General features: G+C 44.7%; 2 protein-coding genes across 2 annotated transcripts; one reads left to right on the plus strand and one right to left on the minus strand.

Annotated features, from left to right (window-relative positions):
• Positions 1–14813: 14813 nt before the first annotated feature.
• KCNG3 (potassium voltage-gated channel modifier subfamily G member 3) lies at positions 14814–37688 on the minus strand. The gene is made up of 2 exons (XM_084828920.1): positions 36440–37688; positions 14814–15459 (listed from the first exon to the last, which is right to left on the minus strand). The coding sequence occupies exons 1-2, from the start codon at positions 37174–37176 to the stop codon at positions 14814–14816; spliced, it is 1383 nt and encodes a 460-aa protein (XP_084685046.1). The 5' UTR covers positions 37177–37688.
• Positions 37386–51929, plus strand: LOC146360132 (uncharacterized). The gene is made up of 4 exons (XM_084821725.1): positions 37386–37457; positions 37510–37984; positions 42271–42329; positions 50228–51929. The coding sequence occupies exons 1-4, from the start codon at positions 37386–37388 to the stop codon at positions 50510–50512; spliced, it is 891 nt and encodes a 296-aa protein (XP_084677851.1). The 3' UTR covers positions 50513–51929.
• Positions 51930–72089: the final 20160 nt, after the last annotated feature.

Here is a 72089-nt window from a genome sequence, read left to right on the forward strand (position 1 = left end):
GGTGTGCTGGGCTGAGAAAGATGGATATCATAATCTTGAAAGTGTCTGCCTTAGTATTTTTAGTGATTCATTCAAAGCAATCTTTTAAAACTGTTGAATAAAATATGTGGTGGGGTATTGTAGCTCAGGCAGCAAGACTTCTTGCTGCCTGAGCTACAAATTTGGTCTTTGTGCCATTATCCAGATGATATCAGACAATCACAATTCATTTTTTTTTTATTTGATAGCATATAAAACTTATCATGAATGTTTTAAAAAGTGATAAAATTGAGATGCATCCATTATGCCTGCTTTGGAAATAGTTATTTAAGTGCCTACAAGTTGATGTATGATCCCAGGGCATTTCAGTTCTCTGAATCATGATCATTATTTATTTACTTGATTTATATCCCACCTTTCTACCAAAAATGGCACTCAAAGGGGCTATATCTTATAGTTATAATTGTCAGAGTCCAGATGCAGCTGTAAGGACCAGCCTATACTTTATAGCCACCAGTTAAGAGGCCACTTTAAATTATTCTACACAGTGGCTGTTATGAACTGGTAAGCCATTTGACTGCAACAGCTCACTTTGGTCAATCCAATTCATATGTCCATACCAGGGCAAATAGGAATATAGGAAGCTGTCTTACACCAAGTCAAATATTTGGTCCGTCTAGCTCAATAGATCCAGGTGAGAATCAATCATTAGGCCCCGTTGCTCCAGTGAGCATAGAGTGATGGATACATCCCAGCTTTAACTGTAGAATCATAGAGCTGGATGGGGCCTTGTAGGCCATGTACTCCAATCCCTGCTCAATGAAGGAAATTCAGAGCATTCCTAGCAGATGACTGCCCTAACCTCTGCTTGAAGACCCTCAGCAAGGGAAAACCCACCACTCCTCTAGGTAATTGGTTCCACTGAGCTGCATCAAGAAATTTCTCCTAATGGTCAACTGAAATCTACTCTTCTTTACCGTAAGCTCATTAGATCTAGTCCTGCCCTCTGGGGCAGCAGAAAACAAGCCTTTGCCCTTTTCTGTGAAAAGTTATTCAGCTCTTTGAAGAGGCCTATCATGTTCTCCCTCTGTCTTCATTGCTCTAGACTAAACACACTGAGTTCCTTCAGGCTTTCCTCATAGGACATGCTTCCCATACCCCTGACCATCTTCAGTGCCATCCTCTGAACCTGTTCCAACTTATCAACATCCTTCTTAGAACTGGACACAGTACTCCAAATGAGGTCTGGCTAGTGCAGAATAAAGAAGAGAGGAATTACACAGTTTGGGTGCAGATGCTAGGGCAGCTTTGTGATGGAGAGAAGGAATACAGGCTTGGATGGGAGTGTGTGTAGGGGAAGCTATGAGCCTCCATTTCTCAGAGTTCATTTGTCTCTTTGCTGCAGTTAAGAGGCTCAAGGTGTGCCCCTCTGACTCCAGAGGGATACTCTTCTTCTCAGCTTAATCCATAACTGGATAATCTTTTATCCAGCTGGATGATATCGCATAAATTTGTCATTTCCTGTGAACCCCTGTCAGGAAGATGCTGCCACAGCAATAGCTTGTTTCATTTGTTCTAAACAGTCAAGATGATGATGACAAAAAACCAAAGAGATTATATCCCCAAATTACATTCAAGATGCATGTAACAATGGCTAGCACAACAGGAGAGGGTAGACTGAGGCGAAGAAGGGACTGGGGAAAATAGATGCTTAATCCTCTCCTACCGGCCACTTTCCACTATTGTTTGAATACTATGTAGGATCCAGCGTAGTTACTCCATTCATGAAGTACCACTGCACTCACAGAAGAAGTCAGTCTATGAATGCAACTTTCCCTTTATGAACAGAAACTCCTTTCATTAATGGAGCAACTAGGTTAGATTCCACCCAGAATTAGGCAGGGACATCCAACTGGCATGCAACATCCACACACATGGCAGTCCCCTTTATGCTGGTTATGAATAAGGATGTATGAGAATTTCGTTTCAGTTTGCAAATCATGCAAACTTACCCCGTCCGCAACCCCGAACACGAATGCATTTTTCGAAAAATGTTTGAACATTCCTGCGTCCCAGGGGCAGAAAAGGGCAACTACATTGATCAAGGGGCTGGAGCATCTCCCCTATGAGGAAAGGTTACAACAGCTGGGATTGTTTAGCTTGGAAAAAAGGAGGGTAAGGTGAGACATGAGGTCTACAAAATTATGCATGGTGTGGAGAATGTGGATAGGGAGACATTTCCCCCCCCCCATAATACTAGAACCCAGGGTCATCCCATGAAGCTAAATGGTGTGAGATTCAGGACAAATAAAATGAAGTACAGTCAGGGCCAGAAATACTGGAGCAAGGATAACTGTTTTGGCAGTTGGCCTCTGTACACCACCACATTGAAGTTGAAAGCAAACACACCCAGATGGGAGTGAAGTCAGGACTTTCAGCTATAATTCAAGGGGTTTGACAAAAGTGGGGCACTGACCATTCAGGAAGGACAGCCAGTGGCATACACACACACCCATCGTTGGTGGCTCATAAATAATGGAACAAATGGCTGACAAGCAGCTGCATGGCCAGGTGTGGCCTGTTTCCTGGGTACCCCATGGCCAATCAAACAGATAAAAGGCCTGGAGGTGGTTCCGAGTGTTACATTTGCATTTGGTAGCTGTTCACTGGAACTCCCAACGTGAGGTCCAAAGAGGTGTCCATGCGAGTGAAGGAGGCCATCATTAGGAAACAAAATAAACCCATCAGAGAGATAGCAAAAACAGTGGGAGTGGCCAATACAACAGGTCAGAACATCCTGAAAAAAAAGGAATTAACTGGCAAGCTGAGCAACAGCAAAAGGCCTGGACGACCACAGAAGACAACTGAAGTGGATGACCGCAGAATTCTGCTCATGGTGAAGAGGAACCCTTTCACAACATCTAGCCAGGTCAAGAATGCTCTTGCGGGGGTAGGCATGTCATTGTCAACATCTATAGTCAAGAGATGGCTTTATGAATGTAAATACAGAGGCTTCACAACAAGGTGCAAACCACTGGTAACGCTCAAGAACAGAAAGGCCAGACTAGCCTTTGCCAGCAAACACCTAAAAAAGCCTGCCCAGTTCTGGAATAAGATTCTTTGGACTGATGAAACCAAGATTACCTTGTACCAGAATGATGGGAAGAGAAAAGTATGGAGAAGTAAAGGAACAGCTCATGATCCAAAGCATACCACATCATCTGTCAAACATGGTGGAGGCAGTGTTATGGCATGGGCATGTATGGTTGCCAATGGAACTGGGTCACTGGTGTTTATTGATGACCTGACTGCTGATAAAAGCAGCAGGATGAATTCTGAAGTGTATAGGGCTATACTTTCTCCTCAGATTCTGCTGAATGCTGCCAAACTGATAGGATACCGCTTCATATTGCAGATGGAGAATGACCCAAAACATACAGCAAAAGCTACCCAAGAGTTTCTCAAGGCAAAGAAGTGAGATGTTACTCAATGGCCAAGTCAGTCACCTGATCTCAACCCAATAGAGCATGCTTTTGACTTACTGAAAGTACAAGACTTACAAGACTGAAGGCAGAAAGACCAACAAACAAGCAGCAGATGAAGGTAGCTGCAGTAAAGGTCTGCAAAGCATCTCGAGGGAGGAAACTCAGCATTTGGTCATGTCCATGGGTTCCAGACTTCAGGCAGTCATTGACTGCAAAGGATTTTCATCCAGGTATTAAAGGTGATCCTTCAGTTTGAAATGATGTTGGTTTGTTCCATTACTTATGAGCCACCAACAATGGGTGTGTGTGTATGCCACTGGCTGTCCTTCCTGAATGGTTAGTGCCCCACTTTTGTCAAACCCCTTGAATGACAGCTGAAAGTCCTGACTTCGCTCCCATCTGGGTGTGTTTCCTTTCAACTTCAATGTGGTGGTGTACAGAGGCCAACTGCCAAAACAGTTATCCTTGTTCCAGTATTTCTGGCCCTGACTGTACTTCTTCATGCAGCGCATAGTTAAACTATGGAATTCGCTACCACAACATGTAGTGATGGCCACCAATTTGGATGGCTTCAAAAGGGGCTTAAACAAAATCCTGGAGAAGTCTATCAGCAGCTACTAGTCTTGATGGCTATGTGCTACCTCCAGTACCAGAGGCAGTATGCCTATGTACACCAGTTTGGGGGAACATGGGCAGGAGGGTGCTGTTGCACTCATGTCCTGCTTGTGGGTTTCCCGTGGGCAGCTGGTTGGCCACTGTGTGAACAGAATGCTGGACTAGATGGACCCTTGGTCTGATCCAGCAAGGCTCTTCTTCTGTTCTTAGAATCAGTGGAGTACAGACCTGTGATTGTGTAGCTGAAGAATTCTTTGTCCCACAAGGAAAAAAACAACCAAGAGTCTTGTGGCACTGTAAAGACTGACACATTTATTCCGGCATAAACTTCTGTGTACACCATCCATTTCATCAGATCCTTGTGCCAGAATACGTTTGTTAGTCTTTAAGGTGCCAGAAGATGCTTTATTGGTTTTTGCTGCAACCGACTAACACAGCTATCCCTCTGGAAATTGTCCCATGAGGTGCTACTCGGCAGTACTTGAATGGGTGGCTTCCATCAGACCCCCTGATTCCGAACCAGGGCTGCTGGCCAGGTGGACCAATCCTTGTGCTATGTGATCATGCTCTGTGCAGCCCCATTCCCACCCCAAACTCAACATTGCCAGCCTACCATGTATTGCATGACAAGTACTCCTTGCCCTGCTGACTGCTCCCTCTGTTCTGCTCACAGCCCCATGGCGGGTAGGGTTCTTCATCTTCAGTATGGATCAGTGGGCTCATGGGACTTGGGCTCCCACCCATGGCCATGCCTTTCCTAACCTGATGGGGACACATCCTCACTGTTACAGCAATACGACAATGGAACCAATTACCTAGGGAGGTGGTGGGCCCTCCCACACTGGAGGCATTCAAAACAAAGCTGGATAGCCACCTGTCAGGGATGCTCTGACTTGGATTCCTGCATTGAGCAGGGGGTTGGACTCGATGGTCTTATAGGCCCCTTCCAGCCCTACTATTCTATGACTCTATGTTCCCCCCTTACCTTGTCAAGGTGCTGTGGGCAGGCAGCTCCAGTTTCCAGAGTGGATCTCTGGCATTTGTGGCTGCAGTTCTGGTGACAGCAACTTGTAGCGGTTCTAAGCAGAGCCATGTTAGCAAAGAAGGTAGAACTCCTCTTGTGTGGTGAGATGCTTTTTTTACAAAGTTCCCCTTCTGAGTGCCATGTGCTCCTGTGTTGTGCAAAGTGCTCTTTCTCCATAGCTTCCCATCTCCAGAGCTGACCCTGTTGAGCTACAAGCATGTGTCATGAAGCCAGAGAGATCTAGCCTCATGTCATGCAACCTGTCATCTGAGTTATGGCCTGCCCATGTGGGGTTTATATACTGGCATTGGGTGCCGCAACTGAGTGCCAGGTTGCACCACATCCAGATCTTTTGTCATTCCATTGTGAGAATGGCAGCTGTTCCGACTACTATGATCAAGGGGCTGGAGCATCTCCCCTATGAGGGAAGGTTAAAACAGCTGGGATTGTTTAGCTTGGAAAAAAGGAGGGGAAGTGTCACATCATAGAGGTGTACAAAATTATGCATGTTGTGGAGAATGTGGATAGGGAGACATTTTTCTCCCTCTCTCATAATACTAGGACCTGGGGTCATCCCATGAAGCTAAATGGTGTGAGATTCAGAACAGATAAAAGGAAGTACTTCTTCACACAGCGCATAAACTATGGAATTTGCTACCACAAGATGTAGTAATGGTCACCAACTTGGATGGAATCAATGGGGATGTATTTTTATTAAACCACTTCCCCATGAGAGAGTAGAATTTCAAGACAAAAATGGGAGGGGGGAAGCTTAAATCTCCCCTCTTGAACTACCACAGTCACAACCTGAATTGGGCTGCAAGTGCTTATACTCAAGCAAGACAATCACACATAGCTCTGCTATGATTTGCAGAATGTTTAACTTTGGCCCTAGGTGTGAAGCCCAGGGGAAAGTAAACCAAGTGAGACTGGGTTTAGTTCCCTTTGAGTGAGAGAGAGCACCAAAGATTTGTGGTGTCTTTGTGATCTCTTTATTTACAACAGGGGGGTTGAACCCCTTTCAGCCCCAGGGCTGAATTCAATTTCAGAGATGCTTTCAGAGAGACGTTCCAATGTAGGTGCTTGACAAAGCCAAAAGAGATGAGCCCCCGCCCGCCCCAATAAATAAAATACCAGAATATTGTAGCTTAAAGCTCTTACTGCCCATCACTAAGCCTTAGGAAGGCATTTCAACCTTTTGGATTGGAGAGAAAACCTCACAAAATCCAGGAAACGAGTGGTTGGGGTAGAGGGGGGATGGGCATTTGGGAACCCCAGAGCAACAGATTTGGGGGGAGGGCCTGAGGTTCCCTGCCCCTGATTTACACGTATGTAAGCAGAGCTTATTAGAAGGAAGCAGGTTCCCGACAAAACCGTAGTGTCTTGTGGCAGCTTAAAGACTAATACGTTAATTTGGCATAAGCTTTTGTGTATTACAGTCCACTTCATCAGATGCATGAAGTGTTAGCTCAGTCAAAAAGAAAAACATGAAGCAAAACTGCTGCTCCTAACCCCAGATTCCCAGAGAGTGACTGATTGAACCCTCCATGGTCGCCAGGCTACTTCTCAACCCAGTTAAACTCACACCTCACTTGTCTCCAGATTCAGAACTGTGGACTGCTGTCTCTTTGATCCTCCCACTAGTTGAGGAATGTGACAATCCAAAGGCAAGGGAGATTTCTAGCCATCCAGGAAAATGATCGTTGTTTTGTTAAAGTCCCGGATTACTTGCCTGGTAATAAGCCCACTCACAGTAATCAAGGCAGCCAAATTCATACCACCACATTATGTAAATAGTTCATATTTACACTTATTGTTATTCCAGTTTTTTACTGCAGAATGTAGAGCACTACTGCAAGAATACATGAGGTAGGGTTGCCAACCTACCAATCAATAAAGCAATGTTCTCTCTAATTAATATTGGGGCCTGAAAACACAGTAAACTCCAGATTCTTCCAGGCTCCACTACTCACCCCATTTCTTCAGGCTTCATTGATAACCAACCAAATTCTGCTCTTGCTTCATCTCTGACCTGCCAGATTCCATCTTGGTTCCAACCTGGACTTCCCAGATTCCTCCAGGTTCTTCCTATCATCCACTAAACTGCTGTGAGGTCTGCCCAAGGAGCCAGTATTTTTGGATCAGAAGTTAGCAACTCTTGGAGTAGAGAGGGAATGAAATGGAGAAGGGGTGATTCTGTCTATGTAAATTGGTGATCTAGTATTGTATCACTTCAGATTGCAAGTGAGTAGTTGCATGTTTGAACAAGTGTTCCCTATGATGGAACAGGGGTGGTTATAATTCAGGCTTGTGGGATCTAGTCTTTTTTTTTACTAGCAGTTGCAAAATAGTGGCTTGGGGATGGGTAGAGCCAAATGTTCAAGGTATGGGGTGAATTATCTACTTCCCCCCACCCCAGCCTGCATATACAAGTACAAAGCTAAATCTGACTTACTACACATCAGGGATTCTAACAAAACCCTGAAAATGGACAGCAGAGCTCCAGAGAGATCTGCTGCAAATCACCCAGAGATTTACCAGTAGATCCCTTCTGTCTCCCCTGCAATGGAAACGTCAGGGGAAATCACCAACTAAAACTGTTTTCTCTGACATGCCAGGAAGGTGCATGACTGTTGTTTTAAACGAGCAAACTTACTTCCAGGAGCATTTAGACATGTGAATGCCACATTACACGTTTATAATTTTATCACTTTAACTGTGAAATGTTAAGCAGGTTTACTTAGGAAAAAGTCCCACTCAGTTCATTGGGTCTTACTGTCTAGTAATTTTTGCTTAGGACTGCAACATAAATTAAGTGTCCAATTTATGCAACAAAACTGGCATATGTAAGCCAAGCATACAAGTTAAGGCTTCATTATAAAGTTTTATGGGAAATATGTCAATACATCAAGTACAAAATGTCAACTGTTGCTAGAAACTGTATACCAATCCTTATAAGGCATAAGGACACCTCTAATACAAGGCTATAGTTAGAATCACAGAACTGGAGGGGGATTTATAGGCCATTGACTCCAACTCCCCACTTGATGCAGGAAAATCTAGAGCTAGAGTATCCCCAACAGATGCCTCTCCAGCCTTTGCATGAAGCGCTCCAGCGAGGGAGAGCCCACCACCTCTCTAGGGAGCTGTTCACACAACACACCAACCCACACTCAGTGGTTGAGTGTGGGTTGTTGAATCATGGGTTGTTTGTTGAACCTTGGGTTAGCATATTGTCTGAACCCAGGACATTTTCTGCAAGGTGGCTTGTTAACCATGTGGTGTGGCTTATTTTTCTTGAACAAGCCACCTTGAGAACCCATGGTTTGTTGTTGAGTTGTTCAGGGTGGATAACAAGCCACACTGCATAGTTAACAAGCCACCCTGTGAAAAATGTCCTGGGTTCAGATAACACGCTAACCCAGGGTGCAAGAAACAACCCACAGTTCAACAATAACCCATACTCAACCACTGAGTGTGGGTTAGCATGTTGTGAGAACCCAGTCAATGTAATTGGTTTCATTGTCAAAGGTTCTTAGTTTCTCCTAATATTCAAGCAAAATCTACTCTCCTGTAACTTAAGCCTCTCAGATCTAGGCCTGACCTCTGGCAGGACAATTTGTTTTTAAGTGAGAGAACTGTGATGCCAATGCAGGGATATTACCATGCTATACTAGTCCTTACAGCTGGCTCAAGTGTGGACAAGCATACATCAAGTGGAAACATCTGAATAGCCACTGCAAAGAATCCTTAATATCCTACTCAAAATAAGAATTTATTGTAATACAAAAATGAAATATACATAAATAAGCAATTTTACATTCAGCAACGCAACTAAGATGATAAAACTTGATTTTTAAATGCAACATACATACTCCAGTATTTCATAAACACTCCCATAGATAAATGGGTGATCACGTTCATTAAACTGGATTTGTAAAACAATGACTATGTTCCATGAGCAACAGCTACTGCTGAAGCCTCATTGAAGTGGTGGGACTTGTGCAAAAGGTATTATTGCATGGGTCCCATTAATTCCAATGGTCATCTTGTGCAAAAAAGTCCTATTATCTCCTGTGTTTCAAAATTGTTTATAGAAAAACAGGCACAATCCATTGGAAATTTCATGAATGGCAGGTAAATTTGCTCCATTGGCCCCTTTAGGATGGCAAGACAATCATGCCTTTTAATGCAATCTTATACATGTCAGAAATAAGTGCCATTAAATTCAATGGCACTTACTCCTGGGTATGTATGTTTGTGCCCTTTATTGCTAGTCTTTGCAAGTCTACTGTAAGATCTAATAGTAGTGTTAGCTGCTGTTCTTGTGAAGTTCCTCCTTTATTTCTTGTATTGGAAGTCTTCTGTTGTGTATTTACATTTTAATTCATATTTTCTTGATTTTTCAAATATGTCTCTCCTTTTTTCTTTCTAGAGAATATAAACTAAAAGTAAACAATTTAATAGCTTCATCTTTAACATAAATATTGTTAGCATCTTTCTGGACCTGATGGTGGAAAAGTGGGTCTCAGTAGATCTATCAATAGACATTAAAAGAGGAACAAGAGGAATTCAGTCTATCCCCACTTACTTGTGAGTAGGATAGATTTTATTTAGTGGGACTTATTTCTGAGTAAACATGAGTAGGATTGGCCAGTTAAACAACCATGTTCTTGCACACTTCATTTCAGTGTGGTTCATGAAGGTAGAATTTCCAATGGATTGCCATCAATGTGTTCCATAAAATGTGCTTAAGAGACATCTTCTGAAATATCAAGCTCATTCATTGTGGTTTCCCCCACCTCAAGTGATGTCCCAATACAAATAAATAAATATAGGTCATATTGTACATCAGACTATATCCAATTTTGCCTTTTATGCACCAGAAGTGAAGTATATCAATAATGCTACAATTAATATCAGATCTCCCCCATCTTCCAAAACACCCCCCCCCCCAACTACTATACTTAGTATTTTGTATGCATTTAAAATTGTGGACAATATCATTTTTATTTAACCTGTTGATGATTTCATGCATTCCACCGGGTGCTAAACAGAGGGCATGAATAGTAGTCCCAAGGCACAATATTCTGTAAATGTCACATGGAAATAAGACTCCAAACATGTATTGTGAAAAATGGGAAGTGCTCAGAGGGGGCGGATGTTCTAAGGAAGAGGAAAGCACCCATTACCATTCACTTTTAGCCAATTTATTTCAGTTACGTTGGGACAAGAAGGTTGTCGTTATCAAGGATGCACAGTTCTGGCTGGCCTTGGTAGCCAAGCCAAAACTTGTGGTCATTAGGACTCTGCCCATCCACTGATCTCTGACGTTATGCCTCCCACTAGAGGACCCTATAATATTGAGTGTGAGCAATAGTTCGTATTTTAATAGTTTTCGGGAATGTCCATAATATTCCTGTCAATGTTAAGTGTAAAGATTATTTTTCCTTTAAAAATGAACGCTTGTTTTGAGGTGGAGGAAATCTTTAGACAAATTAATTTAGGGAAATACTATCAAAGCTAATAAATGACCATCAACGCTTATAAAGTAGGCATTAAGCAGGCAAGGGGACTCCTCCTGTCAATGGATCAATTTCTTTTGTGTTTGCAAGGTGCTCACTCTCACAATGGTGGAATGATAAGTATGACTTTGGGGACACATGGACTCATCCAGTCCCTCACTCACATTTGACATATTCCTGAGTTCTCTGTGACTGGTCAGAACCAATGAATACCCTCATATCACATGCCATTCTAATTTTTCCACTGGTAAGAAAGTAACTACCAGTTTGTTGTATACACAGAGAGCTTCTCTTGGAGTTACTGGGATGAAGCTTGATGCTGGGGCAAAGCTGACACCATTAATAACCACAATAAAACTGTGCCGGAGGTGACGGAAACCAGGCTTGAATGACCAAGATTTAAATGTATGGGGATTTTTTAAGACTTCCAGGTGCTAGAATTTTTTTTGTCACATTTCTATAGCTGTTAAAGGGATACATACAAGAAGAGATGCTGCAAAACACATTCACAATAAACATTTCACATTATTTTTAGGTGCACACACCAAGTTCAAATATATGTCAGGTTCTGGGGGTATGAATAAAACAAAAAAGTTTCATGTTGATGTTTGTCAGCAAACAGTACTGGCCTAACTATACCTATATTTAATGTTTAACAGCATAGGTCTATATGGCATCTTTTCCAAGTTATATGCATGGCATCATTGAGCGGTACTACATAAGAACAAGAATTATTTTATTTTGGTTCTACATTTACAAGAGAATACATACTGCTTTTTACATGATACAACTTACATTCAGCTAGAGAACTCTTTATCCATATCAGTGGGAGCTGCATTTTGTTTTCAGTTGTTCAGTCAATAAAGTACATTTTAAAGTATATTAGTTCAGAATGGCTTCCTTCATAACCATCATTATTGGACAAAGAGATAACAAATCCCATTTGATTTGATAACAAAACTGCCAGTTTTGTGAAACATAGCTGACGTGAAGTTTCGAGATAATCCAAACAACTGCCATTCTTAAAAAGGAAAAGGTTTTAGTGGTCATGGCTGCAGAGAAATCCAAGGAGATATGGACAGTTTCTGCCAAAAGGATTAGAAACTAGAGAAGCTTTGGGTTGGATTTTCCAGAGATTTGACCAGAACATTTGTACTTTGCAAATCTACTTTCCCATTGCCTTGTTTCCCTGCAACATTTTATTTGGAAAATTATTCCATATCTCAAGTATGAAACTTCTATGATTTCCCTAGGGAAATCTATTTATGTAAGCATTGTCACACTTGTATTCTATCCCTCCTCCAAGGAGCTCACATCTATGGTATATGGCTATCTGATTCTCGCAAGAACGTATGAATGAACCATCTTGTGAGATAGGTTAGGCTGGGAGACTGAAACTTGCCCGGGGCCGCCCAATCACTTTCATGACTAGGCAGGTTTGTTAACTCAGTCCTTACTCTGTAACATCTACCATTCCACCCTTGACTTTTGCAACGTGAATGTTAATAATTTGTAAAAAAAACAAGCAAAAACAAAAAATGAATTCAAGGCTTTCAAATAAATGCCTTCATACTGGTGAAACTCAGTTGGCAACATAAGTCATGCTCAGCTTTGGCTCACAGAGTGAGTCCTCACTAAAAACATCTATCATATTGTCAGCTACTGCATTTTATAAAATATAATAGTAGCTTTTCCCCATCATTCATCTTTGTGGCTGATCCTAAACACACTTGTTTGGAATGAGGTTCCATCATATCAATGTGACTTATTTCTGAGTAGAAATATTTAGGATTAAAAAGCCAGTCTCAGAAAAACAACATCAAAAAATCTAGGCCCAAAGAAAAACATGTGGCATGACAGAAATAAGGACAGATTATCATTGCAGTTGTAAATCTGGAATCCGGTAATTCTGCTGACCCCAGTTTTGTTAATACAGATGTACTTGACTTTAACAGAGATCAGATTATTTCCTCAATTGTATGGGCATGGGGAAGGATCAGAATCGAATATAGCAATGGTTCTACTGCAGTGCTCTTAAATCCTTAGGGAATAAGAGGATTCAGAATGAGCTATCTACCAGTATTTTTATATGTAAATAGATGATCACGGTTCCTTTAGCAAATGATTTGAGCTTTTGTAATGCAACCATTTCCAAACTCCCAACATTAAGGAAACCCTTTCCACACTTTTCAGAGGAGTAGCTTGGTTAGTCTGTTGCAGCAAAAATGACAAAGAGCCTTGTGGCACCTTAAAGACTAACCAAATTATTATGGCACAAGCTTTCGTGGACTACAGTCAGTTTCATCAGATGCACACAGAGATGCAGCTTTCCACACTGACTCATCTGCACAGGAGCCCCTGGGCAGTATCCAAAGCTGGGATTCCACCAGTGCCCATTAGTGTGCACTAGTAGAAATGACCAGTAGCACAAAAGGAAGGTAGCGCTCCCTAAAACAACCCCAGAAGCTAGATAAATCTAGCGGGCCAGGTCAGTGGAACTCCCTTCTGCAAGCTCCACTGACTTAAGATAGATCTCCAGATGTTTTGGACTTCAGTTCCCAGAAGCCACTGCCAGCATGGCCAATAGTCAGGAATGCTGGGTGTTGAAGTCCAAAACATCAGGAGATCTACTTATTACCCATCCCTGCTACCTTCCCAAGGACAGCTTCTGGATACTGCTCCCTGTGTATGGCAGAGGAACCTGGTAAGTATCGTAGGATGTAATGCTCACACAGGGAACTACTCGGCTTGGCCATCACTCTGCGCAAACTGAGAATCTGCCTCAGAATACAACCAACACTCCTCTCTGGCTGCACATTGTTGGTTTGAGGGAGATTGTTGGTAATGGCAGACAAACGATCTTTGCTTGTCCACCATTACTGATGGAAACCCTGATAGGATTCTGAAGAGCACCAGGTTTCTCTGTAACACTGTTTAAAAACCACGGTTGTCACTTGTCAGGCTATCTGACATTAACAGCAGGATGTCATTTAAGCTTCACAACAGGCCAATGGAAAAAACAAAACTAAAACAAAACACCTTTCCCAGGGAGAGATGGAAATGACATGAAAGAAGAATAATTGCTGATGATTTACATATTTGTTTCTTTGTCCACTGATGTCTCTGGTCAAACAGAGTATTTTTTTTTCAGGTTGTTGAAGCGCTACAGGAACCTGCAAAACCTGTGAATGGAGATGATGGCACGATGAGCAATAATGTCTTATATCCCCTTCAGTTCTCTAACTCCAGCTTGTTGCCATTAAGTGTTCCAAAATAACACATCCTCTTTTTTAAAGCCTGATTCTAGCTCTGCTTTGGAAGAAGGGAGTTACTCAACAACTGATTTGGGGGAGGGGAACAACTATGTGTTTCCCAGAGGACATGGCTGGCCTTATCTAACACATTTGCTGAGGTCCCATTAATCACCATTTACATATGACATCTATAATCCAGAGTGCTTCACTGGGCATGTCCAATGGGTTGCTCATAGCAAGCAGGACAATTGGCTTTCACCCTCCTGGAAGAGCAACCTTCCTTCCCCATACTGAATCGCAGACAGATTTTGCAAATCCCTTCCCCCCAGGTTTCAAGTGCAACTTGCTATAGGTTGCAAGTAGCTGCTGTTTAAAAATAGGTAACTCACACCTACCCACTCCAGATTCACAGAACTATTCACTTGGATACCTGGATTGTGGCCAAGGTATATATGATAGGTTGGGTCCAGACATTCTCATGCTTGGAGTAGACCCACTGAAATCAATGGGACAAGTTAGTAATGACTAACTTAAGTCCCATTGATTTTAATGGGTCTGCTCTAAGCATGACTAAGTCCAGATCCAACCCAGTGTGTTCCTAAAAACAGAACTTCAAATTTATATATTAAAAAGTTTCAAAATCAGAGGCATATTCTAAAATGTATGTGCTTCAGTCTAAATAGTGCATACCACCTGCATGCTCAGTGGGACTAAGGAAATGAAGACTTTGTTTCCATTCTTGTGAATCTCAGCTACTATGGAGCAAAGAACAAGTGGCCATCCTTCAGGTGGAGAGGGGAAAAGTCTTCCTCTAAGGGCATAGGGCATTGTCTCTCCACCCATCCATCAGCAAAGAGGGAAGGAACAAGCAGGGTTCTGTTAATTACTACAATATGTTAAGTGCTACTATGAAATGCCATTGTGCTATTCATTAATTTAAGAATTCAGCAGAGAGGCTCCTGCTATACCTAGCAGATCGAAACTTGAGCTCATGGTAACACTGCACAAAGCTGTGATAGATGAAAGTAATAGGCAGGGCCAGCAAAACAATTCCGCTGACCACACAAATCCCTCCAAGAATCCTTCCGGGTATAGTGACGGGGCAAACGTCACCATAACCAACAGTGGTCATTGAGATGATAACCCACCAGCAAGCAGCTGGGATGCTGGCATAGCCTTCATTGGGTTTCCCTATTTTCAGCCCATGTTCAAGGAGCTGGGCGAGTGCGCTGAAGATTGCCATGGCGACACAAACAAAGACGAGCAGCATCACCATCTCCCTATAGCATCGCTTTAAAGTCAGGCCAAGTGTCTGGAGGCCAATGAAGTGACGGGCGAGTTTAATCACCCAAAAAATCCTCATCATCCTCAGGACCCTCAAGGTGACTCCAGCCCTCTGGAGCTGTGAATTCTCCCCTGTAAAAACTGTCATCAGCACAGAGATGTAGTAAGGAGTTATTGCCAGCAAGTCAATGATGTTCAGAGGTCTCTTGACAAACTCACACTTGTTTTTGGATACGATGAACCTCACAATGCACTCTGCAGTGAACCAGCCTATGCAGATCGCTTCAATTATCCTGTTGAAAAAAACACAAGCAGAACAGTTCAATTCCTGAGGAAACCTTTATTTGGGCAAATTTTGTTTTAGGTTTTTTTTTTTAGGGTATTTGGACATTATTACATTGAAATGGACTCAAACTTTTAGTAGACAAGCATGTCAGATACAGAGTTTTCCTGGATTTGGATTTAGTTTATAGATATAGCTTTCCAGTGACCATTAAGAGAATACTAATGGTTTGGAGCCTGCTACATATACTTCTCACCTGACTATATTTCATTAAAGCCTTATTTTTATATACTATCATTTGGGGGAGAGAAATAATACCTTTTTTCCTTGGTAAATTCAGTGTGGATGATTTTATTGTTTATGGCTGGCTGGAGCATGCTGGGAGTTGTAGGAGTTTTTCTGTCTAAATATGTATGCAACTGCTTTAACATAACATACAATTGCTTTAACTTTTAACATGTTAGAAATGTGCCTCTAAAATCTAGGAAAATTCAAGTCAGCTCACGTTTCCTATTCCTTGTACAAACTAAATGCCAGCAAAAGCAAGTAGGCATTTGTAGGTCATGCTGCAGAGTAACAAAGTAAAGCTGCAAAGTAAAACATACGTGCGTGCGTATGTGCACAGAAGTAGCTTTAGTACTCCTGCACTTGGATCAAATTATACTAGTTTTATTCCCCTTCAGGACTCTAATCTGGTCTCTTTTTAAATTCTTTCCCAGATGAATAATTACTAGTCAGCTGTAAAACAGCCCAAGCGTTCCTCCAAGGTGGTTGAAGCCAGTGAACTGAACAGAACAGAACAGAACACTGTGTTACTGCACCCTTAAATCAGAGCACCAGATAAAGTACTATCAGGTGACAGAAAAGTTGTTCAAATGTAGCCCTTCAAATAGCATTCATTGTTCTGATTCAAACTGAATACCATGTTCAAACATGGCTAAAACGTTTCAGTAGGACAGACATTGAATCATCGCAGGAAAGTCAATGATCAAAATAAAGGCCTTGTTCAAAGGAAGACCACTTGCCTTAGAATAACTGCCCTGTAACCCCTCCTGCATCCACCACCAAAGTACACTCATCTAGATCATGTTGTGTTCTCAAGGAAACAAAAGGAGGTGAAAGCCCAATCTAGCAGCCCTGTTGTTCCAGTGGAGGCTATGATGCACATAACAGAGCTCTCCCTTGCAGTTTGGGGGAATGTTCCTGGGGAGGATATGGATCTGAGTCAATTCGGACACTGAAGAGAGTGAGGTAGCTCCCAAAGCTACTGGAGCCCTAAGGAGCTCTAGTCTATAGTCAAGGTACCTACCCCACCATGAAGGGCTGCAATCCTAAGCATAGTTACATGGGAGTAAGCTCCACAGCCGCTTTTGTTTCTGGCTAACCCCACACTGGCAAAAGCAACTCACTATGCTCCCATTTCTGCATAACCGCAGGCAACATAGCTCTGTAGTTTTACTTTGACTACAGCAATGGTCAGCAACTAGACTGGCCAGCTAGCCATGTAAGATGTAGCAAGTGTGAGGGGCCAAATGTCTTCCCACTGCCACTTTTTGCCACCCATGTACTTGCAGCTGAAAGAAGTTGAAAGTCCCAGACCAAAGCCGCAGCAGCCACAATGATGTGCCAAAGAAACCCAAATTCTATGCCAAGACAAGTGGGATCTGCAGCCTGTAGAGGTGATGCATCTTAACAGTACTTTCAAATGGTGGGATTTCATCTAGGCATATCTTAGTTTCATGACATGGAAGTGTGCTTATAAGGATGACAAACTACAGAGAACTTAAAGAAAATTGTCACTTCATTTTACATTTCTTTGCCAAAACTGCTCCTTTAAATTGGTCCCAAATGTTTTGTGTAACTCAAATGCTTGCGTGTGGTAGGGCCAACAAGGGTGACCCAATAAAAGTTATTAAAATATATGTGGTTGTTGTTTTACCCCCCTTTGTTGGTTCCAATAAAATGTTTTGACCCTATAATATACAGAGTATTCGCATCCTTACACCATCCTCTCACTTCTTTTTGCCTGTAGGATTCCAGTATCTCTGCTCCCGTGTGTCCATTTTAACCAGTATGAATCACTGGGAGAAAATAGCAAGGGCTCATCAGTGAGGCATCTAGGACTGGATGTTGTGGCCAAAATCCAGGGCCTGGCAGCCCAAGGCCCCCCTCCAAATGACTACCCAGAGATTGACAGATGATGAGGGCATCAGCTTAGCAGAAGCAAACTCCATTTTATTCCTGTAGTCATGATGGTGCTATGATTTAAGTGAGCTTAATAATAAAAAAAATGCACATACTCAGAGTTCTTTGTTTTTTTAAAAAAATTGGCAAATATTCTAACAGATAAGAAATCCAGAAGCAGTTGTAAAGCATGGAGCAGCAAAGAAAAGTGTGCTTTAAAACTGAATATACAGAGGGCTTTCTAAAGCTGCGGCCACCACCCATAAGACCATTAAGTACAGGATCTAAAATGAACCAGCTGTATTACTGGGGCTCATAAATGTACAAAGCACTGCACCAAAAAGGGTGTGATTGGCCTCTCTGGTTCCACTAGAATTCTCAGCAGAACTACAGAGAGAATTGATTGTTCTGAATCCATAGGCAGAAATGCCACTGTGCTAAATAGCTGATCCATGTTGATATGGCTATATAAAAAATAAATAACATCAAAGGGCAACCCAATCATCCATCCATCCATCCATCCATGTTAGCTGCAGCAAAGTTGGGGAACCTACTGTCCAATTCATGTCTCCTATGGCTGATGGCAGGCTGTGCCAATTCCCAATAGTCTTGCAAAACCAAAACTGGATTTTGTATTCTAAAAATGGGGGAATCAGCCATTACATGTTTGTTTGTGCCAACCATCCTAGGTGTAACTTGAAACCCGCATGAGACCTCTTCCACCCCCACTCCACTCCTGCTTTTTGTATTATCTTGCCTGGTGAAGAGATCTGGAGATCGTGAAAGACTTCCACAATTTTGTATACATTTGGTTGGTTCTAATAAAAGAATTAACTGCCTGTACATTTTGTATTTTGTATTAGCCGGCATGGCCTACTTTATTTTTGTTTAGCTAAAACTGAATTCTGTAATCATTTTTTACAATGGGTTCTTCTACCCAGCTATGTGTTCATACAAATTTCTCAGATTATCCTAGGCAAGGGGCAGGAAACTAAAGAAGTTTCAAAATGGAGCTACTTTATGAAATATATGAATTGTGTCAGTGAAAAATACACATTTTTAAAATGGCTTCCCTATATTTTGATGCAGGCTCTGGTATGTATAACAATGAATAGAGGAAAAATAATTTTTGTTCTGTTTTAAAGCTGGTTATGCTCTCCAACAGCCATATCCACAACTCAGTAACATGGAAGTAATCAGTATTGTGTAGTACAATCCAATATGTCTATTCATTAGCAATGCAAAGGACTGCACTGTAATTCAGTAGAGCTAAACTGACTTTTAAAAAATTGTCCTTCAGCATTGCTGGAGGTAGAGGTCATGATTAAATTAAGAAAATCTGAGAAACAGTTAAAGTGCCAGGTTCTAATTAGCAACTAGATATTCCAGCACACGTGGCCATTCACTTTTCTTTTATATTCACTGCACTTCAGTTGAATGTTGACTAATTTAGAGTACTTATCAGCCTTTTAATAAAAGTTATTTTAATGCAATTCTTTGCACGTTGATTCAAAGTCTAGGTTTCCTGTAGCTTCGCGTCTCCCCACCCTTACTATAAACCAATCATTTTGTTTAAAGTTTTGCTCTGACTGATAAGACAGAACAGAATAGCCTATTTTCCATATAGACTGGTTTAGACTGCTTCAGAATTCTTTAAAAAGCACTAATAAGGGTAGTTTGTTATACTCAAAAGTAATTACATTCTGAGCCATTAAAGCATCTTTCAGTTGCAAATTGCATATTTTTCCCTTCCAAAGTTGCCTAAAATTCTTCAACAAATTTGTGGAGTGCTAAAAATAGAAAAATCAAAGGACTGGCCTCATCATCCACTAAATGTCTGAATAAAACATAGTATACAAGACAAGAAACATGAAGGAAAAAACAGAAGACAAGACAGCATGTGATTAAACTTGTCAACATCACTTTGTGCAAGAGGATGCTTTTATTCCTACATCAAAGAAGCACTAGAAACCACCAGTACATTCATAGGAACACAGGAAGCTGCTTTATTCTGGGCAGGTTCAGACCTAGAACAAGCCATGGGTTTCAGGGTGGTTTGTAAACCATCCCAGCCAGCCAGCCTCACAGGGTTCAGATATTACAACAACCCTGGCCCAGTGAGGGTAATTATGCTTGTTTAGGTGGCTCGTGATTGGCAAGTGTGGGGAAGGAAAATAAGCCACTATGGCTTATTTTCTCTCCATGATCATGTGAATCAGGTCACAGAGTCAGACCACTACACCACACTGGTTCTCCAACAAACATGGGCCAACAAACCAGGAAGCCATCATGTGAAGCCAGTTTGCAAACCACGCTTTGTGCTAATTGAATTCATATACCACTGGCAAACCACAATGAGGGTTACTGATCTGCCTCATGAGGCTGTTGCACCATGGAAATGGAAGTGAATTTATGAAGCTGTCTCATGATAAGATGGTAAACAAAAGCACACAAGCAGCTCAAAACCATGGTTTGCATGTTGAACATCTAGAAGCTCAAACCATGGCATGTGTTCTTTACTATGGTTAGCAGGAACCATGGTTTTGCATTATCTCTGAACCCAGCCATAGAATCAAAATTGAAATGAACTGAAAGGTCAAAGAGCTTAGGTCTTCCTGTAAAATGCAGCACCACCCATCCACTAGTCCTGTCTCCAAAGCACAGTAGTCTGTATACAATTCAGACCACTGTACAGCACTAGCAGGCGAAGAAGAACAGTGTAACAATATGAAAGAACTGCTGGATTCAGCCTGGACTGGATGGGGTGTGCTTCTTGGGAGGAGCCAGGAAGTAGTGAGACAGTGCATAGCTTCTGGCCTGAGGAGAGACAGGCCACAGCCTGAGAGAGCTCTGTGGAGGGGCCTTTGTATAAATAAAACTTGGAGGCTTGCTTATAAAGCAGAGTCTATTTGGTTCTGTGGGATGCAATCCACTAGCATGGCAGCGGTGACTGAATCCTAGGCAGAAGAATAACACACTGTGAGTAGAGAAAGAAACAGAGGGTGAAAATGAAGGGCCTGAAGCTACCAAGCATATTAAACCTGTACGCTCAGAACCTAGCCCAGGCATGGAAAACTTGGGAAGAGTCTCTATGTCGACATTGCAATGGCAGATAAAGAGGAGTCTGTGAAAATGAAACTGTTTCTATATTTGATTGGAAAAGTGGGGGAGAGAAATAAGTGAGACACTGTGTGCAAAGCACAGCATACGTTGGCTACGGTAGGGTGTTTTGATGCCCACTGCAACCCCACAAAGAATGTAATGGTGGAAATAAATAGATTTTTCATGCAGAACCAAGCAATAAGGGAAGGCAGTGAGGAATATCGCACCAGTTTAAAGATGTTGGCAGGCACTTGCAATTTTGGAGATATCACAGACTCCTTAATAAGGGATCAGATAATGTGTGGAATACAGGACATATGAATATGAGAGAGATTGCTGAGGTAAGCAGACTTGACCTTGGAGTTCTGCAAGACAGCTGAGCTGTCCAATGACAGGATTACAGCCCTGGATTACATGACCTGCAGTAGGGGTTGTGCAGTGGGCACGAAGCCACCCCTGCCACACACCAGGTTTGAACAATGTGCCAACGCGCGCTGCAGCGTGCATAATTATGTAAACAACTGCCATGCGTACATCAAGCAATATACAATTGCTTCACTTTGTGAAGGGGTGACAGCTGGTAAGTCCCCAATCCTTGCCCCCTTTCCCAGTATCCTGCTGATAAGTCCTGCTGCCTCCTCCTCATAAGAGTTGCCAGGGTTTGAATTGCCCCCTAGTACTGTTCCTTGAACAGCAATGTGACCTGCTGCAATTAGCAGGTAATAAAATGATGTTTACCTCCTTAGCATTAAAAGCACTAGGTGCAATTTCTGCTTGTCAAACTTTTGTTAAAGGGACTAGACTGAGAGGCTGATCTTTTTGTTGTTGTTTTTTCTGCCCAGTTTAAACCCCTACTCTTCATCAGCTTCTAGGTTTGTTTGCTAATAGTGCCAGACAATATCCCTTAGAGATGGTCAGCTTCCACATCCTGGAGCATCAAAGTGCCAACCCCTAGTGTAAAGCCAAGACCCTGAGCACAAAAGAATAAGGACATTCCTTTGAAAGAAGATGAATCAGCATAGTTCAGTGAACTTATAGACACAATTTGGCCAAAAACTTAAGCCTGAACTCATGCATGCCTACTTGGAAGAGAGTTCTACTGAGATCAATAGAAATTTCTCCTAGGTAAGTTTAGAGATGTAAAATCTGCAGAAATGTTGAGCCCATGGGGGAAAGAATGTTCCCCCCCCAAAAAAAAACACAGAATTTTGGGGGGAAATGGCAAAATAAGCTATACTTACTTTTTTAGTTGTCTAAAAATTTAGATCTAAAGTAACTTTGTTGCTTTAAGACAGCCTTCCCCAACCTGGTGCCATCCAGATATTTTGGACTTCCGCTCCCATCAGTCTCAGGCAGCATGGCCATGGTCAGGAATGCTGGGCTCTGTAGTTCAAAGCATCCGAAGGGCACCAGGTTGGGGAGGCCTGCTTTAGGAACATAAAGCAGTCTGACTGTTCCTAAAGTTATTTTATGGGCAACTTAGTTTGCTCATAAAATTGTCATTATATTTTAAAACTTTTAAAAGTAAACTCAGTTAGTAAATGTGTAATTCTTGTCTGAATACATTAGAACTACATTAAATGAGTGCTACAGCATCAGAAACACAGGCGTCTAATAGAACAAAACCCCAAAATGCACATTTACTGTCAAGAATGTACAATGATGACTCTGCTCACATGTTGGGAAACTGAACATAAATGTGTATCAGTGAAATATATGTTAGATCAATAATTTTAATAATGAATGAAAGGAATAACTATGTGGGAATCTTACAGAGAAGATTCCGCATGGCTTCATTATTTCCAGCCATTTTACACTGCTAGTCTTTCTATAAAAGTGTTCTTATTACATAATTTAAGAAATCATGTTGGGGGGGAGTAAAGGCTGGGTAACAATATATACTTCGTCCTAAATTCTAAAAGAAAATATTTCATATTCCCAAACTGTTCAATTTTTCGTAAAAAACCAAAAAAGGTCCTTGGGGGGGAAAAACAAACTTTTTTTCCGGGCCTTCACATCTCTAGGTAAGTTTGCAGTCTTAAGCTTTGTTCAGTCCCAGAGGTTCCAATGAGTTAAATTTCAGCATGTGCTTCACTCTCCCATTCAAAACAATAGGTTGACAGTTTTTGCCAACCTGGGGCCTTCCAGATATGTTGGACTACAGCTTCCATCATCCCCAGTCAGCATGCCATTGGCATAGGCGGAAAGAGGAGCTGAAAATGCTTCATTTTATCTGGATTTTCTGGGACCTAATCACATAGATGAACACTTAAAATGCACTAATTTTAAGCATGACATAAGCATGGCCTAACTTTCTCGAGATTTTATGCAATGGAAAAAAGGGATACATTTTTTTTCACATCTCTAATGTGTATATATGATGAGTATCTTGTGAAGTTTGAATAGTATTGCAGAAGACTAGTCATATCCATATGTTTAAAGCTATGCCTATAGTTTTCAATAACCACCCACAGTTCTCTATTTAAAGAAGTTTAGAATATAATCCCCACCACCACTACCCCTCAAAAAAGACAGAGAAAAGATGCCATAGCCTATGACTTGTCAACCTGGCAGTTAGCCTAGAACCATAAAAAAGAGGAAAAAACAGGTATGACTGTTCTGAAGTTCTACCACTTTCTGACATATTTACTGGTGCTTTAAGACTACTAAACTTTTACAGATATCAATTTTGTAATGGGAATAAATGTTCTCCATAAACTATAATGGTAATGTCTGCAGAAGCAGCTGTTTGGTCTGTGATTCAACAAAAGAACTCCGTGACTCTGAGCTTACTACACACAAACGAAAAAATCACAGTTCCAGTGTATGGGAGTTAAGAGTTGGTTGGGACAGTCTGTTCTTGATGCTAATGAGTTATTAATATACATCCCTGGGAAAAGTCTCCAGAAGCATGCACAAGACAGTTTTATTTGCATTACAGGACTTGGTGGTGGGGATGGTGGGGGTGTTAAGATGGCCCTATAGTGTCAGATGGCTCCAAATGACCTGTTACGGTAAAGAGCCGAAAAAGCTACCCCATTTTCCATAGTGTGCATTTTAGCATGTAACACTCAGGATTAATTTATAGAGGGGTGCACAGGTCAGAAATGTTAAAGAGCCTCATCAGCCATCTGCTATGTGGGAGCAAGAGGAAAATGAACAGTGGAGTTTACATTTTCAAAAGCTAAGGAAGGGGAGCTTCAAACGAAACCCTGTTCTTTTTTTTTTTTTAAACTTGTATTATGCTGTTTTATTCCTTTTATCTTTTATTGTTCACTGCTCCAGAATCTGTTTAGATGTGGAGCAGTATATAAATATTGTAAATAAATAAATATTCTGGGGCAGGAAAAAAAGAACAGGGACTTTGTATGCATTTTTTTTCCCCACATTGGTATCTTCAGAATAACAACTATCCTGTTTTTTTCCAAAGGGCATATCTATGCTAGTAACGTCTAACGGTTCTGTGCAGGGTGAATGTTTTTGGCTAGGCTTGGCAACTTCTCTTTAACAGCAGCTGAATCTGCAGCCTTTACCACGAGTTAATGTTTGTCTCCATCCTGTCAAAAACTTCCATCACTAATTCATTCATATCAAGATTCTGTTAAAGGCAGAACTGCAGGGGCGGCTGAGAAGTTAGGCAACCCTACTCTAGCTTCTTCCAAATCATCCTGAACAAACAGTGATTACTATTAAACCAGTTCCAGCTCAGGACTTCATGGCCTCCATGACAACCATGGGGCTGTCTCAGTATGTCATCGGCCCCACACATGAAGCAAGGCATACCCTTGATTTGGTTTTTGCTCCAACTTGTGAGATGGGTAGTCTGAAGATTGGGGGGCTCCAAGTAACCCCATTATAATGGTCAGACCACTTCCTGGTGAGACTTGAACTTATGGCGTTACTCTCCTCCCGCGGGGGTGGGGGACCTATTCGGATGGTCCACCCCAGGAGACTGATAGAATCCAATGGATTTCTGAATGCTCTTGGAGACTGTCCAGCAGAGAGAGCTGGTGATCCAGCCGAGGCCCTAGCCTCACTGTGGAATAGTGAGAAGCGGAGGGCATCGACTTGATTGCACCTGAGCGCCCTCTCCAGCACTGTGGAGCCCGTTCTGCTCCCTGGTATACTGGAGAGCTGCGGTCAATGAAACAGGCCGGACGTCGGCTAGTGCGGAAATGGTGCAAGACTCGAAGTGAAGATGACCGAGTATGCTCTAGAGTGCACAATCGTGCCTAGTGCATGGCTGTGCGGGTAGCAAAGAAGGTTTATTCTGCTGTCTCCATTGCGTCCTCAAGTAGCCGTCCAGCGGAGCTCTTCCAGGTGTTAACATCCTCCCCAGGAAATGGGGCCCTGGCCCCGTCGAGGACCCGCTGTGAGCTTTTTGCATCGCACTTTGAGGACAAAATCACTTGTCTCTGCAGCGACCTTGATGCTGTTGTTAGTGCAGGACCAGTCAAGGTGTCTGATGCCAACATCTGCCTGATTTTGTGGGATCAGTTCCAGTTGTTACGGCCTGATGATGTGGACAAGATGCTTGCAGTAATGCGACCGACCACGTGCCCTCTTGATCCTTGTCCCTTCTGGCTAATAAAAGCTAGCCGAGAGGGTATGACTGGGTGGGTCCAGGGAGTGATAAATGCTTCCCTACGGGAAGGGGTGGTCCTTTCAGGAGGCAGTAGTGCGGCCACTCCTGAAGAAGCCCACTCTGGACCCAAAGGTATTAGACAACTACTGCCCAGTCGCACATACCCCATTTTTAGGGGAGGTACTTGAGAGGGTCATGGCGGTCCAACTGCAGGCACTCTTGGAGAGTACTGATTATCTAGACCCATTTCAATTTGGGTTTCATCCTGGCTACGGGACTGAATCAGCCTTGGTCGCCCTGATGGATGACCTTTATCGAGAGAGGGACAGGGGGAGTGCAACCCTGTTAATTCTGCTGGATCTCTCATCAGCTTTTAATACCATTGACCATGGTATCCTCCTGGATCGACTCCGTGGGATGGGTATTGGAGGCACTGTGCTACAGTGGTTCCGATCCGACCTACGGGGCCTATTTCAGAGAGTAACATTGGGTGACTGTTCCTCGGGCCCTTGGCAATTGAGCTATGGGGTGCCGCAGGGTACTATCTTGTCCTCAATGTTGTTTACATCTATATGAAGCCGCTGGGAGTGGTCATTAGGGAAGTTGGAGCTAAATACCATCAGTATGCTGATGACATGCAGCTCTATTTCCCTGTGTCATCTGAATCAGGAGAGGCTGTGCAAGTCCTGAATCAGTGCCTAGACTCAGTAATGGGCTGGATGAGGGCCAGTAAACTGAAGCTGAATCCTGGCAAGACGGAAGCCCTGTGGGTGAGTGGTTCCCGGCTCCGGGACATAGGCTCATTGCCTGTTCTGGATGGGATCCTTCCCTCTGAAAGATCAGGTCTGTAGTCTGGGGGTACTCCTAGATCCATCATTGTCGCTGGAGGCCCAAGTGGTTGTGGCAGCTTGGAATGCCTTTTACCAGCTTTGGCTGGTTCACCAGCTATGGCCTCTCCTGGACAGGGTTGGCTTGACCACAGTGTTACACGCTTTAGTAACCTCAAGACTAGATTACTGTAATGCGCTCTATGTGGGGCTGCCCTTAAGGCTGGTCTGGAAGCTGGAGCTAGTGCAGAATGCAGCAGCTTGGCTGTTGTCAGGGGCTGCCCCTTTTCGGTGTATAACTCCTTTGCTGAGGGAACTGCACTGGCTGCCTATTCGCTACCGGGCCAGGTTTAAGGTATTAGTACTAGTGTACAAAGCCCTAAACAACTTGGGACCAGGATACCTAAGAGAGCGCCTCCTTCCTTACCAACCTGCCCGGTCACTGAAGTCATCAGAGGGCATGTTCCTGGTGGTTCCACATGGACCCACGGCCCAGTTGGAGTCCACCAGGAAAAGAGACTTCAGTGCGGTGGCCCCTTTCCTGTGGAACTCCCTGCCTTTAGAGGTCAGGCAAGCACCAACATTGTGTTCCTTCTGGCACCTCCTGAAGACGTTGTTATTTCAAGAGGCCTTCCTTGCATGACCAGCTGTGGTTTGTTAAATTCCACTTTGTTGGGGTTTGTCTTTATTTTTTTTTTAATGTTTTAATTTTTTTAACCTGTTGTTCTATTCTTTTATCATGTTGTTCACCGCTCCGAAATCTTCTGATGTGGAGCGGTATATAAATATTGTAAATAAATAAATAAATAAATTCTAAATCTATACAGCAGGTATGCCCTAAAATGATTGGACCCGCCTTTCTTAAAAAAACAAAACAAAACAAAACCCTGGTTGCCCTTTCTATAAAATCCCTATGATCTCATAGATTTGGAAGTTTTAAATTGCACACCAATGGGGTTGCCACCTTTTCACTGGCCCTGCTCCTTTGCATTTTAACAGCTGCTTGACAAAAAGATATTTAGTTGGTGAGGCTTTACCTGGCATGGAGAGAGCTGATGGGAAAGACTTTGCATGCTTAATTCTATGTGTCGAGAAAACTCCTCCTAAACACACAGGAGGCAGTAGGAAAAGTGTAAATCCTGCACATCAAGAGTGAGCACAATAATATGGCTATTCATACCAAACTTTGCAAAACCAAAGTTTTGCAAAACTTTGCAAAACGTTTTGAGCTTAATTGCCCTTTACAGAGGGCTGTAAAGGGCAATTAAGTTACATTATGTCACAGGAGTACTCCAGCAAGTCACACAGAAAAATTAATAAGCAGTAAAGAAGTTTGTTATTTCTCATGCTGTGGATGGTGTGAACAAAATATCGGGATAATTCTTCACTCCCTGCTTGTTTATACTAAGCCCTGCTACTCTGCCTTTCTCCTTACCTATCCTCCATCTCCACCCTCTTCCTTCTCCCTCTTCACCCTCTGATCTACCTCATCTCTGCATTTATCCATTCACTCAGTTCCCAAGAGCACAGAGAGAGCCAAGTGGATAGGAATAATGCCTTAAAGGCTGCACTGTATTTCCAGCAGAGAGCTCAGGTGGCTGCCCTGCCCAGCTCTTTAGATGTTTTAAGGCTCACTCTGTGTGTGTGTGCGTGTGCATGTGTGTACACGCCACAGGGAGAGATAAGTGAGGCCACCTGTCTGAGAAATTTCCAGTAGGATACTGCCAGGTCTGGCTCTACACCTGCCTCAGAAAGGACCAGGGGCCCTTAAGTCAGAGCTACTCACATGGACACAGCAGTTCCCACTCTTAGTTCTCTATCTCTCTCTGGATATGTATGTGTCACACCAAGCAGGGATGTTTGGTGGCTATTTACACGGCTTGGGTAGTCAGGCTTCTGCCTGGAGGCTACTGTTACTCACCTAAATAAGAGAGTAACAGAACTGGAAGCATGAATGTATTAAAGACTTGAATTCCAAAAACAGGAACATGTTTTTTGATTAGCGCCAAAAAAGAAAAAAGAAAAAAAGTCAACAACAGTGAATGATTCTGCAACTAATGATGACCTATTACCTAGGATAACTTAAATTATTTCCAGTAAGCAATACCAGCAAGCATGTTATTTATATTCCCTGCTGAAATATAGACACGCATACATTATGTGCTCTTCCTTAATTGTGATATTTTGTGTATAGATTTATGGTTTGAAGAGAAAGAAGACAACCACTAACAAATGCATACCTGATATTTTTAGAGACCATACAGTAATCTCACACTTTAACCTTCAATTAAAGATTTGGAAATGTCCACAGCACTTAATGGCACCTTCTTCTGATCAATATGTTTACAATAGTGATACAAGATCACACATCTGAAGACTACAGATTGTATAGATACTCGGCAATCTCTTCCAGAGCATAACTCCGTAAATGAATATACTAACTAGTTTTATTTATTAATTTATAATTATTAATTACATTTCTAATCCTCCTAATAACTAATGTTCTCTAATCTGCCCAATAACTAATTAGTTCATAGATTAATTGAATTAAATATATTAATAAAGATGATCTTGTAATCTCTCAAAAGTTGGTTTTCTTTCACTCGTCGCCATGGTAATTTTGTTATACTCAGAGACCTGCATATTAAAGGAACAAAGCTGGATTACTCAGTCTGGAGTAGTCCTATTTAAAGTTAATGAACTGCACCAATATAAACAGTAATCTCAGCAGTATCTGAATCACAGCCTTCAAATTTCTAAACAAGCTCATGTCATCTTTTGAAAACAACTATTTACATATTTAAACCACCAGCATTAACACAACTGAACCATCATGAGCTATTTCTGTATTCTATTCAATTCTATTGTGATTTTAAATTCTATTCCATGTCTTTCCAAAGATACAGTTTTACTGTTTTATGAACCTTCCTGTACCATGAATTCTAAGCAAAATTTGGCAACTATTTCATGTGGAATCTCTGCTTTTCAAAACACACACAACACAAATGAAAATTCTATGGGAAGGATCCGACAGTGTCCAGCTGCAAGCACTATTTGTGTTGTACTAGCAGAAACTAACCCTTATCAAAAGCACTTGCTAGTGTGACAGATTTCCTGGGAAACCCATCGTGCTACCAGGTGCTGTTGACATTGCACAAGCATCAGTTTCTGCTAAGCAAACATCAATAGTGCTAGTGGCTGGATTCTGTTGGATCCTTCCCTATGTCCCACAACTCTTCATACTTTCAAAATAAAGGACATCTTTTCAAAATCTCCCAAGCTGAACCTGGAAGATTAATCTTTATGTATTGTACTTACAGAAACTATGAACATATTACATTGTTTTTAAAAACTTGCCAGTTTAAACCAGCCAACTCATGTTGGCTCAAGCTCCGAAAAGCCAAGAAACTGAAAGCTAAGGCTGATGCCTTAACAGACATACCCTGTGATCAGTGATGATGTTGTGCAATGTCACTAATTGGGCTTGTTTACATCTTACCCTCCATGCACCCACACTTTTCCTTAGTCTTGCAGGGCCAAATCCATATGGGGAGGATGGAATGCCTGAGACCAGCAAAGATGCCCCATGTTGTCCTGGTCCTGCACTGCCTTATGAAGCATCTGAACCTTACTGTTTTGCTAGAGAATTGACCCATGCCAGTTTGTTGTTTGCATCAGCAGCTGGCAAGATGGGTTAAAGAGTGAGAGGATGCAGTACAGCTAGATGCTTCATGAGGCAATACAGGACCAGGATAGTGGGGCATCTTTGCTGACCTCTGACATACTTAACTTTAGCTGTACCACTGAATTATGGTGCTTGTGAAATTGAACAAGCAAACAGATAGAAAAAGGGCTAGGCAAAAAGAAATCAAGAACACAATAAAATAAAGGGAGGATGAGCTAAGTGGCAAAACTGCAACTATTTATACCCATTTATAAGACTGGGCTTAGGAATTATCCCTCAGGCAAAAGGGCTGGGGCAACAGAACCTGGTCAGCAACTAACTTTTAATGAAGGAGCCATGTTTTGACTGAGCAAAGAACGTAGGAAGCTGCCTTTCACTAGGTCAGGTATTTCTTTATCTAGCTCGGTAGTGTCTATTCCAGTCTTCCCCAACCTACCCAATGGCGGTGCTGGTGGGGATGATGGGAGTTGTAATCAACACATCTGTAGGGAACCATGTTGGAGAAGGCTGGTCTATTATGACATCCCAGGGTCTGAGGCAGGGGTGTATTTCACCTCCTGCTACTCAATCAGGGCCAGCGTCAAGGGTAGCTATGGTCAGGCAACTGCCAAGGGCCCTCTGACAACAGCCCCCAGGAGTTGCTCCTCCTCTTCACCATTGCAACCTGCTTATTCACCTGCCTCTCACTCTGGCCCAGACAACAGTGGTAGTGAGAACAAGAAGCAGGAGATGCCACTGCCTACCTGCTTACTGGCTCTCTGCATGTCAAGCAAGCAAGTCTTAGCAATGATGAGAAACAGAATGAGCAGCATTATCAGCTAGTGATCATGGCAGGATGTTAAAGAGCTCTCTGTCTTTATCCCGTTTGCTTGGAGTAAGAGTGCCAAAGCGCATAATGGATGTTGGAAGCCCTTGGGATTTGGGACTACGCAGGAGGCATGCAACAGAACATAATAAGAACCTGGTGCTGGATTGCGTATCCATTCAATAGAGCGCTATCCAGTCCACACTGGATTGGAGAAGAGCAGCTTGATGTAGCAAAACAAGCATCCAGCTATGCACCCTCTTTAAATTAAAAACAACAACAATGGGGTTGATGTGTGCTCCAGTGCTGCAGTGTGGGAAGTGAACAACGCTCAAAGAACTTCTTAAAAGTAAATTGTAAAAAAATATTCACAAAATAGAAAGCCACTGCTTCCAGGTCCACCATTTTTTTTAAAGGTTTGGATGAATGGTACTATGGGAGAGCACTTGGCTTCTCAAGTAGTAAAGCAGTTATAAAAATAAATAACAACTTTTTAGAGGACAGAAAGTGGTTCAAGGATTCAGCTCATCAGTAGTGATGTCACAGGGACTAGCCAATAGGGGCCCTGTGACGCTTGCTGAACAAGATCCTACCCAGCAGAGATAATAAAAAAAGATGAGTGAGCTGGGATGGAGGGTTGTATTTTTCCAGCAACAAGTCACGGCAATTTCTGAATGCCTACAACAGTAACATTATTGTGAAGGAAGATATTGTACAACAACTAACAACTGTGCGTTTACTCCTTGATTCAGCAAGGGAAGTCTGCATGGGCAGATGAAGCAGAAGCTCCTTGTGATGCTCATCCAGCCCCCTTTGAATTTGGTAGATGTGTCTGATCCTGATAGGGATGCAGATCCCCAGCTGGGATCGGTGACTAGTCATCTACATGCACACAAAAACCCCACATGCAGCTAAAGCTGAATGAGCAGCACATTGCATGGGGGGTGGGGAGAATGGTAATTTTAAAATGCCCTCATGTTATCTTTCTGCATAAATATGTCTGTTACAAATTGGTTGAAATCAACTGATAATACAAGAATGTTCTGTGTTAGACCTGAGCCACATTAGCAATCCGCTTAACTGAGTTGTGGACAGACTCTATGATTCTATGAGCCACATCTATGTGTCTTTTTTCACTTGCGTAGACAGTGGACACATGTATCACATGCAACTATCCACATCATGTCTCTCTAGTGTGCACATGCTACTAAAAATACAGCTAGTCACCCCATATCTTAAGCTAGTGGAAGTGACTATACAGTACATTCTATTGTATACCCGTTCTATGGAATGCATGGATTGGCCTTAAGTGTTGAATTTTCCACTAAAATCAAAAGATCTCAATGTTGTGTTTTAAGGGCTTGGTTAAGACTGCTTTCATGAAACCACTAGAGCTGGGGATCTCCTGCGGGCACCAATGTGCCAGTGGACACCTGTCTTGGCACCCACCGGGCTCCCTGCCCCTCCTGATATTTATTTTATTTTTAAGGGGGTGGTCAGATTAAAAAATAAACTGGGTGGCTAGCATGCTGCAAAACAAAGTGCCACCCTCCAATGCCACCTTTATTTCAAATAATGTTTCTGGGCTCCAGATAGGCCCTAGAGGCATTCTTAAAAAATTAAAATGGTGGTTGGCTACAGCCCAGTGCTTCATTCTGAAACATGCCCAGCTGCCCAGGAAAAACAAAAAGGTACGCTGCGGTGGTAGGGAGTGTCCTGGGGAACAAGAGGGTTTTGCCTGTGCTGTGTGTGTGTGTGTGTTTCACTGAGCATCACCAGTGTGCCTTCTGTGAAATGGATGGTTTGTGGTGCTTTGTGGGGGCAAATATGTGATTTGCCACTTGGGGCTCAGGGTCCACCTCTGCCTTGTACTTAGACTCTTGGGCAAGTTACTTTTCTTATGGTCTCACCAGTTTGCCTTCTGGGAAATGAGTGTTTTTTGATCAGCCATGCCATTGTGGTAGTCATTTTGTGAGAGTGCCCACAAATGTGCCACTGACCCAAAAACGTTGGGGATTCCTGCACCAGAGTAACCCCACAGGATCATTGAAGGTACAGCAAAAAATAGGGTTTGTTTTCCTCAAGTCCAAGTTAAATTACAGATGTAACTGAGGTCATCAGGTTAGCCAGTGTAGTGTAGTGGTGAGAGTGACGGACTGGGAGCCGGGAGATCCGGGTTCTAGTCCCTACTTGGCCATGGAAGCTCACTGGGTGACTTTGGGCCAGTCACAGACTCTCAGCCCAACCTACCTCACAGGGTTGTTGTTGTGAGGATACAACGGAGAGGAGGAGGATAATGTAAGCCGCCTTGGGTTCCTTGCAAGAGGAAAAAAGGCGGGATATAAATGCAATAATAAATAAATAAATAAAAATAATGAAAACTAATATTAAGACGACACCAGCTCAGGATCCCATGTAGAGAATCTTACCTTTGGACAAAGGCCCAGGCTAAGGAATCATTTGACCTCTCCCAAATTTTATGATCAATTCATCTTGCTACTCTATATTACCATCATAGTTCATTATGAGACTTTGCTTGTATTTTTAAGTTGCCTGGAGGTGTTTTAAGCAACGTTAGGCTAAATATGTCACTTGCATTATTTAAGATATCTATTTCATTTTCTCTTGGAATTTTTTTTAAAGATCACCATCCTTTTTTTGTACCAAGTATCTGGTTCAAATCTAGAAATACGTTAGAGAGAAGTAAAAAACAAATCTGCACTGCTGTATGTGTTGGTGTAACTAGAATATGATTGATGATATTAGACACTAACGAGACGAACACGATATCATGTGTTCCTTAACCTGAAACATACCTTGTTTTGTAGAAATTTTATTTTATTGCAGAATCATTTCAGTAATCCTACTGCTTTAAACAAGATTACTCATTCAACTAGGTCTATTTCTAGGCATAAAAACTGCAGGTTCCAAAGAAAGAGCAATATGTATGTGAAAGACTTGAGCAAAGTCAGACATTAGCAATTCTCTTAGAAATATGACTTCATACGCAGTTTTGTCCTGAACCCACATCAAAAACAAGTGTTCTTTTTTTTTAGCAGGTGAAACTGGATTCCAAAGTTTTGTTGTGATAAAGCAATACCTATAGAAAGTTTCCTCTAAAATATCTAACTTTGTAGCTTTCTCATTAGAGTGCATTAGTATACGTGGGAGGACTATTTAAATAAAAGACAGTTCTTTTATAAAGGTGGTTACGTGGGTATCCCAGGGGAGCGTGGTGAGACAAAAGAAATAAGCAATAGAGTTCCTACTATTTCAGAGGCAGCAGGGGCCATCTGTTTGGCAATAGAACCAAAGTCATGTCTCTTCTTGCTGGTACAAAGCTTTGAAAGCAAGACCTAAATGATGACCGCAAGATTGAAATTTCAAAAGAGATGCTTTAGGGCTGTGGTTTCTCAAAGGGTGTACATATTTTCTACATAACAGCAGTTTCTGGAATGACAGACAATTATTTGAAACAAGAAAAATCTGGCATCCTTTCCCTTCTCATTTGGGGCACAAAAATAATTTTATTGGCCCAACTGCTGCTGGTAGGAGTAGTCAAATTGTCAGTTTCACACAATACTTCATCAGACAAAATACTGCATATTCTTACACTAACAGAAGTGGGTCCAATAAAAGGTATACTTATTTAGTATTTCTTATTTCATAGGCCAAATCCAGAAAAAGCTGCCTATATTATAAATGGGAGAAAGTTGCCTATTCTAAGGCATTGTGTGGATCAGAGGCTTATAGAATCAATCCTCTTCCTTTCAGCTTTCTTATAAAAACGCTGAGCAGGTAAAGGTCTGTTAGAAAAGCTTTAAGCATGGGGCATGCTATTTCAAGACCAAAGGGTTTGCCTAGAAAGCTGGTTTGATGCAGAAAGACATCTTTCAACTATATCAGAACCACAGGACTTAAAGAAAGGTTGCCAGGTTGCAACCCAGAAATCTTCATAGTGTCTTTAAATGCAGTGGGAAATGAGGTAGCCTTGGCTTTTCCTGCCCATTCCTTCACTTGTTGTCTGCCTCCTCTGCTCTAACTGATGTCACAGGCAGGACTACAGGTGAAGGAGAGAGGATTGACATCAGAAGAAAGGATGGGAAAATCTGCGGCTGCATCTAGTAATTGGAAGGTACAGTGCAGATCTCTGCATCACAGCAGGATAAACCTAGTTTTAAAAGACTTGATGAATCATCCTTTCCTAGACCCCTACCGTGGGGGAGACTGGATTTGACAGGTTCCTGGGCTAACAGCAACCTTGTGGTCCCCCTTCTACTCTGAGGGTAGTTAGGAGCTACCACTTACATTTCCCACAATCCCCTGGAGTGCCTGACATAGCATCACTCTTGCACATAGTGGAAAATTAAAATGGTGGATGGACCTGGCTGGTGGGGGAGCAGGGGAACAGGACAGCAGATTTCAGCACTGGTGGACCCACTAGGCACAGGTGCCTTGGCAGCTGCCCTAGGATGCCAGGCCACGAGAGAAAACTTCTTATACTCCAGTACAGTTTTTCAAACTTTTTACCTTCATGAAAGTCCACAGCAACTTCTCTGCTGATGAACCTCCCCCCACAGATCTCCAGCTGCCATAGATACTCAGATGCATTTGCAGCGCGTTCTGGGTTATGTTCTAGGCACACACTCAGTTCATGCAGGGCACTGGCTGGCCACTGGGCCTCATCACTGCCTTATACGAACTGAACATGCAGCCTAGAACACAACAAACACAGCTGCACATGGCAGAGAAAGATTGGGAAACCTTGTCTGACATTACTGATTTCCTGGAACCGCAGGCTGCTCAGGGCAGTTTGAAAGCAGCTAAAGCATCCCCAATAGATACTTACCCAACCTTTTCAGGAAATGTGTGTGTGTGTGTGGGGGAGACTTTCCAAGGAAAGGGATAGCTTATTCTTCTGTGATACCAAACAACTGCACCTTAGTTGAGATGCAGCCTCTCTCAGGTCCATAACATGTGGTTTATTTATTTAAACTAGTTGCCTATAATTTTTCCTAAGACACAAGGAGGCTTTACATCAAACCTCACAGCTCCTGCATATTTGGAAAGTTTCAACCTGGCAACAAAAGCGAAGAAGCTGCAAGACTCTTACAGTGCAATCCTATGCATGTCTGCTCAGAAATAGGCCCCACTGATTTCTATGAGGCTTACTTAGAGATATGAAGGCCTGGGGGAACAGAAAAGGGGTGGGGGCATTTTTTTCAAGGGGTTTTTATAAAAAAAAGGGGACTCCCCCTGAATTTCTCCATATTTTCCCCAAGCCTTCATATCTCTAGGCTTACTGCCAGAAAAATGTGCATGGGAGTGCAGCCATAGTCACGGCTTGTGGAAGGGAGAGGAATCCCAAGCTTTTCTCTTGCTTTGGTGCCTATAAAGTTTTACACTGGTAATCTGGCACCTTGTAGTGCTGACTCCCTCTCCCCAACCTTAATCTCTGCCTAAGCCTGACCCCTAAAATATTGATGCAAGCTCCTAACTAATAAGTACATCTGTTGTCTAGGAACCAGAGGAAGATTTGGCCTCGTTTGAAATGAGGCACCCTCTCTTCTGACCAAGCACTGCTGTAGCGTCCTGTCCACACACCTCCCCCCCGACCCCCGCCTTGCCAAGTGGGCTGGTGTCTCACGGGTGGCATGATCACAAGGAAACTGGGGCGAGAAGGCAACCAAGGTGGTGATGACGGAGAAGGGAGCTGAAGAGGAGACGACAGACTGAGACTGCACTGGACACACTTGGACAGGACACCGTGGAGAGGGGAAAATATTAATGGCTTCCTCCTACCCTGAAGGCTCCCTGATTGAGTCTGCTGTGTACCTGCTCTGCTCTTCCATGCTTCGGTTCTCGGCGGCCCGCCACTCGGGCATGGTGCTGGCGCACAGCACCACCATGGAGACGATGACGAAGAGGATGGAGACGGTGGCCAGGATCTGGGCGGCTAAGGAGGAGGTGGGCTCCTCGAAAGTTCTCCTCATCCTCTCCAGCCATTTCTTCTCGCCGGCGCCAGGCGGGGGCGCAGCGCCGCCGGTGCCCTTGTCGGCGTCTCCTCGGCTCTGGCGCCGGCCACCGCTTTTGCCGCCGCTGCTGGTGCTGCTGCCGCTGCTCCAGCCTTCGGCGGGCTCCGCCTGGAGGTCTTCGGCCGAGTAGTAGGTGTAGGTGTCGGACATGCGGTCGTCCAGGCGGCGCTGGCAGCAGTAGTCGAGGTGGGAGCACTCCAGGCCCCAGTAGATCATCTCGTTGTAGAAGGAGAGCTCGCACATGTGGGGCACGAAGCGCAGGTGGCCGTAGCGCACGTAGAGCATGATGAAGCCGAAGGCTTCCGAGTGCCGGTCGAAGAAGTACTCGTTGCGCTCGCGGTCGTAGTCGTCGCACACCTCCAGCACGTCCTGCTCCGACAGGCAGCCGTGCAGGCGGCTCACCCGGCGCAGGGGGAAGTCCTTCAGCACCTCCCGCGAGAAGGAGTAGCGGGTGCCCCCCACGTTCAACACCACCACAGGCGGGGCCCCCCGGGCAAAGTTCATGGCGTGGGGGGGAGGGCGCGGGAGAGAAGCGGGGCGCGCGAGCGCGCGGGGCGGCTCTGGCTGCCCCCGACACCCTCCCCGGGCCGTGGGGTCAGGAAGGGCGGGCGGCGGCGGCCCACCCCCGCTCCTCCTCGGGCAGGCTCAAAGCGGCGCCTTCGGGGGTTCTCCTTCACCGCGTTCCCTCGGGCCCCTCCTGGCTCCGCGAGGCAATGACGGCGGCTCCCTTCGGCGAGGAGGGCGGCGGCGGCTGCGCTGCCCCGCTCGACAGCGGAGCGTGCGGCGTGCGCCCCGCGGAAACACACCCGCTAACAAGGGCCCGGGCGTCCCGGAAAGGCGCGCGGCGGCCGCTTCAGCGAGGGGCAGCGGCCGGCGAGCCCACGCGCCCGACGCGCGCAGCGCCCGGGGCTGGCCGTGGAGAAGCGCTCCTGGCGCCGCCGCCGCCGCCACGACTGCTGCCGCCCGCGCCGAGCAGAAGGACCGGGGCGGGCGCGGAGGGCATGGCTCGGGCAGGCGAGGGGAAAGTCCCGCCAAGTTTGCCCGGCCCCGGGGTCGTCCGTTCACGCGCAGCCTTCGAGGCGCCGCGCCGCTCGCTGTGCCGCGCGCCTCTGGGCTCTGGCACCGAGCGAGGCTGAGAGGCTCGGCGGCTCCGAGGAGCGAGGGCAGAGGCGGCGGGGAAGAGACACGCCTCCTCCTTTGCTTGCCCTCCCCTCCCGAGCACCGAGCGAGCGGAGCGGCCTCTCTCTCCCTCCAGACTGCGCTGGGAGGAAGATGGGAGCGCCTGAGAGGATTCCTCTGTGCTTCGCAACCTGTAAGGAGTCAAGTGCTGGCAAGCCTCTCCCCGCACCCCGTTAAGGGGCAGGCGGGCAGGTCTCTCCCCGCACCCCGTTAAGGGGCAGGCGGGCAGGTCTCTCCCCGCACCCCGTTAAGGGGCAGGCGGGCAGGTCTCTCCCCCCACCCCGTTAAGGGGCAGGCGGGCAGGTCTCTCCCCCCACCCCGTTAAGGGGCAGGCGGGCAGGGCTCTCCCCCCACCCCGTTAAGGGGCAGGCGGGCAGGGCTCTCCCCCCACCCCGTTAAGGGGCAGGCGGGCAGGGCTCTCCCCCCACCCCGTTAAGGGGCAGGCGGGCAGGGCTCTCCCCCCACCCCGTTAAGGGGCAGGCGGGCAGGTCTCTCCCCCCACCCCGTTAAGGGGAGGCAGGCAGGGCTCTCCCCCCACCCCGTTAAGGGACAGGCGGGCAGGGCTCTCCCCCCACCCCGTTAAGGGGAGGCAGGCAGGGCTCTCCCCCCACCCCGTTAAGGGGCAGGCGGGCAGGTCTCTCCCCCCACCAAGTTAAGGGGAGGCGGGCAGGGCTCTCCCCCCACCCCGTTAAGGGACAGGCGGGCAGGGCTCTCCCCCCACCCCGTTAAGGGGAGGCAGGCAGGGCTCTCCCCCCACCCCGTTAAGGGGCAGGCGGGCAGGTCTCTCCCCCCACCCCGTTAAGGGGAGGCAGGCAGGGCTCTCCCCCCACCCCGTTAAGGGACAGGCGGGCAGGGCTCTCCCCCCACCCCGTTAAGGGGCAGGCGGGCAGGTCTCTCCCCCCACCCCGTTAAGGGGCAGGCGGGCAGGTCTCTCCCCCCACCCCGTTAAGGGGCAGGCGGGCAGGTCTCTCCCCCCACCCCGTTAAGGGGAGGCAGGCAGGGCTCTCCCCCCACCCCGTTAAGGGACAGGCGGGCAGGGCTCTCCCCCCACCCCGTTAAGGGGAGGCAGGCAGGGCTCTCCCCCCACCCCGTTAAGGGGCAGGCGGGCAGGTCTCTCCCCCCACCCCGTTAAGGGGAGGCAGGCAGGGCTCTCCCCCCACCCCGTTAAGGGACAGGCGGGCAGGGCTCTCCCCCCACCCCGTTAAGGGGAGGCGGGCAGGTCTCTCCCCCCACCCCATTAAGGGGCAGGCGGGCAGGTCTCTCCCCCCACCCCGTTAAGGGGCAGGCGGGCAGGTCTCTCCCCCCACCCCGTTAAGGGGCAGGTGGGCAGGGCTCTCCCCCCACCCCGTTTAGGGGCAGGCTCTCCCCCCACCCCGTTAAGGGGCAGGCTCTCCCCCCACCCCGTTAAGGGGAGGCGGGCAGGGCTCTCCCCCCACCCCGTTAAGGGACAGGCGGGCAGGTCTCTCCCCCCACACCGTTAAGGGGCAGGTGGGCAGGGCTCTCCCTCCACCCCGTTAAGGGGCAGGCGGGCAGGTCTCCTCCCCACCCCTTAACTGCATCCCAGAGATTTCAGCCTTTGCTCTACACAATATTTTATCTCTCTCTGCTTCTTTATCTCTTCCCACTTCCTCTCTAATATTCTGCTCCCCCACCCGCATTTATCTACTGTTTCATCACTGGAGGCTGGTGCCTCCTACGTCAGTGGGGCTCTGAACCCGCTCTGGGTTTCAGTCAGAACCAGTCAGAACTCTAAAGGAACAATCCAGAGTGCTGACCCCTATTCCCAAAATGGGTTCAGCACCTTGCATAGCTCCATTAGAGTTCTGGCTGAAACCCAGAGCAGATGCATTGCCCCACTGACATCGTTGCCACCAGCCTCCGCTGTGTTTCTTTCTAATCCGGCTAAAAAGTTTCTAACTCTTCCCCCACCCCGGGGCAGGGAAGGAGGGGGGGAATGTTATGAAAGACAGCAGCCTGAAGGATGGAGAAAACACTTAAGCTGGCGCAGCGCCTGATGAGTTTGTTTGTAAGTGGCTTGGTGATTACAGCCTTATTGCTGTTTCCCCCATTTTCCTGTCCATGACCGGGCTGGTCACAGGAGTTCAATTCCAAATACTTTAAAAAGTGGGCAGCTGGTGACTCTTGCAGAGATGGTGGCATCGAACCAGTCGGATTCTGTGCACAGCTACTAGCGGAGGAGGAAAGGAGGAGCATGTTAAACAAAACCTTTATTTTCTTGCAGTGGGAAGATTGAGAAAATACATGAAAAAAACCCAGCAGCAACTAGACATTCATCTAGGACATGCTTTAAAAACTCTTGAAGCAGAAACATTTGATCACTACCTTTCCTCCTATTTGTTTAAAGCATCTGGGAATCAGATGGGTTTGTGTACAGGCCGTGTTTTCATATTCATATTGGGTCAATAGTTCCATGCAAGGAAATGGAAACTAGGACTCTCCATCCTCTCCCTCCGCCTATCACATACACACCATTTGGTAGTCATTCTTTTGATAAGATTATCTTCCTTTTTAATATGCTCCTGAAAAAAATAGAGAGCAGACAATATCTGCAATAGCTTTTTTAAAATGCATGCATTGAGGAGAGAATAAAGTTCTTCTTTGTACCTTGCTTTTATATTTCTAGCCTTTGCAGTATCATATCTTTGTGCTTTTGACCCTTGCTTTTCTTGATAAGGAATTTTTTTTTCTTGCCTGTCTCATTTTCACCATTAGCTTGCCCTTTTATAGGATTGCATACTGTAAATTATGCAGTGAGTGCTTTCTGATGTGGCCAGGGTTTCTCTGTTGGGGTGGGTACTTTGTTTCTTCCCATGTGCTGCTGTTTTATGGGCAGCAAACTATATTCAACTGAATATGAACTCCACTTTTTGAGAGCCAGTGTGGCACTGGATAGCATGTTGGACAAAGACCTGGATTCAAATCCCTACTCAGCTTACTAGATAACCTTGAATGGCCACTCACTCTCAGCCTAACCTATATCACAGGGTTGTTGCAGGGATAAAAAAGGGACTGAGCACCTTGGAGGAAGAGTATGATAAAAATGTAATACAATAAAATAACGTTCCCATTTAAACTTTCAATGACTGTACATCAGTTGTGAACTTTGGCATCTTATAGAAGGATGGCTCAAACTGATGCCAAAACTTTGTGAATGATTTCGTGCTACACATAGTACAAATGGATAACAGGAAAAATAAAATGCATAAACTAATTTATGTGAATCCTATTTAACTGTCTCTAAATAGTATCATTTCGGTATTTGTGCTGCTTATGCCTTTGGGGCTCATCATTCTCCTTTTGAAAAACACATCCCATCTGTAGAACAATTGATACATATTCAATGATATGTATGAAAATGAGAGATTTTACTTTTTCCCTTTAGAAAAGAGGATTTCTGAAACGAGTTGGAAAAAAGATCTTACTACTAAATGATTAAAGAGAAATCATAGGATCACAGGATCAGAAGGAACGATAACCTAGCCCAGCCTGGCCTTGAGATGGACTAGTATTTTTCAAAGCATTGAAGGCAATTTGAAAGCAGGGCCACCGTTTCTGGAGCGAATACTCGTCCCATGTGGGCCTCTTGCTGCAAAGGTTTCTTAGGTTTTTGTATTGCTTCAAAGAGCTGGCATAGGAAGTTGCCCTGCATGAACTCAGACCATTGGTCCATCCTGTGCATTACTGCTGCTACACTGACTGGCAGTAGTTTTCTAGGGTTTCAGTCAGGGGCTCTGTTCCAGCCCTACTTGGAGATGCCAAGGGTTGAACCTGGGACCTTTTGCTCTACCACTGATCTACAGCCTTTCCCTGGGACCCAAACTTGCCTGACCAAAGGTGATCATGGGACAAAGGTGTGTGTGTGTGATGTAAAGCTCTCTGCAGTGACTTCCAAGGTTTTATTAATTTTCATCCCACCTTTTCCGACATAACTCAAAGCAGTATCCCAGTATGTGTGGTATCTCATCCAGGCACTAATAAGACACAGGCCTGCTTAGCTTCATCAAGGTTGCTGCAGCATATGTCTTCAGATCATAGCCCTTTACCCTGAAAAATAATGTCTGTCTCCTGCTTTGGAGGCAGAATCTGTTAATTGAGTAACTTCATGAGACACAATATCCCTCTCCCTGCACCAAGAATAGCCCATCTAATCCAGACCACAGCGTACAACAAGCAGCAATCAGGATCAAGTGGGGTGCGTTGTGCCATACCAAACTGCATCCTTCTCGAAAGAATGCTGCGAGTAGTCACTTTCATGCCTCATTGCATTATGTCCACTAGAGGTCAGAGTTAGAGCCATTTTTCTCTGTTAATTTTAAGAGTCAGTTCATTCATTCCGGGTTTTTTGTGGAGTGGGTGGAAAACTGTCCTCAAGGTTCCCAATTAATTTTATTTCCACAGATCTCAACACTCATTTTCTAGATTCTGAACAGAGAGTACGCCTTCCCTACTGCATTCAGGTGATTGCTAAATAATATTTTAACTTTTGTACATGTTGATGTCTTGTTGTTTTGATGAGCAATAACCCAGCTCACTTTCTTTTGTTCAGGGCAAATGTGACATTGTTTCATGCATCCAGGAACAATTGCCACATGGATTAAAACTCGTTTTCAAAAAGCTGTAAATCATAGTTGCTATCAGTTTCATGATATTTGATCATCCAGCTATCTCTAACTTTATGTTCTGCTATTCATCTTGTTTGCCCTATTTCACCCATTCTGAGCAATTCATAAATCATAGGGACTAGCACGGTAGTACTCCCCTTAGTCAGTTGCTTGTGCAGGGAGCCCTTAAGCTGATTCTTGACAGGGTGTTTTGCTTAGGGTTTGCACACTGCCCCCTGGATTCAAATGGATATTTCACTACATTTTTGCACGTACAGACATTCTCACAGTGTCAAGGGTACGCTGCAGGTATTGAAATGGGATTTGCGGTGAGGGACCATGGAACTACACTTCCAGAATCCAGTGGGGAAATTACAATTTAAACTAGTGCTGTGCCGAAAATTTCTCCCTCATTTTTTTCGACCATTCTCATTCAATTTGATAGAAGAGAAATTGCTTTCGAAAAGAAATTCAGTGGTGAAATTTCGGAGAAATTCTCATGGGTTGGGTTTGGGTTTCTTGGGCTTACCTTACTTAGGAGGTAGCCAAGGAGTGAGCATGAATGTCCTGTTTTTCATTGTACAATCATCTCTCTGGCAACCTGTAACCTCCTCAGCTTCCTATACTTCAATTAAAGCCCAGTTTGAGGCGCCATGAGGCAATTCCGCCCATAGGGCTTCTCCAGATCAGGATGTGCAGGCAGCCTGGGAGGGTAGGTGTGATTAGGTAAGCTCAAAAACACCACAAAAATACATTATAAAATACCCCGAATGCGGCAGAATAATGGAAGCTTCTTTCACTGGGGCGGGGGGGGGGGGGAGAACACTTCCAGGAAATTGGAGGACAGATTTTGGCAGAGCACTAACTCCACCTCATCCCTGGAGCTGGACACAACACTACCCCCATCTGCATTGCGGTGGGTACAAACTGGGGGCCAGCCTGCCAATACAGCTGATGCTGTTGCAGCATGAAACCCCCCGCAAAACCTTACCAAAAAGGAAAGAAGCTGTGCTACAAGCCCTGTCATTGGGAAGCCCTACCTGAGAGAAACCTGATAATTTCTCCTCTCCCTGGAAAAATTAGGTGAAATTGTCTCCCAAATTTCTCAGCCCACAAGAGAGGTGGAGAATTTCAGGAGGCCATTGGTCCATAGCTCTAGTTTAAACACTTGCTTCCTCCTCCTTTGGGATCAGAAGAGGAAATTGTCATCAGTCTAGTGATAAGTGGAAGTGCACAATGGGTATTGTGCCAAAGTGATATAACATTTAGAATATGCTTTGATTTTCAGTGAATAAGCAAAGTATTGAAATGATTCTTCTCCAATGTGCCTAGCTGAAAAACTATTAGAATGCATTTGCCACTTAGGAATTAAACTAAGAGGTATGGTCAGATGCCATTAAAGATGGAATCCCAAGATATAACTGCAAGCCTTTTAGATTGTTCCTTATGATGCTGTTTAGCCTACACAAAGCTACAAAAACTTTTCAGGGCCTAGTGATGGCAGTCTCTTATCACTGGCACCAATACATTGCAGCTAATATAGATGTAACATTTCTTGTAATAGCAAACTTGGGTGGTGAGTGCCAACAGATTTGTAGCCAAAATGGGGCCACTGGAAAACAAGTGGGAGGTATCAACATGGTCAGGGGGAAAGCCTGAGGTTTGCAGAAGTACAAAACATCTTAAAAAAAACAAAAAACAGGTTTGCAGAAGTTCAAAATACCTTGTTTTTAAAACAAAACATAGAGGGGGTGGGGGACAATCCGATAAGGACTGAGAATAGTCAGCAGCCACAGAATGTTGAATATTAGTTGGAAAAGAAAACGTGGGTGGGGGAATGGAATGGAGTATCCTGGAAAATGGCATGACTGACTGGAACCCTGAACAAGAGAAGGTGAGGATATCTTCAATATCTTGTAATATCTATCAAGAGGAATGCAAGGATGGTTGAAAATTCCAGACAAGGTTTTGACCCCCCCCCCCCCAAATCCTAGTTCATAGGGCATTTTGATCAGGCAAAGATGTATTCAAAATCCAAGCTCTTTTGGAATGGACACTCCCTTCTCCAATGCAAAATGAAGCATGTTTGTAATACCAATGTGGTGTTGCAAAAATTTTGTTTCACGTTTCGCTGTTCGTGCCACTCCTTTAATACATGAAAATCACCGCAACACCAAATCGAATGAACTCATGGGAAGGCGAAGGTGCAAGATCTGATTCTGAAACCAGCTGTAGCCAGATCCAAACGATTATCACTTCAAAAGGTTTCTAATTCTGTCAAACCACCCAAAGAGCTGCGGCTATGGGGCAGTATAGAAATGAAATGAAATAAATATGCCTCAAGGCAAGTACCAGGTAGAATCAGCAGGAAAGAAAGACTTCTTGCTTTTATCATGGCAAAACGAGATCCTGCAATCTTACATTCTGCTACCATAAAAAAGGAACACCTAGCAATAAAATGGGTTGTTGAATTTTTCTATTGGCTCACAATCAACAGAAAAGGAAAAGTGGAAAGGAACGGAAGGGAGTCAGAGCAAAAATAATAATAATCAAGACTGCTTTCTGGGCAAGGATGTATTTATTTCACTTTTATCCTATCTTCTCTCCAAAGAACTCAGGTCTGTGTGCATGGCTCTCACACCCCTCCATTTTATCATCACAACAACCTTGTGAGATAGGTTAAACCGAGAGGTAGTGACTGGATGAAGCAAGTTATCCAGCAAGTTTCATTCATTCATTCATTCATTCATTCATTTATTTCTATACCACCCAATAGCCAAAGCTCTCTGGGCGGTTCACAAAAATTAAAACCAAACAACACACAATAAAACAATTTAAAATATATAGAACATTAAAACCACAATATAACAATACAACCACAATAAAACCTAGCAGCAGTACAGGAGTTTAAAATACAGATTTAAAACAGCAAAGATAAAAATTTAGAAAGCTAAAATGCTAAAATGCCTGGGAAAATAAAAAGGTCTTCACCTGGCACTGAAAGGAATACAATGTAGGCGCCAGACGAACCTCACCAGGGAGCTCATTCCAGAGCCGGGGTGCCATAGCAGAAAAAGCCCTCCTCCTAGTAGTCACCCGCCTCACTTCCTTTGGCAGGGGCTCACGGAGAAGGGCCGCTGATGATGATCTTAAGGTCCGGGCAGGCACATATGGGAGGAGGCGATCCTTCAGGTAACCTGGCCCCAAGCCGTTAAGGGCTTTGAATGTTAACACCAGCACTTTGAATCGGGCCCGGAAATGGACTGGCAGCCAGTGCAGCTGGAAAAGTACTGGCGTAATATGAGCTCGCAGGCCAGTCCCTGTTAACAATCTTGCTGCCCTATTTTGGACCAGCTGAAGTTTCCGGACCGTTTTCAAAGGCAGCCCCATGTATAACGCATTGCAGTAATCCAGACGAGAAGTTATCAGAGCATGGATAACTGTAGCTAGGCTATCTCTGTCCAGATAAGGGCGTAGTTGGTATACCAGCCTAAGCTGATAAAAAGTGCTCCGTGCCACTGAGTTCATGGCTGAATAGAGATTTGAACTTTGATTTTCCCAGGTCCTAGTCCAACATTCTGGCCAATCGAATGAACTCATGGGAAGGCCTTTCATGGGTATGATCCAGCTCAATGATGGTGTTAAGTAAGACAGACAGACCTGGATCCATTTCTATCTTTCTTCACCTGGTCCCTTGACCTGACCGAGTACTTCTCCCAATATGAACTTTCCCATACCCTATGATCAACATCTGAGACCTTCCTCTGAGTGCCTCCTCTGAATGAGGTTCAGTGGATGGCAACTTCAATTTAAAATTGTGGTTTTAATGTTTTTATATTTTATATTGTTTTACTGTGTGCTTTTTGGTTTTAATTTTTGTGAACCGCTCAGAGAGCTTCAGCTATTGGGCAGTATAGAAATAAAATAAATAAATAAATGAGAGGGCCTTCTTGGTGGTAGCCCCTCCCCTCAATTGTGGAATGCTGTCCCCACTGAGGTCCACCTGGCATGAACATTGTCATCTTTTCAGTACCAGGTTAAGACTTTCCTCTACTCCCAAGCATTTGACGGCATATGATGGGGATTTTAATGTCAGTTGTATTATCAGGTCCTGGTATTTTATTGTTTTTAGCTATTTTAAATTGTTTATATGTTTGTATGTTAAAGATGTTATATTATGTTTTTATTATGTTGTATTTTCAGTTTTAATTTTTGTGAACTTCCAAGAGAGCTTTGGCTATTGGGCAGTATAGAAATGAAATGAAACAGTTTCTTGTTTTCTACACTCAGGAGGATTTGGGAGTGGGACTTTCTGGGAAACAGTTGCAGGGGAAAGGACAGTGGGTGAAGGAGGGGTTAAACACCACCACCCTGACTGCTTCTCCATTTCATATTGCCCCTCTGTAAGGGTGCAATCCTATGGGGATAGTTGGCCGCCTCCGAATTCGGAGGTGACCAACTATCCAATGCAGGGTGCGTAGAGTGCAGAGGGGATCTTCTCCTCTGCACTCTGGCCATTCGGCATTTGTGGCTAGACAGCCAAATTGGCTGTCTAGCCAGAGCAGCTCAGGGGTGGGGGGAGAGGCCAGATGGTGCATAGGAAGCACCATACTGGCACTTCCGCTGTCCCTGTCCCCAGGAACGCCCCCTTTTCCCCCACTCCATGCTGCTCTTAAAAGCGCAGAGCTGGGGATGAACTGCACCTCCTACAAAGCAGTGGGGGAGGGCAATGGGAGGCCGTTTTCTGGGAACCAACCTTGGAGCAACCGAAAAATCCTATGGCCATCTAGCCACTGTCTTTTCTCTAAAACAAGCAGCTGTTGGGGTTTTGTTATATGCACTCATGTGCAGCATATAGTTCCATTCTTTAATTGCAGGAATTATATTTATATTTATACAAAAAGCAAGGGATGGAGGAAGAAACAGAAAAGTCCCCCCCAAAAGTCCCCCCCCAAATCCAAAAACAGAAAAGGCTATGAAACAAGTTCAAAGCTGCTGATCTCCTGGTCATGGTGTTGTGGCCATGAAGTTTGCCATTTAGACCCGATCTCAAGGTAGAGACCTCATGGCCACATCATCTCACCTGATTTTGGACTTTTCTGTTCCCTCATTCCCTGCTTTTTGTACCACCTAGCCTGATGAAAAGTTCAAGAGAACTCGAAAACTTGAGCACTCTTTGTGACATTTGTGGTCCTAATAACGGTATTTGCCAACTGTGGATTTTGGTTTTTTGCTCATGGACCAGCACAGGTATCTTTGTTTTGTTTTTGTTTTTTAAGAAATTACACAGGAATTTATACCCCACTTTTCCCTTCCAAAAAAAGGATTCACTCAAAGCAGCTTACAAAGTATAAAACTCACAACAATAATCAATCATTAAAACACATTTATAACAATCTAAAAGCAGCACAGCAAGGACAAAAATGCAAAGAAACAAAACTACCTATCAGTAAATTAAATTAAGCAACAACAAAATCAAATGTTTGTCTAAAGATAAATGCCTTCAGGTGCTGCCAGGTCACAGATAAAGAGGAAGGTGACCTAACCTCTTGGGGCAGGGAATTCCACATACCAGAGTGACACCATAAAGAAAGCCCTCTTGTGTGTTTCCTCAGAGGACAACAGCACATGCAGGAAAGGCCTAAGAGCTGATCTGAAAAGGATAGATAGGTTCATATGGGATAAGACAATCCATCAAGTCATCTGGTCCCAAGCTAGGTAGGGCTTTAAAGGTAATAACCATCACCTTGAATTGCACTTGAATCCTGGTATTTTTTAGACAGGGATGGGCAACTTGTGGCCCTCCAGATGTTTTGGCCTACAACTCCTATCAGCCCTAGCCAACATCGCCAATGGCGAAGGATCATGGGAGCTGTAGGCCAAAACATCTGGAGGCCAGAAGCTACCCACCCTTGTTTTAAAGGGCTGACAGGGCCGTCCCTAACATTAGCAGGGTGAGGCAGTCACCTCAGGTGGAAGATGCTAGGAGGTACCCACAAGGTGCTGGAGGAAAGAGCTGCATGCCAAGTGGCTTGCCCTGTGCCCCCTAAGCTAGCCTGCTGCCCTCAAGAGCAGTGGAGGATGCTGTTTTGTAGCCAGGGTTGAAGAAAGATTCAACTGCCAGTCCAGTTGGCTTTTGTACATTGAATAACTAAGGGCACCATCTTGTTCTTTGCCTCAGGCAAGAAAATGTCTTGAGCCAGCCCTGCTGACTCCCTAGACTGGCAGGCCTAACCAATAGCACTTCTGCCTAGAAGTGCTGTTTTGACTTCCAGTGCTTTTGATTCTTGGGGCCCAGAACTAGGAGGGAACTTCAGTCTGCAGTGATCCATACTGGTTCGTTTGGCTGTGACTGCAGCAGCTGCCATACACTGTGTCAGACAATTGATATATCTAGCTCAGTATTGTCTATTCCAGGGGTGGGGAACATGTGGCCTTCCAGATGTTTGACTGCAACTCTCATCATCCCTCACCATTGGCTCTGCTGGTTAAGGCAGATGGGAGTTATGGTCCAGCAACTTCTTGAGGGCCACATATCCCCATTTTAAAATCTAAACAAATAATACCAACTAAAATTAGAAAAGGAAATGGCACAAACATAGCAGACCAGAAGCAGCAACCACTCAGCAATCAAAGGCAGGTTGGAGAAGGGAGGTCTTGAATTGCCTCTGGAAAGAGTTGGGAGAGCCAAAAGCATCTCCCCTAGGTGGGCATTCCAAAGTATTGGGGCTGCAATAGAAAAAGCCCTGCCAGCATGGCCTCCATATACGAAGAAGCCTTCAACCAGGGCTAGATCTACGCTAGTGCATTATATTGGTATTGAAGTGCACTGATAACTGTTGGGGCACGTTACACGTTCCATGTACCTTTATTTTTTAGCATTTTCTACCACATTTTATTCCGTATTATCCAAAATATAGCAACAGATGTCATTCTGTGTGCTACGAAGTATAAATGTGCAAGAGGGATATAGTGCAACCATGATGGGATCCTATTGATATGATACAAGGTGGAGATCTGACCCAAGCCTCAGTATATCTGAAGCACTGGGTTGGGGGATTATAAGAGAGAGAACATTCAGTGAACATTCGCTTAAAGGGCTTCTTCACACGGAGGTTTTTTCCTGCTATTGAGATTGGTTACTCACAGAAGTCTGTGGGTCCTTTAGATGGCGTCATCAACCCCCAGGGCGTCTCCGGCACTAAATGACCTTTATTCTGTTTAAAAACAAAAATAAAGTCGGAGATAATGAGCTATCAAATTACAGTGCTTGAGTTTCCCTCTATGAAAAGAGGAAAACTTGCAATAAGATGAGCTAGACCACAGCACCATCTAGCGGCTGTATAATGAAACATATCGAAGACTCAGATAAGGGGGAAAAGGAGGGGGGGAAAGGGGTGAAGAAAGCACATGTAAAGGGAGTCCGTTGTGATGCTGCATTTAAAACTGAAGAAAGCCTCATTTTAAATGCGGGATTTTAGGCTTGTGTACAGATGCTCAAAATATGTTGATTAAAGTGACAGAACTGTTGGTGGGAATATGGCCTGCCCCCCTGCCTTCCTTCTTCCTTTCTTTTTAATGCACTTTGTGTTTGTGAAGACATCTGGGTGGCTGGCTAGATTTCAGCAGAACCAAGCGGCATCTTTACATTACATCTTTAGTGCAATGTGTTCTTGCCAAAAATCAATTCACTGTATTACACTTTTGGCTGCCTTTGATCTTACTTTTATTTAATTTTTTTTTCTTTTTTACAGTTCAACTCCGGTCCCAGAAGAAACAGGAATGATTCACATGAACAGCAGGGAAAACATTTTAAGCCTCTTCTCATAAAAAGGCTTCTCGTGTTTGAGTGTCTTGGAAGCACCTTTCCTTCATATTCAGCACTTCAAAGAATGCAGCAGGTGAAAACTGTTCAGGACAGGATGCCTGAGGAAGCCTCAGAAAACATCCATATCTCCAAATGCCTCATCTGCATCAGTGAAGCTGTTAATTTGGCTGTTAATCTGTTGTATCTACTTTTGGTTTTGTTGCAGAATTGAGTTTGGAGCACTAAATGAGGATTGTTTCTTTTCCTGCTTTTCCTCTATATAACCTCTAGGTGGCACTGTGGTATAGCAGGATAGCGCAACCACAGGAGGAAATCATGCTTTCTTTTGCTTTCACAATTAAATGCCACATTTTCCCTGCTCTAGAAAAACTCAATGAAAGTTCGCATTAGACACAAATGCGACACTGGTGGCCCATGAGTTGCCTAAGAACCTGTGAACAAGCATGAGTAGGGAATGACGAGCACATGATAAATGCCTTGTGTAGTAAAATCCAACATCAAAGACAGCTTGGCCTCTTTAGGTATTTACATAGAAGGCCAGTTACTGCAGATTGGGGCTTCCAGGCAGAAATATCACCACTTCTGCAAATTCACTGCAAGGGAATCCATAACTGTATTTATTATATTTATCACCCACTTTTCCACCAAGGAGCCCCATTGCTATACATTCGGGGTGGGCAACCTATGGCCCTCAATTTAATTTCATGCAGCCCTTGGCCTAATTTCAAAAGCTTTCTGCATGCGATCAGTTGGCATTCTGGCAAGAATGATTTCCCCTTCCCTGGCAGCCCACTTGGTGATTAAAAAAAAAAGAGGGGGAAGAGAATAGGCGGTGGCAGAAATAGAGAGAAAAGGAGGTGGCAGAAAGATAAAAGGGGTGACCGACCCACTTTGGGCTCTGGTCTGCCCACAACTGACATGTGGCCCCGCACAAAGGAATGTGGCTCTTGACAAAGACAGCATTGCCCACCACTGCGGTGCTCCCCTCTTCATTTTAAAAACTCGGTGAGCTCAGTTGGTCTGAGAGAGAGGGGCTGGCCCAAGAGTCACCCACTGAGCTCCATAGATGTTCAAGAATTTGAATCTGGGCTTCCCTGGGTGTAGTACAACATCTACCCCAGGGGTAGCGGCACCCCCAGACACCTTTCTTGGCACCCACCAAGTGCCCAACCCATCCCACTTTTTAAAAACTTAACACATTTTTTTTACCAGCAGCTGGGATTGCTGTGAAATAGGTTTCTGTTGGTGTTGTAAAGTGTGGATTCAAAGGAGGTGTTTAGTATACTGGGGCTCAGACCCACCTCTGCCTTGTACTCAGTCTTTTGGGAAAGTTGCTTTTCACTTGCCATGCCTCCCATGGCAGCCATTTTGTGGCAGTGCCCAGGACAGTTTCTCAACTTGCAAAATGTACCCCCAGCCCCAAAAAGGTTACCTACCCCTGCTCTAGCCACTATTTTATATGGAATCTATTCTATCTCATTCTACCTTTGATCCATAGGTTTTCTAGTGGTAATGTAGGAAAACTAGCACCAATAGCATGCCAAGATGGAATTGGGATAATAATGGCCATTCTAATGCCAGTAACTTCAATGATGTCAAAATACACAAAAATACAGATTAATTTACACAAAGATGCTGTTGTATGATACCTGTAGGGATCTGTGCATATTCACATGGCAGGGCCTTTTTAGTGATGGCACCGAGGTTATGCTTCTTGATCACTTTTTAGGTCTTAGTTGATTGCAGTTTTATTTCAGAGGGTGTTAGGTACCTATTGAGTCTTCTTTTCCATGTAACTGCTGTGGACTGATTTTTTATTTTTGGCAGGAGGATAATTGTTTTAAACTGTTTTTATTAATTGATGCTAGTGGGCTTGTTCACACATAATGGCAGCAAATCTTGGGTTAATCATTTGCCACAGCATGCTGCCACCATTTTGAATATGCAGCCTCCAATCAGCCTGACATCTGAACCCAGACACTATGGGTTAATTATGGGTTAAACAACTCAAAGGTAACCTAACTACTAATTGTAGGTTAACTTTGGGTTGTTTAAACCACGATTAACCCATACTGTCCAGGTTTGGAAGTCATGGAGCAATCGCCAATCAGGCTGAGCGGATGCTGCATATTTAAAGACATGGCGGCACATGCACAGCACGTGTTGCAGCAAATTTTGGGTTAAAATTAACCCATGATTTGCCACCATTATACACAAACAGGGTCATTGTTTATTTATTTATTTTTTATTTATTAAATTTATTAATCACCCATCTGGCTGGTCATCCAGCCACTCTGGGCGATGTACAACATATAATAAAACAGTTTAAAACAATAAAATTCTATAATAAAAACATTTTCTAAAATACCCTAACCCACCCCAAATGCCTGCCTGAACAACCACTTTTTTAATGCACGGCGGAAACTCATTAAAGAGGGGACATGATGGAGTTCCTTACAGAGGGAGTTCCATGGAGTGGGGGCCACCACAGAAAAGGCCCTCTCCCTCATCCTCACCAGCCTAGCTGTCCTGGCTGATGGGACAGAGAGAAGGCCATCCGAGGCTGATCTTGTTAAGTGGCCTGTCTGGTGTTGCTGGAGGCGCTCCTTAAGATAGGCTGGGCTGGAACCATATAGGGTTTTAAAGGTCAAAACCAACACCTTGAATTTGGCCCGGAAAACAACTGGTAACCAGTGCAACTCCTTCAGCACTGGAGTGATGTGATCTTGCCGGCGGCTGCCTTTAATCAGGCGAGCCGCCGCGTTCTGTGCCAGCTGCAGCTTCCGAACCATCTTCAAGGGTAACCCCACGTAGAGCGCCTTACAGTAGTCTAAACGAGAGGAGACCAGGGTATGTACTACCGATGGGAGCAGATGGTCGGGAAGGAAGGGGCGCAGCCGCCGTATCAGGTGGATGACCCCCAGGCTGCGGACCTGGTCTTTCAAGGGTAGCCATACCCCATTCAACAGCAGGTCAACATCCCCCAGCCTCCTCTTGTCTCCCACCAAAAGTACCATGGTCTTGTCAGGGTTCAGCTTCAGCTTATTCCTCCCCATCCAGCCACTCACCGTCTCCAGACATTTGGACAGGGATTCTACGGCCAACCTTGGTGAAGATTTGAACGAGAGGTAGACCTGCGTGTCATCCGCATACTGATGACACTGCACCCCAAACCTCCTGATGATAGCCCTCAGAGGCTTCAAATAGATGTTAAATAGCATTGGGGAGAGGATGGAACCCTGTGGCACCCCACAAGTGAGTGGCCATGGGTCCGAAACCTCCTCTCCCAGTGCTACCCTCTGGTACCTGCCAGAGAGGAAGGACCGGAACCACTGCAATACAGTGTCTCCAATGCCCAACCCCTCCAGGCGGTCCAGGAGGATACCGTGGTCACCGGTATCAAAAGCCGCTGAGAGGTCGAGGAGAACAAGGAAGGAGCATTCACCCCTATCCAAAGCCCTCCTCATATCATCCACCAAGGCGACCAAGGCTGTTTCTGTCCCATGCCCAAGCCTGAAGCCTGACTGAAATGGGTCTAGATAACCGGTTTCTTCCAAGTGTGCCTTCAACTGCATCGCCACCACCTGCTCAATCACCTTGCCCAAATATGGCAGATTTGAGACTAGGCGAAAGTTGTTCAGAACTTGGGGATCCAAGGAGGGCTTCTTTAAGAACGGTCTTATCACTGCCTCCTTGAGGGCTGATGGCATCACTCCCTCCTCAAGGGAGGCTTTCACCACCGCCCTGATCCCCTCACCCAGTCTCTCTTTGCAGCCCATAATGAGCCAAGATGGGCAAGGATCAAGTAAGCAGGTGGTCGGCCTTACAGATGAAAGCACCTTGTCCACTTCATCAGAAGGAAGAAGCTGGAACCGATCCCACAAAACCGGTTTGCCACAGGCCGCCTCTTGCTCACTAACTGTATCCACAGCATGCGGAGTAACACTCCTTATCCGATCAATTTTAACTGCAAAGTGCCTTGCCAAGGCCTCACGGGAGGCCTTAGAATGCTCCAGTGGTTCCGGAGCCACAGGACCGACCAGGCTCCGGACCACTTGGAACAGCCTCCTGGGACAGCACTCTGCAGACGCAATAGAGGCAGCATAATATTCCTTTTTTGCTGCCTTCACTGCCACGTAATAGACTGAAGATACAGCTCTAGCCCGTGTCTGATCGTCTTTGGAGCGAGACGTCTGCCACCAGCTCTCTAGTCGTCTCACCTCCTGTGTCAGAGCTCGCAACTGCGGATTGAACCATGGTGCAGTCCGAGCCCCGTTCAGGGGGAGAGGGCATTTCAGAGCCACCCAATCTAATGCCCCAGTGATCGCGGCATTCCACCCACCCACCAGGGCCTCGACCGAGTGGCCGTTGGCATGCTCCAGAGAATCCCCAAGCGCGTTCAGGAATCCATTCGGATCCATAAGTCGCCTGGGGCGGACCATTTTAATGGGTCTTCCACCCCTGCATAGGGGTTGTGGGACCGAGAAGTCCAATGTCACCAGATAGTGATCTGACCATGATGGGGGGGGGTAGATATACCCCTGACTTCCAGATCACTCCTTGCTTTTCCAGAAACAAACACAAGTCTAGTGCATGACCGGCTACATGGGTGGGCCCAGTTAGAATATGGTGCAGCTCCCAGGAAGCTGTGGTCTCCATGAAGTCCTGAGGTGCTCCTGTGAGGATGGCCTCCGAATGTACATTGAAGTCCCCCAACATCAAGAAGCTAGGGGACTGTACACGCACATCAGAGACCACCTCAAGCACCTCAGCCAGGGAGTCAGTCGTGCTGCGGGGTGGGCGGTACACAAGCAGAATCCCCAGACTGCCCTTCAGGCCCAGCCTCCAGTACATGCACTTAGCAACCCTGGTCTCCCGGAGAGGGGGTCTGGTGAAGAACAAGGACTCCCGGTAGATAACAGCAACTCCCCCTCCCCGATCCCCAGCCCTCGGCTGCTGTGCATACGAAAATCCAGCTGGACACATGGCCGCAAGAGTTGGAGTAGCAGCCTCAGCCAGCCAGGTCTCCGTAATACATACCAGGTCTGCACCCTCGTCCAGGATCATGTCATGGATGAGGGAGGTTTTCTGGTAACAGACCTGGCATTGCAGAGCAGCAGATGAAGGCCAGAAGATGGAGTCAAGCCTCCCCCAGCCATCCTTTGGCTCTGGACAGGCCCGGAGCAGGGGACAGATACTACACATCTCTCCCTTGTTCCCCTTACCTGGCATGGCCTGCCCCTAGTGCTCCGCCAGCGCCTGCTGCCCAGCCTCGGTATGTTCTGGCCCATTGTTATGGTTGTGAGCCACCTGTGGGATCCATATGGGTAAAAAAAAAACAGATAAAAATATAATGCATGAATTATATGTGTATGTTCACCATACTGATCTGTCAATTTTCACCAGAATGTTACAAAAAAAGAGGATGAGTGGGTGGATGGAGTGATGACAGTAGGCCAATTCACTTGGCGAATGGCTACACAGGAAAGATTAACTGAAGCAAGGTCTGTTGCCTCTAGATAGGCTTACAGCTGCTGTAGCAGCCTATGGGCATCTCTACACCAGCCTAAAATCCTGCATTTAAAACGGGGCTTTCTGCTTCCATTTTAAATGCAGGATCTCGACGACTCCCTTTTTCATGTGCTTCCTTTTCTCCCACCCTCTTCCGCTTCCTTCTCCTTATATCTGAAGGCAGTTTGGGGATGGATGAGGGTGAACAAGCTGAAACTTAATCCCTTATTTTTCATTGATCTCGCTCCTCTTCTTGCCACTTTTACTCTTTCCACAGAGGAAACTGAAGCGGAACACAAGGGGGTAATTTGAGAGCTCATTATCTGCGATCTATTTAAAAATTGACCAAAGGGCATTTAGTGCAGGGGATGCCTTGAATGATCATGGCGCCATGTAAAGAGCCTGCAAACGTCTGTGAAGAAGCAATCTCAATCGCAGGATAAAAGCTCAGTGTGAAGGAGCCCTAAGCCAGTAAAAGGCAGTCCTAGCCACCACCTGTGCTTCCATACAAAGTAAGTACCAAGTCCAGAAGGACCCCCAAGCCATGAATTTGGTCTTTCGGGGGGAGTACAATCCCTTCCAGAACTGTTTGTACACCTCCATTGAGACCAGCCGACTTCCCCACCCATAGTACCTCCATCTTGTCTGGATTAAGTTTCAGCTTGTTCACCCTCATCCCTCCCAAAACTGCCTTCAAATGCCTGTTCAAGGATTCCACAGCCTCATGGGGACTGGTAGATGGAAACGAGGGGTACAGCTGCAAGCTGATGACATTTTAGCTTAAACCTCTGGATTACATCCTCCAGTGGCTTCATGAAGATGTTGAAAAGCATGGCAGGTCAAAGGTCTTGACTTGGAACAGAAGTCCCGCAGCACCACTGACTAGGTTCACCCTGCCTTAACACTGTACTTTACAAGTCCATTCCAACAGGATGACCCAGAAGGATCCCATGACCGATAGTATCAAAGTCCTCTGAGAAGTCCAGAACGACCAACAGTGGTGCACTTCCCATGTCCACTCCTTGCTGTAAGTCATTGGCCAGGGCGACCAAAGCCAGACTGAAAGGGATCTAAATAATAATATACATGACTATAAATATTATAATTTTGAATATTATAGTATAAATAATATACGGTTCTGGTCAAGTTCTTTAAAATCCCAGTGTTCCTGGGCATAGCATGCCTTAGGGAGAACCTTTACGTATATATGTAATCGACATTTCTCCTCTCCTACCCTAATATCTTCAGATAAGGCCCTTCTTCACATGCCTTCTATCTGTGACAAGGAACATATGCTCTGCACACAAAAGGTCCCAGGCATCTCCAGGTAAGGCTGGGAAAAACTTGCCTGAAACTGTGCAGAACCACTACTAAGCAGCATAGACAATACTGAGCTAGGTCTGACTATGCATTCCTTATATCCAGGCCCAGTGTCAAGGGTAGGCATGGTTGGGCACCTGCTGAGGACCTACACCCCAGCAGGGGCCCACTAACAAAGGCCTCCTGGACTTGCTTGTCCTGTTCACTGTTGCAACCTGTTCACTGTCCTGTTCCTGTTCACTGTCCTGTTCACTGTTGCAACCTGCTCATTCACCTGTCTGTCGCTCTGGCCCAGACAACGGTGGTGGTGAGAAGGAGGAGCAGTAGATGCCACTGCCTGCTTGCTCACCAGTTCTCTGCCTGTCAAGCAAACGAGTGGTGTCAATGATGAGAAAGAGAAGAGCAGTAGCAGCTGGTGACAATGCTAGTGAGAAGGCAGACACACTAACAGAGGGGCCCATTGAAGGTGCCTAGCCCAAGGGGTCTCAAAAACCTGGAGACAACACTCTATCTCTCTGTCCATCTATCCACCCATCTATCCATCCATCTAATCTATCATGTCAGAGTTCATGTGAAATGCTCCAGATCAGAAGCTAAGTTTAGATATTCAGCATCAGATGTATCAGCAATTACTACATGGCACTTGTTTTTACAACCAAGCAGGAGTGTTCATCTATCATTTCAGTGGCATAATAAACTGGGAGAAGTCCAGAAGAGCAATCCCAACAACATTTTAAAATATGCTTAGAAGTCTGCAGCCAAAGGGATGGCTAGTTAGTTTAAATCAATATCTGAAGCTCAACCCGTGCCTTCCCATGGCTTATTGGCCTTGTTTCTCCCTTAGAGTTGCCAGATCACAATGCCGCAGTGACAACAGAAGTTATACATGACAGAATTTCCTTTCTATGGAATTTTTAAAGCTGCGGCAGCCCTGTCAGGATCTGGACCTAACAAACTTATGTTCCCTGGGTCCTTTACTCCCAAACCTTAGCCGTCCTCCAAACTCACCCGTCCATTTTCATCCCGACTGTGGTTCATATTCTTTTCTCTGTAGGCCCTGTGTGAAAGATTGTGTACCAGTCCTACTTTCTCCCTACTTCCTCTTTTCTTCAATGCTATGTCTGCTGTCTTTATTGTTTCCTCTGGACTTTGTTTATTTATTTAAGATATTTCTAGGCTGCCTTTTAGGGCCATGCCCTCAAAAGGCAGCTTCCAATATATAAAACATAATCAATATACCATTGAAGTAAAAATATATATGAAAATAATATAAACCATAATACACTATAAAAACAACAGTACAATTTGACAACTATGAAATTATCAAGAACAATAATAACCCAGCATCATAATAACTTTGAAAATAGTTTAAATAGTTTCAATGTTAAACTAATTTAAACAGCAGCACCCAATATCTGTCTAAGAGAAAGTGACTCAAAACAGTGGGTCCTATTTGCCTACCTCCGTAGTACTCTCTCCCTGTCTTCCTCATTCCTCAACAATTTTAATCACAGTTGTTGTTTTAAAAACAACAGCAACACTGAATCACCCTCTAATCACTGCTTTCTTCCTTGCCACACTAATCCATTTTCTCTACCTTTTCTTCAAGCCACTTCCACATTGCCATATCTTTCAGCTAAATCTTATTCTGCAGCATTCCTTCAGTAACCTTGCTTCTGGATTCCTTCCCCTTAGCTTCCCTGTTGACAGGGATCTCTGCACAGTTCCCAGCCTATCCCAAATTGTTCCTCTTGTTTCTGGGTTCTTTATGCTATATATTCCCAGCTAAACTGACAATTTCTGCTTGTCTCACAGAGGGTGGACTGCAAACATTCTGAAACCTTTGTTCTCTGAGCAGTTCGATTGTTTGTGAACATTCTGTGACATCACACTCACTCAGCAAGTCAAGAGTCTGAGGCTTTTCTGTTGCAAGAGCAATAGAATATAGATGCAGTTTGTAAATCTATATCACTATAGTTACACAGTTGCTTAGCTGTTTAGTCCCACCACAATATGTCTTGTATAGTAATGGGTTTCTGCATAAACCAAGTTGTTAGACAGGTCCCTTTTGTAGGGTTCAGGTCTGCTGAGAACGTAAGCCTATAGGAGCTATGGAATAGCATGGAGGAAAAGCTTTGGTCAAGAGGAAGTCCAATTCATGGCTCGGATTCCAAAGCAAGCCTATTTTTCTTGAGGGCAGACATCTGCCTGGATTTTGATGTGCAGGAAAGACAGAAAATAGCAGTGATGATAAAATGGAAAGCTGGAGCTAAGAAAATATACAGTATGGAAGATACAAGGTGTGGTACTCCCTAGTCCAGCTGCTCTGGGTGACCTTCATGGGCCTTCCATGTACCTTGGCATCCCAATAAGACTTGGGAACATGCTGGTCCCCTAAACCAATAGAAAATTGTTTTTGCAGGTTCCTGCCCTCCAACATGTCATTGACCAATCCAGAACCAAATTTCCAGTTGGCAACTGGGGAGAATAAAAAAGGCCAATAAGAAGGCAGGGGGATTTAGGAGGTGCCAGTGGATCAAACAGTGACTGCATCCTAGTAGAGGTAGTCCACTACTCTTTCCCTTCTTGTTTAACTTAACTTTCCTTTTTGTTTAGTCCCTGCTTTTGCTAGCAGATTTTTGCTTGTTTGGGGGCTTTTTGCATAAGTGGGCACTTATGCCTTTTGGCCACAGCTTGCTTTTTCGTTCTTTTTGAGGCAAGAGGATATTTCTTACTTTGACCATGTCCCTCCTTCAGTTTTTGAAGCTGCTCCTGGCCATCTTCTCTGAGCCAGAACTGTGGAACTAGATGTTCGGCTTCTGAGCAGCTTGAAACAGATTTTGTTTTTCCCATTATTTTATTTTTACTCACTGGTGAGGTGCAGACTTCCCACCTTTGTCATTTTAAAACATTTTCTTCACTTCTTACCTGAATGAATTTTTCCTGTCTGGACTTCACTGGGTCCCATACCTTGGGCCTTGGCATTGGCCTCTTCCAACCTTCATCTGAGGCCTTGCTTTGGATGAGTCGTTATACTTGTCCTTTCCATTTCCCCTCTACCTCCTTTTTCTGAATCTTTAAGCCACACTACTATATAGTTGGAAACTTTGGGAATTGCATTTAACTACACTCTGGACTAGTGGGAGTTTAGGTTGAGCTAAGTAACAATTTAGATTGCTGCTAATTCTCCCTGCCAATAAATTTTGCATGTCACAGCCAGGGGCAGCCCAAGACATTTTGCTGCCTGAGACAAAGGAAAAGGACGCATCCCCTCCTATTCCATGTACAAAAGCTGACTGGACTGGCAGACGATTCTGTCTTAATACTGATGATCCTCCACTGTATCTGAAGGCAGCAGATTAACTTAAGAGGTGCAGAGCAGATCACATGGCACACAGGTCTTTTCTCCAACACCTTGCTGCCATTTCCAGCATCTGCCATCTGAGGTGAGTGCTTTGCTCTGCCTAATGGTGGGGCCGGCCCTGATCATAGCTATTTCACTTGAGGCTCTAATATAGTTCATTGTGTTTTGTTTGCTGAACAGGCTCTAAGGAGAATTCATTTTTGCATGTAACAGTTACCCCCTCCTTGTGGTTTCTAGTTATGACTGTACTTTCTCTGTAATCGTTTCATGTTCACGCGGGTGCAATATAATGTGTAGTTTGGCCCACAGTTTGCAAACTGCAGCATGAGGCTGCACAATGCCATTACCTATTAAAACAGGGAGCCCCAAAGGCCAGGCTGCCCCAAAGAGAGAGCTGTAGCAAAGACCTCACCAAACTTAAGTAATAGCTTCTTTTTTTTTTTTTTTAACACAGGAAGCTGCCTTTTAAATTCCAGTGGAGATTAAGTTCCACTGGACTCAGTGGGTCTACTTAAGTTTTGAGCAAACATCCATAAGATGATGCGACATGTCCTACTGAAATCAATTGGACTTCAGTTCATCTCCACTCATTCCAACTTCATTGCAGTTTCAATGGGAGTTGGTACTAACTTTTACCAGATTATGTGTCACATCTCCATAAACATGTGTCAAGGCCACTGTGATCTCTGAGTCTGGAGGGCTGGTAGGATGGGCCCAAGTCATTTTGCTGCTCGGGACAAATAACGAGATGGTGCCCCCTATTCCCATTCCACCTATGAAAGCTGACTGAACTGGCAGATGAATCTGTCTTCAGTGCTGATGGTGAGATAGCATCCTCTTCTGCACTTGAAGGCAACAGACTAACTGAGAACAAAACAGGCTGCGTAGCAAACAGGTCTCTCCACCGACACCTTGCTGCCACCTCCCAGCATCTGCCGCCTGAACTGAGTGCATCACTCTGCTTAATGACAGGGCTGGCCTTGGGGGCTGGACACTATTCAAACACCATCACCCCCTTCAAGAGTAGCACAAGATCATCAGCTGGCAGCTATCCCGCCACCACCAGCTTTAGAAAATTTATGTTATTTATGGACTCTCCCAAAAATGTGATGTAATGATGGATGGGACAATCTGTGGATAGGACAAGGATGCACTTCCTCTCATTCAACTCCCCCCTCCCATCCTAAGTCTGATATTAATGAGTGTTAATTCACTATTTTGAGGTCATTTCTAATGTGGAAGCAGAACGTCAGCAACATTAAGTATGAACTGCCTTTCAAAAGCTGGTGCACTATGTGAGAGTTTCCGAAGTAGGAACGCCCTGAAAATTAGTTCTGTAGCAAATGTTTGTTCTTGCCCTTTGCTTAAAATATTTTTTATCCACTGAATTTAAAGGTTAATGAGAAATCTGTTCATTAATCTGATTTCTTTCATAAAAGAGTAACTGCAATGATAGCTAAATATTTTGTTAATTTTCCCTTTCACATTTTGATTTGAAATGCCATGTGGCGGAGAATATTAAGACATGAGAATAAATATATTCTTTGCAATGCTGAACACTGAACAGATGTCAATAGGAAGTACCACTCACCAAACAAATTCAAGTCATCTTACATCATCTTAACACCATTTTCTTTTGAGGATAGAGTTTCCTTATGATTCAGCTAAGGCTTCAATTCATTTGAGCCACTTTTTATTCATTTAGAAGATTTACAGTCTGCCTTTCAGTCAAAGTTACTAAGATGGCTTGCAAAACGTCAAAAAGAAAGTTAACAGCATTCAATTAAAAATGCTAACCAGAAAACCAATAAGCACAGCAGCCAAACAATGGAAGTAAAAACCAGCAATAAAACCAGAAATATCCAAATTGAAACTATCCATTAAAAGCCCAGAAGAATAAAACTGCCTTCTCCTGGAGTCATGAAAATAACAAGGTTTGTACAGTTGAGGGTCCCCTGAGAGAGTATAACTGGGGTGCCACTACTGATAAGGCCCTGCCTGTTCAACATCTGTCACCTCTGTACTCTGAAGTTGGTTGAACTTGGAGCAGGGCCTCTGATGCAGGTCTTGGGAAACAAGTAAGTTCATATGGGAGTAAGCAATTCTTCAGGTACTCTAGGGCCCTTAGGGCTTATTCACAAAAATATTTTTATGAGATTCCTAAATGTGACATAGTTTGGGGGTATAACTCACAACACAAGCCCTTTTTTATAGGCTTGTTTTTTTGAATTTCATGAACAGCTGATATTTCCATTTTCACTGTTGAGGGTCGCATGACTAGGGTCGCCAACTTTATTACTGATCTCTGTCCCTGTTACTTAAATGTACACATTAGTAAGTGATGGTAATGCCCATCTCCACATCATGAAAAGCTTCCCATGCTCACTGCTGTAGAGCAATCTGCTGCTAAATACAGAGGACTGGGGTGGCTGTTGTTTTCTGATCAGTTGGGAACCCAGCTGGTTGACTAGGATTTCTCCTTCTCATACTAAATAACTTAAGAAGAGCTCTGCTGGATCAGACCAAAGGTCCATTGTGATGTAACTAGGGGTCCCCTATAAGGCCCTGGCCCCTAGAGGTCACTGAGTCCATACTTTTTTCCCAGGCCTCCCCAAAACACCAGCTGCCACTGCCTACTGATCTATAGAGAGCAGTAGGACTCTTTATAAACTTAGCACATGGGGTGAGATATGCCAGTCTTCAAATCCACCCAGACTAGAACATAGGTATTTAAAAGTATAAACATTTGTTTGTTTGTTTGTTTGTTTAACAAGTCAACATTCAGAACGAACAATAACTGAGGGTTCTAAAAACCTAGCACTACTTCTCTGCTTGTAATAGCTTCTCTCCCTCTCTTGTCTTTCACAACCTGTCTCTGATTCTACTCACTGCCTGGGTTCAGACGATCACTGGGGGAAAGGAAGTCACCCCAGCTTCTTTTCCCCACCCTGCATGTGCCCCTCATATGACCACTATTTCCCTAATTACCCGTGATGCACTGCTGGTTATTGTGTCATCTGAAACCAGTGAGATGCATGGCAGGGGTGGCTTCTAAACTAATCCCACAACTACACCACAACAAGCCATGGGTTGTGGGGTGATTTAGAAGTCATCCTTGTCGTGCACCTCACTGGGCTCAGATGACACAATAACCTATGCCGCATTGTGGGTAATTAGGTAAATGGAAGTCATGCAAATGGCATGTGTATGTTGGGGAGAAGAAGCCACAGTGGCTTCTTTTCCCCCCATGGTCATCCAAACCTGGTGGTCACTGACTAAGCAAACTCTAGCCCCTAATTCCTCTCCCTGGTGGGTTTGCAACATGACAGAGGCAAAAGAAGCCACTGTGGCTTATTTTCCCCCACCACACATGCTGGTCACAAGCCATATAATTAGCATAATTACCCGTTGCTAGGCGCTGGTTGTTGTGATGTCCGAACCCGGCGAGGGTGGCTGGCTGGGGTGGTTTACAAACCACCCAGCAACCCTAGAACAAGCCATAACTTTCAGGGTGGTTTGTAAGCCAGCCACCCTTGCTGGGTTCAGACGTCTTGACTCACACCCAGTGAGGGTAATTATGATAATTACGACTTCTGTAAACTACTCAGAGAGCTTCGGCTATGGGGTGGTATAGAAATGTAAATGATGATGATGATGGGCAGGAAGGGAAAATAAGCCACCGTGGCTTATTTCCGCTACGTGATGGTGCGAGTCTGGTCTTTCTCTCCATCCCAACTCCACTCCCTCCTTCCCTGACTTCTCACTGACCGCCCTGCCCTCCTTCCCACTGACTTTCCCCCAACTGCTACTAGCCCCACCCAAGATTCCATTCTAGTCTCAGCTGTCAGTCATTCCCTCCACTCACTCTTCTGTTACATCCATCTAGTCCAGCATCCTGTTTCCCACAGTAGCCAACCAGCTGTCTCTGGGCAGCCCACAAACAAGATATGAGGCCAATATTCCTCTCTTGTTTTATCTTCACCAACCAGTGTTTGGAGGCATATCCTACCTCTGAACTAGGGTGACAGGTGTCCTCTTTTGAAGTGTTGCCAGAAGACTGTCCTCTATTTTGAAGGCATCCTCTATTTGAAGTGCTGTCCAGTCAAGTCCATTTTAAAGATAAAGAATAATCAGAAGGAAGAGCTGGGCCTTGAAGTTGCCCATCAAGAGCACCTGGACAGCAGATGGAGCAAGGTACACAAATCCCCTGGCCACAGTCTTCCACACTATGGTGAGATGACAATGGAACCAATTCCTTAGGGAGGTGGGGGTCTCTCCCACACTGGAGGCATTCAAGATGAAGCTGGACAGCCATCTGTCAGGGATGCTTTGACTTAGATTCCTGCATTGAGCAGGGGGTTGGACCCGATAGTCTTATAGGCCCCTTCCAACCCTACTATTCTATGATTCTACCTACTGTTTTTCTGTTTAAATTGTAACGTCAAAACTTGTGCCTGTCCATATAAATTAGCATATGCATATTTTATACAAATCAGTGCCCTCTTTTGTCTCCTTTTTGGGTGACGTATGTCCTCTTTTTTGGCCATTCATAAGTGGCCTCCCTAGACTGAACATGGAGGCTACTTATAGCCCTCTGGACTAGTAATATAATTGAAAAAATGAGATAAAATTGCTATCAAATCCCTGCAATAGAAAAAACAAAGCACTTTCAGACAAGATGGTATATACTGCACATAACAGAGATGCCTCTACCATTCTTTGAATATCCAATATTTATAGTCCTATACATAACAGTACGGCACACAGGTGAGGTGAGTGTTCTTTTCCCACTGATATTTTCAGCAATCCTTGATGCTGGTTTTGTAGACAGGAAAGGCGGGTGGCTCAGTTTGTACATAGACTTGATACCATAGCTTTTGACAGAGGGATACATGTTTATGACAGTGATAAATGAGGCTCTGAACGCCACCCAACCTTGAATAGCTAAAAGGTCTCCTATAATGAAGGGATAATTTTCTGTTGTCATGACACTGAGAAAGCTTTGAAAATTCCTAGCAGCATAATGAAGCAAACTTTTACTTATCAACAAAAAACTTCCTTCTGTCTAAAAAAATGCTTTAAAGATGTGGTGGTGGTGGTGAGGGGAATGTTTCAGAAATTCTACAGTGGAGAGACCAATTCATGTTTATGCTCAACAGACCAAGAGACATAAGGTACTGGCCCAGTTCACACAATCACAATGGCTTAGACAAGCCACTGTGGCTTGTTTAAGCTGTGGTGCATGCCAGGCATCACTTGCCCAATTACCATCCCGGGCGTGGATTGTCATGTCATCCAAACCCAGGCAGCATGGTTTGTTTGATGAGGAAACAACCCTCCAATAACCCATGGGCTGGTGTAGGGTTATTTGAGGGTTATCCCCCCTCAAACAAGCCATCCTGCCCAGATTTGAATGACACTGCAAGCTGTGCCTGGTTGAGTAAATAGGAAATTGTCACCCAGTACATAACGTGGCTTGTTTAAGCTATGGTGATCATGTGAACCGGGCCATTATTTACAGATGAGGCGAGTCTCCTAGTATGCCAATGTACACTTGATCAACAAAATACACATTGATGTTTCCATCTTGCCTTTATGGAGTCAGAAACAGTAAACCAAACAGACATGGAATTTTGGAATTCAATTTTGTTTTCTTGCTCTGATGTACTGTACTTAGATGTGTACTCTTCAGTGTTGTTGCTGTTTTGGCAGATGTTGAAGAGGGGGAAAAAATCAGTGGGTTAAGAAAACAACAGTCCAACAGTCCAACTGCTGTGCTAATGCCTGCCCCAGAATGCATCCCCACCACCACTTGGTAGCATGGAGCCAGGGCGGGCCTCAACGGTAGGCATGGTTGGGAACCTGCCAAGGTCCCACACCCCAGGAAGGGCACACTGAGTCCCCAGGAGTTGCTCCTCCTCTTCACCATTGCAACCTGCTTGTTCAACTGCTTCTCACTCTGGCCCAGACAATGGTGGTGGTGAGAAAGAGGAACAGTAGATGCCACTGCCCACTTGCTCACTGGCTCTCCACCTGCCAAGCGAGGAACTAGTTTCAATGATAAGAAAGAGAGTGAGAAGCAATAGCAGCTGGTTACAATGGTGGTGAGAAGGTAGAGTCGCTGAGGGAGGGGGCTGATTGAGGGTATCTTGCCCAAGGGCCCCCAAAAACCTGGAGCTGGCACTGCCTGGAGCCACCATTTAAATTTCCTACTATGCTCCCCAAACAGCATCACTCTAGCATATGTTTTATTTATTTATCATACCAATAACTAACTCAGTTCTCTGAAAGCCCATCCTTATGTAGCCAAAACAGCACCATCCCCACAGAAGAGGAAGGCATCCACAAGCTTGGGTGAACCCCAAGGTTTGCAGAAGTACAAACAATTCTAACAAACACAGCAGCTGGAATAAAGGACTAAGTTGAATCCAGACATATTAGCAAGGGACTAGACTTGGCACACATCTTTTGGAAGAGAGTGCTACAATTGTGGTATCTCTACTGAAACGCCACTGTGCAATCCGGCCATCAACCTGTTGTCCATCAAAGGAGGCATACAAAGCAAGGCCTCATTAGCAATCTTAATAAGTAAAGTATTAAAGGGAGAAGGAACTTTCCAAGAAAGAGAGAGAGAGAGAGTGTCAATGTGGTGTGGTGGTTAGAGTTTTGGACTAGGATCAGGAAGACGTCGCTTCAGATCTCAGTCATGGACACTGGGTGTCCCTGCGTTAGTCGCTACCTCTCAGCCTGACTACCTCATAAGGTTGTATGAGGACAAAATGGGGTGGAGGAAGAGCCATCTAAGAGTCATCCCAAGCTCTTTAAAAAAAAAATACTACATCTATTAATGTGTTGTAATGTTTCCATATTTCAACCTGTTGTCATTTTTCTCGCAAGCTGCCATAAGTGGGTAGAAATATGAGGTATAATTTAAAAAAGAAATAAAAGAACAAAAGCTGGTGGGACTAGTAAGCTACTTGTCTGAGATGGACATTGCCAAGCCCAAGCCCCCAACTGCCACCGGTCTCAAGATATGTGTCCAAAATTCAATTCGTGGGAATTGTGTAGGAAAGTAGATGACACAGATAACAAGCACGAACCTGCAGTATCTGGAACAGGCTTGGGCAGAAAGGCTGTATGCAATTCAGGATTTAGTTTATGCAGGAGTGTAGTCAAAGGAGCCTGGCAATATCAGTCCAAAGAACCAGTTGCTCTGGCAAGAAGGTGTGGCAGGAATAGGAAGCTATGCCTGGAAGCCTTCTATCAGAAGTTGTCTTCGCATCATCTGTCTCCTCATTCAGCAGACCAGCCTCCATGTTTCCCTGGTTCAACATAAGCAACAACATCTGCTGGTGGAATATTTGTTACAGTCACCAACATTCTCAATATGGTCAGGGCTGTATGCGTGCTGTCATTCTGCAGAAGCGTAGAAGAAGAGCGACGGCAACAACAACAACGAAAACCTGCTGAAGAATTTAGCGTCCTGAGAATTTTTTAAAAATGTATTTAAAGCACACGTCTACTTGGCATGGCTGCGATGATGGATCGTGTTATGGCAAATGGCTGACAATTCCTGCTGCTAGCCTTCCTCAACATGGTGCCCTCCAGATATTGTGGACTACAACTCCCAAAATTCCTGACCATTGCCCATGCTGGCTGTGGCTGATGGAAGCTGAAGTCCAAAACATCTGGAGGGTGCCAGTTTGGGGAAGGCTGCCTTAGCGTAACAACCCGGGACAGTCTGATGGGGTTTCACCAATGGCAGCTAATGACAGAAGATGGAAGAAGTCGGGGGGGGGGCCCTCCAGCAAAGTAAATACCCGGGGGGGGGGTGTCACCAAACAACTTTAAAAAATAAAAGTAGCAATAAAAAATAAATGGAAGGGGTGGTGCTGAAGGGCCAGGGCCCAATGATATTCTATTGCCCAAATGCCCACAAAAACCTGGAGCCAGTCCTGAACGTTACAGAGAATTTCTAGCAGGAGGATCTAGAAGAAAGTGTTGAAAGGTGGGAGGTGGAGCTGTTCTGTACATGATTTTTTTCCTTGTTGGAGTGCCTGTTTGTCTCCACATGGCATGCTTAGCTTAGCATTGAACATAAAGCTAATATTACAAAGACACCTTAAATCTCCAATGTTCTCTCATTCAAAAGACACTATACCCAGAAACTATACCCTGAGACATCTTGTTGCTCTGGGAAGTGGGGAATGCATAACAATATGTTTGGTGGTGTGCAGACAATGCCTGGTACAATATATGCCAGACGAGGTGGCTGAAAGATTTCCAGTTGTTGCAGGAGAGGCAAAGAGGTCCCTCCCTATGACTAGCAAAAGCAAAGTAAATAATCCAGATCACTAACACTGGAGAATAAAGGATTTACAAAGAAGATAAACTATGTAAATTTGTTCAGTTTGCATACTTAACATAGGATGCAGAATTCTGCTGTTCCTGCTGAAGAATTTAGATAGCCTATTGAATTTTTTTTTATCATGTTTTAGAGCAGAGTATAGCCAACCTGGCTGAATATGTTATTTGGCTCATGGAAATATCTGGCAGTAGACAGTTGGAACCTTTCTTTGGATTTACACTGTGCCTTGAATGAGTTTTTGCTGTTGTCTTGCACTATTAAAATATTGTTACACACATTCTACTTCACCAGACAGTGAGAAGTTCTGGAAGCAGGATGAGAGCACACACTGGAGCCTTAACTGTGTCATAATATTTGCTTTATTTACAAATTTATAAGCAGAGCATAAGGGTGCAAAGAGCCACTCACTCACGCAAGGTAGCAGTTCCACTCCCATACATCAGATCCCCAGAGAGACCCCATAACTCAGGGATCCCCAACATAGTGCCCATGAAGCTCTCCTCTCCCAGCCCCCTTAAAACCCTGTTTTAAGAAAAACCTTGGAAAATGTTAGGCCAGTCTTCTTTCTCTCCCCTCTACCTCTTTGCCTTGCTATTTCTCCCTTCTTCCTCTAGCCTCACTATTTCTCCCCACCCCGCTGCCTTGCACCACCTCTTTAGCTCACTTTTGACTAGCCAGGTCCCCACAGCAGCCATTATGTGACCGGCCACATCCTCCATGGGAGCCATTTTGTGGTGGTGCCCACAGCAGTTTCTCAAATTCCCAAATGTGCCCACAGGTCCAAAAATGTTGGGGACCCCTGCTGTAACCTTCACGGTTCACCCAGTTCTCACTTCTTTTTGTCCTTCTTTTTCTCTTTTTCAGCGGTTAAAATGGCTGTTATCCACAAACTCAGTTTCCTGGACCTGGTCTCTGCTCATGCTGTGCCTAAAGCCCATCTACCCCCCCCCCACCTTTGCAGCAACATTATCTGATTGTGAAGGTGAGGACGTACTTTTAATATTTTTCAGTGGTGGGCTGTCAAAATGTATAAACTTTCGGAGGCAGGGGACTTGCAGTTGTAACAGACAGCAGTGGAGTCTGTTCTTTTTTTCCCTTCTTTGACTGGGTTCGGACAATCGCAGCAGGGAAAACAACCATTCTGGCTGCTCCCCCAACCTCCGTGAACCATTGTACACTGGAAATATGTATAAAATCTTTCTGCCTGCCCACCAAAGATTGTGTGTTTCTTTGTCCCTTTTCATCTCCAACCATCCCTCCCTATAAATGTGCCCGGAAAGTTCCATTTGGAACTTTTACCTCACCATTAGACTCTCTGCAGGTGAATTACCCATTCAGGAAAAATCCATAGCCATTAAAGAACATTATGGTTCTTTTGTATCAAATCTTTGACTCCCATCTAGAGTCACTTTAGGCAAAGCCATAATAATAGACCCATTCACAGTAATTAGACAGCAAACTCACAATAATACCAAGACTGGCGAAAGGGTTCAAAGCTTGCTTGTTTTGATTTTAAGGACATAAGGACATAAGAAGAGTTGTGCTGGATCAGACCAAAGCCTATCCAGTCCAGGATTCTGCTTGCACAGTGGCCAGCCAGATGTTCAGATGTTATTTTTGCAATAACATCCTCCTGCTCATGTTTCCAGAAACTGGTATGGAGAGGCAACCTGCCACTGATACTGGAGGTGCCAAACTGTCACTGATACTGGCCATTGATAGCCTTATCCTCTATGAATTTGCCGAGCCCCCTTTTAAAGCCACCCAAATTGGTGGCTGTCACTGCATTGTGTGGTAGCGAATTCCATAGTTTAACTATGTGCTGGGTGAAGAAGTACTTCTTTTTATTAAATTATCATGGATTCTAAAAAACAACAGCAACAACAATTACCTCTGGAGCACATCCAGCTGTCAAGTTCCAAAAATAAGAATTCAGGATCCTTCTTTCTCGCTTCCATTGTAGGGTGGCCACAGTAGATACCTTGCTGCTCTTGGTATTCTTGTTATTATGTTCTTGAATGCTGCAGGGTAGAGTCGCATCTAGTGTTTTTTTAGTGTGCTGGCTGCTAGTTGTTGTTCAGTTGTTCAGTCGTGTCCGACTCTTCGTGACCCCATGGACCATAGCATGCCAGGCCTTCCTGTCCTGCGCTCTCTCCTGGAGCGTGCTCAAGTTCATATTCATTGCATCGGTGATGCTAACTAGCCATCTCATCCTCTGCCGTCCCCTTCTCCTTTTGCCCTCAGTCTTTCCCAGCATCACGGTCTTTTCCAGAGAGTTTTCTCTTCGCATTAGGTGGCCAAAATATTGGAGCTTCAGCTTCAGTATCTGTCCTTCCAATGAGCACTCAGGGTTGATTTCCTTGAGGATTGACTGATTTGACCTCCTTGCAGTCCAGGGGACTCGTAAGAGTCTTCTCCAGCACCACAGTTCGAAAGCATCAATTCTTCAGCGCTCAGCCTTCCTTATAGTCCAGCTCTCACAGCCATACATTACCACTGGGAAAACCATAGCTTTGATTAGACGGACCTTTGTCGGCAAGGTGATGTCTCTGCTTCTTACTATGCTGTCTAGGTTTGCCATAGCTTTCCTCCCAAGGAGCAAGCGTCTTTTAATTTCATGGCTACAGTCACCGTCTGCGGTGATCTTGGAGCCCAAGAAAGTAAAATCTGTCACTGCTTCCATTTCTTCCCCTTCTATATGACAGGAAGTGATAGGGCCAGATGCCATGAAATTAGTTTTTTTCATGTTGAGTTTCAAACCAGCTTTTGCACTCTCCTCTTTCACCCTCAACAAGAGGCTCATGAGATCCTCTTCACTTTCTGCCATTAGGGTGGTATCGTCTGCATATCGGAGGTTGTTGATAATTCTCCCAGCAAACTTAATTCCGACCTGTGATTCATCCAACCCGGCATTTCTCATGATGTACTCTGCATATAAGTTAAATAAGCAGGGTGACAATATGCAGCCTTGTCATACTCCTTTCCCAATTTGGAACCACTCGGTTGTTCCATGTCTGGTTCTTACTATTGCTTCTTGACCCTTGTACAGGTTTCTCAGGAGACAGGTAAGGTGGTCTGGTACTCCCATCACCTTAAGAATTTGCCAGAGTTTGTTGTGATCCACACAATCAAAGGCTTTAGCGTAGTCAATGAAGCAGAAATAGACGTTTTTCTGGAATTCTCTTGCTTTCTCCATGATGCAGCGAATGTTGGCAATTTGATCTC

This window comes from Heloderma suspectum, chromosome 1, assembly GCF_057233095.1.
Source record: "Heloderma suspectum isolate Gila_16-S chromosome 1, 16-S_ref, whole genome shotgun sequence".
Lineage (NCBI taxonomy): Eukaryota > Metazoa > Chordata > Lepidosauria > Squamata > Helodermatidae > Heloderma > Heloderma suspectum.

Excerpts from the sequence above, each read along its gene's own strand:
- KCNG3 (XM_084828920.1), bottom strand. The coding sequence starts at position 37,176 with ATGAACTTTGCCCGGGGGGCCCCGCCTGTGGTGGTGTTGAACGTGGGG. Across the intron at positions 15,460-36,439 it reads TCAATCAGGGAGCCTTCAGG|GATAATTGAAGCGATCTGCA; the intron begins GTAGGAGGAAGC and ends TTTTTTCAACAG.
- LOC146360132 (XM_084821725.1), top strand. The coding sequence starts at position 37,386 with ATGACGGCGGCTCCCTTCGGCGAGGAGGGCGGCGGCGGCTGCGCTGCC. Across the intron at positions 37,458-37,509 it reads TCGACAGCGGAGCGTGCGGC|GCGCGCGGCGGCCGCTTCAG; the intron begins GTGCGCCCCGCG and ends CGTCCCGGAAAG. Across the intron at positions 42,330-50,227 it reads GCCTTCCCTACTGCATTCAG|TTCAACTCCGGTCCCAGAAG; the intron begins GTGATTGCTAAA and ends TCTTTTTTACAG.